The 65,439-nt window shown below is 49.0% G+C and overlaps 4 protein-coding genes across 12 annotated transcripts in view; 2 read left to right on the top strand and 2 right to left on the bottom strand.

The window, feature by feature from the left end:
* The window catches only part of LOC121306673 (syntaxin-binding protein 1), a 17,970-nt gene extending 17,847 nt beyond the window's left edge, over nt 1-123 (top strand). Inside the window, exon 19 of the mRNA XM_041238503.1 lies at nt 119-123. Coding sequence (XP_041094437.1) covers nt 119-123 — 5 coding nt within the window. The remainder of the gene's footprint in view (nt 1-118) is intronic.
* A 6,301-nt stretch (nt 124-6,424) lies between these two features.
* LOC121306713 (whirlin-like) lies at nt 6,425-39,251 on the bottom strand. 6 transcript variants are annotated; one of them, XM_041238592.1, is made up of 12 exons: nt 37,671-39,251; nt 29,037-29,255; nt 27,203-27,328; nt 23,850-24,058; nt 21,147-21,180; nt 14,693-14,905; nt 14,151-14,363; nt 11,142-11,213; nt 9,928-10,513; nt 9,351-9,643; nt 8,757-8,879; nt 6,425-7,304 (listed from the first exon to the last, which is right to left on the bottom strand). In XM_041238592.1, exons 1-12 carry the CDS (start codon nt 38,412-38,414, stop codon nt 7,122-7,124), a joined length of 3,015 nt encoding a protein of 1,004 aa, XP_041094526.1. In that variant the 5' UTR covers nt 38,415-39,251; the 3' UTR covers nt 6,425-7,121. The 6 variants fall into 6 exon arrangements, with proteins under 6 accessions (XP_041094526.1, XP_041094528.1, XP_041094527.1 ...); XM_041238594.1 differs by having other exon boundaries at nt 9,465-9,643; XM_041238593.1 differs by having other exon boundaries at nt 9,351-9,619.
* A 1,920-nt stretch (nt 39,252-41,171) lies between these two features.
* Nucleotides 41,172-48,750, bottom strand: LOC121306692 (neutrophil cytosol factor 2-like). The gene is made up of 16 exons (XM_041238540.1): nt 48,567-48,750; nt 48,179-48,390; nt 47,652-47,734; nt 47,155-47,263; nt 45,758-45,892; nt 45,310-45,417; nt 45,041-45,100; nt 44,441-44,478; nt 44,144-44,279; nt 43,812-43,871; nt 43,545-43,641; nt 43,089-43,201; nt 42,564-42,742; nt 42,183-42,282; nt 41,956-42,079; nt 41,172-41,713 (listed from the first exon to the last, which is right to left on the bottom strand). Exons 2-16 carry the CDS (start codon nt 48,350-48,352, stop codon nt 41,598-41,600), a joined length of 1,632 nt encoding a protein of 543 aa, XP_041094474.1. The 5' UTR covers nt 48,353-48,390; nt 48,567-48,750; the 3' UTR covers nt 41,172-41,597.
* A 239-nt stretch (nt 48,751-48,989) lies between these two features.
* The window catches only part of npdc1a (neural proliferation, differentiation and control, 1a), a 22,632-nt gene continuing 6,182 nt past the window's right edge, over nt 48,990-65,439 (top strand). The window contains exons 1-2 of one of the 4 annotated variants that reach the window (XM_041238536.1): nt 48,990-49,119; nt 61,023-61,169. In XM_041238536.1, the coding sequence (XP_041094470.1) occupies nt 61,055-61,169 (115 nt within the window). In that variant the 5' untranslated portion in view covers nt 48,990-49,119; nt 61,023-61,054. Of the gene's footprint in view, nt 49,120-50,424; nt 50,761-61,022; nt 61,170-64,063; nt 64,308-65,439 lie in introns of those variants that run through there. The other 3 variants (XM_041238539.1, XM_041238535.1, XM_041238538.1) reach the window with 3 other exon arrangements.

Raw genomic sequence — 65,439 nt, 5'->3', positions numbered from 1 at the left:
ATGCAAACGCACAGACTTACTTTCTGACACACACTCACTCACACACACACACTCTCTGACACACACACACTCAATGCCAGGTGCTTTTTCTGATGCAACCCCCTCCCCTCCCCTCCAGCTTAAATCCTGCTTCAGAAACAAATAATGAAGCTCTTACTTCCAAACAGGAACTAAACTAGAACCCACACTATTCAATTCGGTCCCTTCTAACCCGCTAAAAATATATGTTTTGAAATAAATCCCTTTCATTGTTTTGTTTGTGGCAGCTTTCAGCTGTACTGTTGTAGTTTAGCGGTTACAAATCTGTACACGACTTCTGTTCACAGACAGAACCGACTCACAGAGGCTTCTTCTTGTTTTTCAGCTACGATCTCTCCCTCTCTCTCTCTCTCTCTCTCTCTCTCTCTCTCTCCTCCTTCCTGGCCCAAGTCCAAGTAGGATAAGCCTCTCAATGTGAAACAATGTGTGCTGGTCCTGATTGGAGAATTCCAAGTGCAGGGAACTTTCCTCAGAAGACACTTCTTAAGCAGATGCAATGTGGGAGGATACAGTACAATAGCAGAGACAAGCCCTAGAGATTAGCCTGCAGCACACGGCCACTCACACAGCTGCTATCACTCACAGCAAAGAGAAGCAGGTTAGGAGCTTGTCTGTCCCATATCCTAACTGTGTTCTAAACAACTAAAAATTAAGGGCATTGAGTAAAGTGGCGACAGGGCAGGAGCGGCTCCCTGTAACAAGCTGTGTGGAGGGTGCAGTGCAGGGCAGCAGGGTTCCACTATGCATCTCCACACCCCTGAAACAAACTGCATGCAGGGCGCAGTGCATCTCCACACCCCTGAAACAAACTGCATGGAGGGTGCAGTGCATCTCCACACCCCTGAAACAAACTGCATGGAGGGTGCAGTGCAGGGCAGCAGGGTTCCACTGTGCATCTCCACACCCCTGAAACAAACTGCATGGAGGGTGCTGTGCAGGGCAGCAGGGTTCCACTGTGCATCTCCACACCCCTGAAACAAACTGCATGGAGGGTGCAGTGCATCTCCACACCCCTGAAACAAACTGCATGGAGGGTGCAGTGCAGGGCAGCAGGGTTCCACTGTGCATCTCCACACCCCTGAAACAAACTGCATGGAGGGTGCAGTGCATCTCCACACCCCTGAAACAAACTGCATGCAGGGCGCAGTGCATCTCCACACCCCTGAAACAAACTGCATGGAGGGTGCAGTGCATCTCCACACCCCTGAAACAAACTGCATGGAGGGTGCAGTGCATCTCCACACCCCTGAAACAAACTGCATGGAGGGTGCAGTGCAGGGCAGCAGGGTTCCACTGTGCATCTCCACACCCCTGAAACAAACTGCATGGAGGGTGCAGTGCATCTCCACACCCCTGAAACAAACTGCATGGAGGGTGCAGTGCATCTCCACACCCCTGAAACAAACTGCATGGAGGGTGCAGTGCAGGGCAGCAGGGTTCCACTGTGCATCTCCACACCCCTGAAACAAACTGCATGGAGGGTGCAGTGCATCTCCACACCCCTGAAACAAACTGCATGGAGGGTGCAGTGCATCTCCACACCCCTGAAACAAACTGCATGGAGGGTGCAGTGCAGGGCGCAGTGCATCTCCACACCCCTGAAACAAACTGCATGGAGGGTGCAGTGCATCTCCACACCCCTGAAACAAACTGCATGGAGGGTGCAGTGCATCTCCACACCCCTGAAACAAACTGCATGGAGGGTGCAGTGCAGGGCAGCAGGGTTCCACTGTGCATCTCTACACCCCTGAAACAAACTGTGTGGAGGGTGCAGTGCATCTCCACACCCCTGAAACAAACTGAATGCAGGGTGCAGTGCATCTCCACACCCCCGAAACAAACTGCATGGAGGGTGCAGTGCAGGGCAGCAGGGTTCGACTGTGCATCTCCACACCCCTGAAACAAACTGTGTGGAGGGTGCAGTGCAGGGCAGCAGGGTTCGACTGTGCATCTCCACACCCCTGAAACAAACTGCATGCAGGGTGCAGTGCATCTCCACACCCCTGAAACAAACTGCATGGAGGGTGCAGTGCAGGGCAGCAGGGTTCGACTGTGCATCTCCACACCCCTGAAACAAACTGCATGGAGGGTGCAGTGCATCTCCACACCCCTGAAACAAACTGCATGCAGGGTGCAGTGCATCTCCACACCCCTGAAACAAACTGCATGGAGGGTGCAGTGCAGGGCAGCAGGGTTCGACTGTGCATCTCCACACCCCTGAAACAAACTGCATGGAGGGTGCAGTGCATCTCCACACTCCTGAAACAAACTGCAGTCTCGTTACACACAGCTACAGATATCAAAATACCCCAAACGCTTTCCCCTCGTTCTGTAAAGTGAAATTCACACCCAACAGCCTTTAAATGTTAGTTATGCAACTGAGCAAAGCCATTGTTTGTTTATTTTTTCCCACGAAGCATTTTTGCATATATAAATAAATTTTATTTCAGCGTTTGTGACAAACCCTGTGGGGCCGTGGGGAGATAAAAATAAAAAGAGTAAACACAGCGCTGAGCATGTAGCTCGCTGCCACGACCCCCTCCACACTGCAGCTCACAGCTGGACCCATCGAGGGGCTTCTTCATTTAGAAAGGTAGAACTAGGTATTGTGTTAGTACTGTGTACGATTTCAGCACTGGATCACACGCACACTAGCCTGGTCTCTACACAGTGAAACCTGTTCAGCACTGGATCACATGCACACTAGCCTGGTCTCTACACAGTGAAACCCGTTCAGCACTGGATCACACGCACACCAGCTTGGTCTCTACACAGTGAAACCCGTTCAGCACTGGATCACACGCACACCAGCCTGGTCTCTACACAGTGAAACCCGTTCAGCACTGGATCACACGCACACTAGCCTGGCCTCTACACAGTGAAACCCGTTCAGCACTGGATCACACGCACACCAGCCTGGTCTCTACACAGTGAAACCCGTTCAGCACTGGATCACATGCACACTAGCCTGGTCTGTAAACAGTAAACAGTGAAACTAATTAAAAACAATAACCAAAACTGTTTTTCTGTAAGGATTAAAAGCCAGGCTAATCCTCTTTTAAACATCCCAAACAAGATACAGACAGTATCCTATCTATCTCGGGGGAAATCCATTAGCTGCCCAGACAGGAATCTTTTTCAGCCAGCATCACACAGCCCTTGCACACACTGGCAGACCCGGATAGCCAGGCACAGTCCTGAATGCAGCGCCCCTCGCAGGAGCCCTCGAGATAAGCACTGCCTCCACCATAGCACCAGTCCCTTCACCCCTCTGTGTTTGATCCAAACAGAGCTGCTGTAACCAGGGATACTATGGGACTGTGCGAGCACAATGCATGCCTAAATCTTTATACAGAGGACTGGGGCCTCCCTGGAAAACACATCTCAAATCCTGCCTGCTCTTTCATAATAAAACGTGTTGCTCCTTTGTTAACCTCGGAGCCATGGCTGTTTGTTCACACTTGGGTTGCTGAGGGTCCAAGCATGGTCCTGTCCTGAGCTAGAGCTCCAATGTACTTTAATGCAGCTTCATTCTCAGATGAGCAGCTCCACAGTATCTCAGTGCTGTGGAGTGTCACGCTAATAGGACCTGATGTGCTTTCAGCCTTAATATCACTGCTCCTAGCGCTAGCATTGGGATACTGGTGAATGCAATCCAATCCCTTACAACCCAAAAACCCAAACAGCTCTGATTAGAGAAGTTTGAGCCGGCATTCCAGGGTCTGCTGCAGGTGTGGAAGAGCTGCAGCAGACAGACAGACACACAGACAGACAGACAGACAGACACACACACACACAGACTCCCTGTCAATCCCCTGAATATAACCTCTGCAAAGTGAAAGCAAGGAATATTGTTAAAGTGAAAGTGTGCTTTACTCCTTTAATCTACTGCGCTGTACTCTAGTGCATGCACCACAGAACAAATAAAATCCACTTACTATTAATAATAATAATAATAATAATAATAATAATAATACACGTATTTGTTGCTGTCCTCAATAAGTTCTAGCAGTACTGTTTTATCACGCTTTCACCCTTTTAATTATAGCGCAGACCGTTCTGCTATTAATTATTCACCACACCGGGTTTAGCTTACACAGCTCAGAAACACACACACACCCATTCAAACAATACAGAATAATATTTCACACAGCACACTGAGGATGCTACTTTCTGAGAACCGAGTTTAACCCAAATGATATCAAAATAAACAGATAAAACCACACTTTACCTTACCTTCAAAATGCAACTTGCAGTTCAGCAAGCGGGCGAGTTGAAATCTCCGATCGCAGCACAGTTGTACAGTGTATAAGAATAGAGCAGGCTGTGATGCCAGTGTGGAAGAGCGGGTTCTGCACAGGGATCACAGACCGGCCAGTCCCAGCGCTGGTTGCCAAGAGAAACGCATAAACTAAACGCAAGCGGGCGCTAGGCGACACGAAGAGATTCCGCAAACACCTCCATGCAAAACTTACAACAAAATAAAGAAACCAGACCATCCCGGAGTTAAAAACACTCGCTTACTCGCTGGCTAAGAGACCGGCGCGCTAGATAACGCGCTGCAGCATGCACTTGAGCGACAATCTGTGTTTCTTTTTATTGCATTGAAAATGAAACTTTCTTTAATTTCTTTTTGAACGCCGATCTTCTCTTTTTTCATCACGTCCTGTGCAAGTCCCCCGGGTGACGTCTATATTTCATCACGACTGCGCATTATTAAATATTTAACACAGTTTTAAAAACGCTTGCAAGACGCGCCGTGCCGTGCCGTGCCGTGCTGAAGCAGGTACAGTCCGCTGGGCTGCTCCCTTTCTAAATTAAGGCGATTTCCTGGCAGTAGGTTTGAAACAACACTTCCCAAGCTGAAAGCGTGGCGCTGATTCGGGGCGGGGCACCGCTGCTCAAACTGCTGCAGAGAGCCGCCTTTCACGGGCTGTGATTGGTTCCGCGGGGAAGTGGGAGGGGTTACACTCTTTGAATGACTTTCAGAGTTCAGAATTGATAAAGCCGCTAGAGGGCGCTGTTGTTCCACTGGCAAAGTTGCGCTTTAAATCCGTTCCGTTATTGATTAATTGCTTTAAACAAGGATACGAAAACATTATTCCGTATGCCTTTGTAAATAACGATTATTGTATTTTAACCCTAAATAACCCTCAATAACTTAAATAAACAGATGTTTTACATTTTAAAAAGGCATTCCAACTACGTGAGATTTTTTTTTAAAGCCTTGAATTAGAAATGTTTGATCAGCTCCTTCATTCAGCGGCTCTGTTCATTCTGGACACGCATAGAGCTTAACAGGAACAAGAGGAGACCGCGGCTGTACTACCAACACTAGCCACCAGAGGGAAGTATGACACCACTTTGTAAATCAGACGTCACGTCCTAAGCTGTTATACACACAGCCCGGGTCTGGATCCTGTTCCCACTAGGCTCTGATTATTGAATTGAGCTTCGCAGAGCCTTGCTCTGAATTGGGTTTTAACTTTTTTAATGGAACTAAGATATTCAATCAAGTAATGAAGAATCTGGCTGGAATATGATCCTGGTCTGGACTTGAAGAGCATAAAAGTATCTCTGATTACCACGGAATTAAGATACGTGTGTGTGTGTGTGTGTGTGGATCTGGAGCTCCTCCTAGTGGCTGATGAGTTAGTAACACTGACAGCAGTATAAGACCCGTACTTACTAAGCTCCGGGCTACACATCTCTCTCTCTCTGTGGCTGGAAGGTAAGATGTTTGTATTTGAGCAGTGTGGTCCACGTTTCACGCCCAACTCTTGCCTCTCCATTCAGTTCAACAGGCTGTGAGATGCCAATATGTTAGAGTGCCACTGCACAGATTGACATTTAAATACGTGACTGTATATAGTCTGAGAATAAGAGAGCAAGTTCAGTTGAAATGCACGCGTTCCTTTCATGACAGGCTTGCTGTGAGCACTTAGATTATTTTAATTAATGGTTTTCTTGTGGGTTCACACTGAATTTCAAACGCCTGTGATCCTTGTTGCTTTGTACCTTGTGTTTAGTATCCCTGCAGTGAGCTGGCTGCCTTCTCTGAGTTACTGCTACAAATGAGGCTGGTGTTCAAGGTGCCCTGCTTTTTCACGAGAGAACACACAGCCTGGCTGAGCCACAGGCACAGTGTCGCTGTCCGCAGCCCCTCAGCTGGCTTTAATCACGCAGGTTAAGCCCCTGATCTGGAGAAAAAACTGCAGCACAAACTATTAATGTTACAAAACCAGGCGCTGGTCAAAACACAATACCTGCCAAAACACTGTCAATGGGGTGTGCAGCTGTGTGGTTATCAGCAGCCTCCAATCCCTCCTGCCATGCAAACGTGTGTTTATGTGTGAGGCCCAGATTACAACACAACACCGGCATGATCTGTGGTATATTCTCTTTATTGGAAAATTAAACACACTAGTTCTGTATAAATACAATGCCGGACGTTGCAATTCACAAAGCGTCTTATTAAACTGTACATGTGATATAAAGACAAACCGTGACGAGAGAGGCAGGGCAATAACCCAAGGAAACAGAATCCACTAAGAAAATAAGAGACATGGGCAGCTAGGGGCCAGGCACAGTGTAGCATCTACTGAGAGGTGCAGGGGCTGAGCAATGCATTCACAACACAGACAAACAAAGACTTCAAAGAACTGCTCTCGCTTCACTTCCATTTCGTCACCATCCTCTTCAGTAATAAAGCTGACAGCGGTGATGGTAGCAACGCACTGATGATACAATGCAATTCAATGGCAATTCACTTCATATCTATATTTGTTTGTATTTGTTTTTTTTCTGGGTATAGATTATAAAAAACCAATATGGATCTATAACCCTCTTCTAAAACAACTGTCTACTGCCAGACTGTCGCCCCCCGCACACGAGGACCGCGACAGCCTGTCTCTCAGAGAGCAGCATGCTTACTGTATCTATAACAAGTGCATGAGGTTCGATCATGTGTATGAACCCTGAATTCGCTTGCTTTATATAAGCCGCTCCTGTCCACCCTGTACTATAGTCATGCATTCTGGATGAGGATGCGCATGTCATGAGCACGTTAGTTCTTGTTTCACCTAAAGTGCTACGTTGAACTCCGTCACCAGGAAATCGATATAGTCTTTCTCTTTGGTTTTGAACGCTTCGGCGATCATCCGCGCCGCGTCCTTGTGCTCCTTCCCTCGGAGCGTGGCGCCGTTCACCTCCAGGATCACGTGACCCACTTTCAGCTTGCCGCAGTTGTGCGCCGACCCGCCCCTCTGTGAAGAGACAGAAAGGAGAGTCAGAGCCGCCCGTGTGTGATAAGCAGCTATGCTATCCTTCTCCGGTCCTGGCTGTACGAGGCTTGAACGCTCTGCACAGATTCATGTGCCTCTGTGTCAGAGCCCTCCGGGTATTGATCCCGTATTGATTGTACTCAGGCTGCTAACTCGCATCACAATCTGATACGGTCACAGGCTGGCAGTCAAAACGCTTCAAACTTCAGACCAGCAATTACATCCTTCCAATTGCATCAGATTACATTAGAAACAACATCTCTCTAAAATGCATGTCTTGCCTATTACAATCAGTCCTATAGCAGAGTATGTAATAAAGCCTATATCAATTCAGTCCGTCTGCCCCTGATCTACGGCGCTCCTACGATCCCACATTGATGTGCTAATGCCTGCATTGCAGATTACAGAAAGCGACCGGTCTGCCCTGAAGATTCGCAGCGTATCAATGTGGAAGGATTGGAACAGCGTGCTTCCCTGGATCCCCGCCAATGCACCAGGCCTACACAGGGATGCTTCCCGCACTAACAGGGTTTCACAGCCTGTGATTTACGACCATGCTTGATAACAGAATGTTATCTGCGGCACGTTCTAAATGAAGAGGAGCGATCACCTGAACCCCCGATCCACTGCCTAAGGAAAGCCAGCCCTGTTTCAAATCAATCCTATGTAATTCCCAGCAGAGCACAAGCGCTGTCATCGATTGCCAGGCTCTTGGATGCTAATGGCTTGATAGGCAGCCATGTGCTAAAGTGTGCAGCTCTCTTCATTGCAACTGCAGGCCAGTGGTAACCCAGCTCTGTGAGAAAGAGCCCAGGCACTTCAAATGATGGCAAAGGCATTGCATTCTCCACCCCCCCCCCCCCTCCGCCTTTCGTTTAATTAAAACTATTTGCTGTGGACGATGAAGAAAATGTAAAACATCCACGGGCTCTGGCACTCACTCACTCGGCAGCTCGGAGATCGATATGTTGTTCTTTGCTATGATTAAGCACTTGTTATAATGTGCTTATCTGGTGTGATTCCTGCTTCACTGCACAGGGTCGCTGGAATAGCGGCAATTAGACTTGACGTGAAGTCCACTATGCTGGCTCAACAACCCTGACCTCTGCTCAGTACTGACCATGGCTTGTATACAGACTGTCTCGTAGTTTAAACGACCGCTAGCCCTGTGTCTAGTCCAGTGATCCAGGCTCTACAGTAGCTACTGGAGTGTGGTACTGTAATACTACAGCAGAGAAGACCGTCAGAGGACTCGGGAGAATTAGGAAGGCTACACAGGTATCACCAAGATTGCATTTGCATTTACTGAATAAGACTTCATGTAGTTGAGAGCCGCTTCTTTCAGTACTGGAGTATTTCTGAATGGAGCCCTGTTGAGTGTTTAACAGCTACTGAAGATCGAATCTGCACAGAAACATGCCCTCTCCCACCCACCTGTATGGTGACGATGCGGGGCAGGGGCTGGCGTGTGTTCGCCCCTCCCTCGATGGCAATGCCCAGCGTGGTGGCGCTCTTCATCACCCTCACCAGTGAGGAAGTGGGCTCCAGGAGACCGGGCTGAAACACAAAGCATCACGAGAGGAAACTGCAGTAATTCCTGGAGCAGCAGCACACAGTGAGGACTGCAGCTGCTTCCAGAGTCACTGCAGAACATGAAGACCCTCGGCCCCGAGCTGGTTACTGCTTCCTCCCGCTGGGTCGGGAGTGCTGCTTCATTACAAACTCAACGTCTCAGCGTGTGCAGGGCCTGTTTTTAACTGGCTCTCTTATAATAACTACGCATCTGCAGCACGTGGTGAGAGCCCAGGGCAGATTGATTGCACAGCAGCCAGGGGCCAGAGTAAGAGGACCCCAGGAATGACCCCCAGTGACTATGAGGGGAGTGACGATTCCACTGAGGCTAATGAAATACATATCTGGCAGGAGTGCTGTGGCCAGGGGGTCCTGTTGCAATAGCCCCCGTCTCCTATCTAATTACAATCGCCCTATAGATGTGAGGAATTTTTTTTTTTTTTTGCAAAAACAAACCTTTAACTTTGTGCATCCGCTCGAGCTGTTGGGTGGGAACTGAACCCCCAGCAGTGACATGCTCTGGACCTCGCCGCCGCGGTGCTGGACGCCGCGGAGGAGAGCCTCACTCACCGGTTTAGGAGCTGGCTCTGTCTTGCCCTCGCCCCCCCAGCTCTTGGCTGGGAGGGGGCTGCTGTCCTTGCTGTTGGCCCCCATGTCCGCAATGTCCACCCCGCTGTCCTCGCTCAGCGTCTGTCCACTGTCTGAGAGCTGGCAGAGAGTGGAGGCTGGGGGGAGGAGCGAGAGAGCCGCTGGTAATAACACAAACACAACCTTCACTAGGGTTACCGCCTCACACTTTTCACTTCAAATTGCCTTACCAAGGTTTTGCCACGCTTTTCTCTACAGGTTGTTTGAGAGGCATAGCATGTGCGTGTTTAAATGGGACTTTTCTATAGCAATTGTAATTGTTGAAAGGATCTCGGAAGGAAAGTCAAACCTGCATTTTTTGATCCCATCAGTAACACTATATTAATAAATGAATCACAGAACTGCAACAGTGTATTCTGTGCTCCCCATCCTGCGCAGTACGTACCTCTGGCTTGGGGCAGCGGCTTCACTTCATTGACGTCGGGCTCGCTGTTGGGGCGGTGCACCTCCACCATGACGAAGTGCTGATTGGAGGCCGAGGAGGAATCCCTCTGAGGAGGGGATGGGTTGTCCCAACCCCCCGAACAGGCCGGACTGGGCGTGGCTGGGGCAGGGTGAGAAGGGGGAGGAGGGGGGCTGGGAGAGAAGGAGGGCTCAGGGGATTTAACCCGGGTCGGGGACAGGGCTCGGGGGAAGGGGCCGATGGGGTGGTGGTTGACCAGCGAGAGCTGGGCGGTCACCTCTGCTTTGCTGACGGCTGGGGCTGGGGAGGTGGAGAGGGAGGTTTGCTCGCTGGACGTTGCCTCGCTGGACGTTGCCTCGCTGGACGCTGCCTCGCTGGACGTTGCCTCGCTGGACGCTGCGGGAGTGTGGGGAGCGGTGAAGAAGAGGCCGGACTGGGAGGACTCGGACGATGACCGCTTGGGCTGCTCTCTCCGGCTCGGCCGCCGCTGCAGACCCCCTGAACTGACCGCTGGGGGAGGGGGGGGCTTGAAGGGAGGAGGATGGTCTGCCAGAGACTGGACTTCATCCTGAGAAATATACAGAAGATCCCTTAAAGGCGTTTAACTCATGGTTACACTGTGCATTTACATTACTTGCCATGGTCTGTCATGTTTTTTCAACAGGCTTCACCATACCTCTCTGGGCTTCAGCATGCTTTCACTTTGCTCTATTACACTTTGCAAGGCTTTTACTGTGGGAAACTTTAGTAAGGGGTATTGATAAACCCCAGGTACCTGTCCACAGTTATCAGAACTGTTTAGCTGTTGTGCTCGATCTTTATGTCTTTGGATATCTCCTGCAGGGACCTCAAGGCGTTGGCACAGCAAGTGTGTTTTTCATGCAAGTCATTGAACACCAGGCTGCGAGACATGAGCTTCAAATTGCCTGAAATGACGGCTGGTTATTTTTTTGGCCGGACATCCAGCTACCACATTGTCTGAGGTGAAAGCTGAGGGAACAGCTGTGGCTTGGAGACTAGGTTTCAGGCCATTGCTTGAAACACCAGGGGAGACTTGGGGTTTGATACAGCAAAGCTGCCTCAAGCTACCGGTCTCCTGGAACCAGGTTTCAAGCCACTGGTCCTGAAAAAGTGTCGTTGTGCTCCCTGAGCTTGCCTCTCATGTACACACACATTACATATGAAGTGCTGCTCACCAGAGAGATGTCAGGCAGACTGTCAGCACTCTCCTGCAGGCGTTCGCTGGACCCGTCGAGAGTGCGCTCATTCTGGGAAGAGAGGCAGAAACAGGGTCACTGACAATAAGGGCAAAAAACAAGAGTCAACTTTGTAACATTTATAAGCTTAGTTAAGGGTTGGGGTTGGGTTGGGGGTTGGGATTGGGGTTGGTGTTGGGGTTGGGGTTGGGTTTGGGGTTGGGGTTGGGGTTGGGGGTTGGGGTTTGGGTTGGGGTTGGGGTTGGGTTTGGGGTTGGGGTTGGGGTTGGGGTTGGGGTTGGGGTTGGGGTTGGGGTTGGGGGTTGGGGTTGGGGTTGGGGTTGGGTTGGGGTTGGGGTTGGGTTGGGGTTGGGGTTGGGGTTGGGGGTTGGGGTTGGGGTTGGGTTGGGGTGGGGGGTGGGGGTTGGGGTTGGGGTTGGGGTTGGGTTTTGGGTTGGGGTTGGGGTTGGGGTTGGGGTTGGGGTTTGGGTTTGGGGTTGGGGTTGGGTTGGGGTTGGGGTTTGGGGTTGGGGTTGGGGTTTGGGGTTGGGTTGGGGTTGTGGTTGGGGTTGGGGTTAGGGGGGTTGGTTGGGGTGGGTTGGGGTTGGGTTGGGGGGTTGGGGTTTGGGGTGGGTTTGGGGTTTGGGGGTTGAGGTTGTGGGTTGGGATTGGGGTTGTGGGGGGTTGGGGGGTTGGGAACCTTGGTAGGGTGGGGTTGGGGTTGGGTTGGGGGTTGGGGTTGGGGGTTGTGGGGTGGTGGGTTGGGTTGGGGGTTTGGGGTGGTGGTGGGTTGGAGGTGGGGTTGGTTGGGGTTGGGTTGGGGGTTGGGGTTGTGGGTTGGGTTGGGGTTGGGGTTGGGTTGGGGTTGGGGTTGGGGTTGGGGTTGGGGTTGGGGTTGGGGTTGGGTTGGGGTTGGGTTGGTTGGGTTGGGGTTGGGGGTTGGGGTTGGGGTTGGGTTGGGGTTGGGGTTTGGGTTGGGGTTGGGGTTTGGGTTGGGGGGGGGGTGGGGGTTTGGGTTGGGGTTGGGGTTGGGGTTTGGGGTTGGGGTTGGGGTTGGGGTTGGGGTTGGGGTTGGGGTTTGGGGGGTGGGGGGGTTGGGGGTTGGGGTTGGGGGTTGGGGTTTGGTTGGGGGTGGGGGTTGGGGGTTGGGGTTGGGGTTGGGGTTGGGGTTGGGGTTGGGGTTGGGGTTGGTTGGGGTTGGGGTTGGGGTTGGGGTTGGGTTGGGGTTGGGTTGGGGTTGGGGTTGGGGTTTGGGGTTGGGGTTGGGGTTGGGGTTGGGGTTGGGGTTGGGGTTGGGGTTGGGGTTGGAGTTTGGGGTTGGGGTTGGGGTTGGGTTAAGGTTAAATTAAAAAGTAGTTTATAAAAAAATATTTTTTTCCAGATTACATTTCAGACGCTCCTCAGTATTTCTGTATTATGTACAGACAGCCATTTCCTCCTTGCAGTCTTTTCAGAATCCATTAACAGCCTTTGATGGGAAACTTCCCCTCTCAGATTGTGGAGTAGAGTAGCCAGATAGGACTCAAGAGGCATTCATGATTTTCAGTGCATCAATAATAATAATTAAAAAAAAGATGAAAGGCTTTCCCAGGAGAGCTGGCCCTGTGCACCCCCCTCCCTGTAGCGCACGCCTGCCTTTCCCCTGCTGTATCAGGAGCATGTGATGCGAGGGGAGTCCTGGAAAAACACTGCATTCTCAGAATGGGTTTGTTTTGTATGAGGAGGCCTGCATAGGTTATCTAAAAAACTTCACATTGTGTGTTATCACATTTTCTCAGGACGCCCCTCAGGCTGGCTTCACGTCTCCCCAGCGTATTTGAAGCGATGGACTGTACAGCCAAAGGGTTTGCATCACGCCGCTGTCAGCATTATCTCCCCGTCAGTCACTGATAAGAGAGGAACAAAGGAGACCCACAGCGAGCAGACCAGATAAGAGGCTGAGTGAACCGGCAGTCAACGCTACACTGACAAAACTTGAGACACAAGTAGTTGATGTTGGCTGGTCTCCCACAGCGGGTGTACAGCTCTGACACTGGCACTGCTGCAGGGGAGTGGAAGGATAAGGGCTGGTTCACCTCATCACACTCCTGCAGCCTCTGCAGGTCAGGCAGCGCACAGGGGGGGCATTTAGAAGACTTGGCTCTAGGGTCCAGTAGCTTGGTAACATCGTTTGCCTGGGAACGCCCGCTGATCATCAGTCCTAGTGATCGGTAAGTGGAGGGCAGGATTGAGGGGTTCCGAGGGGAAGCTGACACTGTGCTAGACCGTGGATCAGTGGCTCTCCGCTGTGCTTCTTTCAGTCTACCCCAGTCCAGGATCCTGCCACGTCCTTAATTGATGAATTATGACTCCAGAGCCTTGCTCCAACAGGTCTTTCACAGTTTAAACAGAGGCTGGTGTAACTAATGGCATGGTTTGGAACAGACTGAAAGAGTCGCAAGCCAGTACCGCTGTGCTGTAGATGGTGCCATTGATGGGCCTTGAGAACTGAGAACTGGAATAGGAAAGCGTCCAGTTATTTAAATATAGACCGAAACCAGCTGGCTCTGTCCCTGTACAGTGTGATGATTATCAGTATGTATGTACTTGACAGCAGCAGCAGCACACAGTTCACACACAGCACGCAGTTCACACGCAGCACGCTCCACAGGGACAGGAAGGAGACACTTCAATTAGAAAGAAATCCAGACGCTCGGCAAACAGAACCTCACACCGTCGCCATGGAAACACAGCACTGAAACGCACGCACTGCAAATGGGTCCTACCTCCATCAAGTCTATGAGCCACAGCAAGCGTTCCTGTTGTGGTGGAGTTTGGAGAGGGGAGGGAATGAAGGCTGTTTGGTGCAAGTGGAACTTCTTACATAATGCATTACCATAACAACAGTTAAAGAACCAGGAGGCACAGAGGATACGCTGCTCATATGAGCTGACGGGTTATATTAACTGCAGTCAGGGTTAGTGCTACAAATACTCATGGTGTGGAAAACCAGGCAGTGTGTTCTCGTACCCGCGCAGAGCTGAGTGTGCTCGAGGTGAAGTGGCTCTCAGTGGAGGTGAGTGTGTCAGCGAATGACACCGTGGAGAAGGAGTCTGTGCCCGGCACCGTGCCCGAGTTCTGCCGCGCCTTCATGGACTCGATCTCCCTCTTCAGAACCAGGCTGTCAAAGCGCTCCAGATCCTGGGGAGTGACCATCCCCCGCACCTCCGACAGCAGAGAGAACTGGAGCAAACAGAACATCAAGAACAGAACTGCAAGAACAGAACTGGAGCAAACAGAACTGCAAGAACAGAACTGCAAGAACAGAACTGGAGCAAACAGAACTGCAAGAACAGAACTGGAGCAAACAGAACCTCAAGAACACAACTGCAATATATTATGTGATATGGTAACCCTCGCTAAGGGCCCTTTACTAACTTGCTGTTTTCAATATTTCCCATTTTGTTTTATGTTTCATGTGTAGGTAAGCTAGTGAAATAAAGAGGGCTCTCCCTGTACTCTTGCATTGCTCTGCTGCAGGTCCTATAACCCGGGCTGGGTGCTGAGCTCACCTTGGCGTGTGTGTTGAGCAGCTCGAGCAGGGCCATGACGAGGGCCTGGATGCCGATGTGTCCCTCCTTGTACTCGTCCAGGTAGTACACCATGGTCTGTCTCTCCTGCTCGTTCAGCAGGTGCCGCGCCTGCTCCTCCAGCATGGCGCGCGATTGGCTGATCAGACTGGACAGCATCACCTGGGAGCCGGCCACGCCCTTATAGAACACTGGCTGGGGGGAGGAGCCAAGCAGAGAAAAGTGTCACGACATGTAAAGCATAGCCCACAGAGGCATGACAGAGCATACCGCAATCAGGGAGTGCATCAGTGTAACCACGGGAAACACACTGGTGCAAAATCAGCATGCAAATGACGGGACAGATCTTAGATCGGTCCTGCTGCCTGTGACTCCGGCACACGCCTCTACAGATTGCAATCCCTATCATGTTTATAATCTGCCGTTCCTTTCTCCAAGTGCACACAGTGTCTGCCCCGTTACTATTGCCTGGCCCGGCTCATTGGTTTTCTGTTCTCTTCTTCCAGCTAATTAAAGTACAAAACACTGCCTTCTGTTGAGTCTGCTGGCATCCTGCGAGGCTGCTTCCCTCAGCCGGAAAAATGAAATCCCAATAACTTACAGTTAGACACTTTTAATGAGCTTTTTAATCAAAGCCTCTCAGACTGTGCCTCGCTTGATCGCCGAGCTGAACCAGGGATCCCATCTCTCCTTCCTTTCTTTTCTCTTTTTCTATTAATCTTTCCTTTTTGTTTGTTTTTTTAATGTGTTTTAAGTTGCATTTCATTATGTGGTGCAGAATGCGTATTTTTGATCAGTCAGATCCACTTTTTGGAAAGTACTAATTCATCTGACTTGCATTATTTCACACTGTTCTTCACACAGTTCAATGCATTAGGTTGGTTTGTTTTTTAGGGCTGTAGTTTGGCTGCAGTAACACCAAGTGCATCTACAGAGGCGCGGCTGCCAGTATAACTAGCGTGCTCATCATTTATTAGGAACCTTGTGGTTTTATCAGTTCTGAAAGCAAGCCTGGGAAAGGGTGCCCCTGGAAATAACTGCCCTTTATTTAATCAGAATATCCAGGGGACTCATATTGGAAATACAAACTCGCAGTGGACTTAGTCATGTGTTGTGAGCAGGCTGGGAAGAACCGCAACACGGATTCCAGCATTCTTGAAAGGCAGGAGTAGTGGAGAAGGCGAGAGTGCTGTATGTGGCAGAAGATTTACTTGGTCTGAGTTCGTTTTGATGGTAGCATCATCTGACAAGCCTTCTCTCGTCGTAGATTGTTCCTCTGGGTTCTGTAAATCCTGATTTAGTGCTTTTTTAAATTATCCTTGACAGATAGCACTGCATGACAAAGAGTGCTTGGTGGCAGAGCGGCAGGGCACTTGAAATGCAATCTGCAGCGTCTGTGTGAGAATAAACCCTGCCTCCCTGTAGCGGTGACGTGCTGTTCTCAGCACCCTGACTCCAGGACAGGCACTGCGCTGCTTCTGTAAATCACCCCCGTCATCTTCCGGGGAGGAAAAGAGCTTTGCGCAAACAGCCTGGGAGGGATTTACAGTAACGAGCAAGGCGTTTACAACAGATGGGAAAAGCAATACTTCACAGCAGCTCTGAGGTCATGTCCGACCAGTGAAAGTTACATTGAAACAGAGAGTGGCAAACCGACACCTCTGTAAAAATCAATCTGGAATTTTATATTGGAATAAACAAAGCTGCAGCTGAGCTGCCATTGTGCAAAGAGTGTGTTCATTCCAATCCCCTGGCACGTCTGTAATCTGTACGCATGACAATACGAACACCAACTACTCGTTTTACTACAAAATATTGTAACTGTAACCTGTCAGGCTCTGTGCGATTCTTACCCAATTGTGATAAGCCCTGCTTCAGTGTGCCCTGGTCTTTGAGTATATAAACTGCATATTAATCCAGTCAAATGAAGGAGAGTCAAAGTGAGATTACTTTATATACATGCCCTTGCAAAATGCACTTTGCATTAGAGAACGGCAGCCACATTATATCGTCTGATTAAATGGGAAAAGCTGTGGGCTGGATCTAACATTAGTGACAGGATGTTAGCATTCCTCTATGAGAGGCTTCAGTTAAAAGTACCTGGATATTTCAGGTGAATGTTAAGTGAAAGTATGGAAATAAGAAATTCATGAGACCTTTAAAAATATTTTATGGGGGATAGCAAACATACAGCATAGTAATAATATAAGCAGAGAGAGGGAGAGAGAGAAAGAGAGAGTGAGAGAGAGAGGGAGAGAGAGGGAGAGAGAGAGAGCGAGAGAGAAAGAGAGAGAGAGAGAGAGGAGAGAGAGCGAGAGAGAGAGAGAGAGAGAGAGAGAGAGGGAGAGAGAGATAGGAGATGAGGCAGAAGAGAGGAGATACTGATGTCTAGAGAGAGTGCTTCTAAGCAGAGAGAGATGAGAGGGAGAGAGAAGGCGAGAGAGAGGTGGAGAGAGAGATAGGGAGTCGAGGATAGTGAGAGATAGAGAGAGAGATCTTAGCATCTATCGAGTCCAGAGGAATATCAGATGGAGAGTTATAGGATATAGAGGGAGTGGTAGAGAGTGAGAGGAGAGGGAGTAGGGCGGCAGATTCAGAGGAGCTAGCAGTGATTGATACGCTAGCTCTCGAGGATATTGCAGTATTGGGAATCGCTAATTTACGATAGATGGAGGTGTGAGAGAGGAGAAGGGGATATAGGCTACACTCTTGCGGAGAGATCGCGGGAAACTCGTGGGAGAGTAGGCGGATCGTTCAGGTCGAGACAGAGGATCAGGACTAGATCTATATGAGGGCTCGGAAGAGCAACGGACTCATGCAGAAGAGCGGCACTAGTTGGCCGACTGCGAGGTAGAGGAATGCGATCTGCGAGAGGTGGCAGAGAAGGTCAGAGTAAGGGTGAGAGTGCGGAGTAGAAGCAAATGACCGAGTATCTAGGGAGAGGGAGACGGTAAAGAACTCTTCCGGGAGGCAAATGGACTAGTAGAGAGTACTGAGAGATCTAAAGAGAGGAGCAAGTGCTCTGATAGAGCATGTATTAGAGTAGAGGACATCAGTCTAAGAGGTATATCAGAATGGAGGAGATTCATCATAAGAGTCTATCCCGAAGATTGCAGCCTATATATCCTCTAAGATTATGGCAATTTTCTTTTCTCTATCTGTCTGTCTCTGTCTCTCTTTCTTCTATTCTTCTTCTGTTCAATCGATTTTCGAGCATCAGTGCCCAAAATGATCCAACTCTCTTCTAGATTCAGGAGAGGAACCCCTTTAGATCCGTCTCCTTGCAGAATATCTCGGTTTTCCCTCTTATATCTTCTAGAGATAGCTCGCTCGGGCTATGAAGAGCCAATCTCAGTCCTATCTCGCTCTCGTCTCTAGTTCCTAGAGTTCTCTAGCGGACTGGTCATCTCCCGCTACCTTGTATTCTCTCAATTTAAGAGCTAGCCTACCTTTCTCGTCGACCTTCTAAACCTTCCATATCTATGTCTCTTTCGTCCTATATATATATAGAGAGAGGGAGAGAGAGAAGGGGGGGCTCCAATAGTCTCTGAACCATGCAGCTGTTTAACTCATAGAACGGGCATTGTAATTACTACTGAGCTGTAAACCAAATCTTGCCTCAATCGATTTCACAAATAAAAGCAAATAACATCCATCCAACAGTAAAATACATGCACGCTCCCAACCCCTTTACATCCTCTATTGAGAAAGCTGCAATCAGAGAGCCTTGGGGAGTGTCGGTAACTGTGAGGCTGGAGGAGGATGAATGGTTTGTGGGCGTCGCTCGAGCCCCCAGGGGAGTCCCAGTCTTTTGTTTGTCCAGCTACCCGTTATTATTCGTACAGTAAACTCGCAGTTTATTGATTTGTCCCCTTTCATTCCGCTGCTGTGATTTTCCGTTTCGTCGGGCTTGCTGGTGGAGGCTGGGGTTTTATATTTTCAACAAGAGACAGCTTTGGTAATTGCAAGTTGAAGCCCCGTGCTGTTGCATTTAAAGTCAGGAGATGAAAGCTGCACCTCCCAGTTCTGCGATGTGTGAACCCTCCTGCAGGCTTGCCTTCATCCTGTCAGCGTACTGAGGCCTTATCAGCACACCGCTGATCCACCCGGAGCGAAATGCTCCAAAAACCAGGACCCAAATCCTCCCTCAAACCACAGTTCCACCCCGAGCTTTTAACTCAAACCTAAAGTAGGGTGATTTCCAAAGCTCAAACCGGGACAGCACTCTTAAATAATGGATGAGACGAGTTATATCATTTATATCTAGGGTTAATAGTTATTTAAACAGCCATCCTCCTTTTAATAATGGGTTCTTTTAATTGTATTTATTTTTAACAGCTTTCCAACGCCACACAATTTCAGCACACTCCCCAGTACACTTGTGGCTAAGTTTCACTACTGTGTTATATACAGTACACAGTGCTACTGTCTTTACAGCACGGCATGTAGGGTCATTTAATATACACTACATGAAACCGCATGGCAGTAAGCATGTGTGTGTATGCCTGTGTTAATCGCTTTATAGAAATAATGTTCCCCAAGTAGTTATTTTTTTGGTTATTTTGTTTTTAACTTGGCAGTTATGTAAGATGCTGTTCATGTTAACAAAAGCTATTGAGAGTGAGTCGCGCTAAAGGAAGCAGTTAAAAAACCTTTGTGCTGATTCTACACGTCTCTCTAGAATATTCCTTGTCACAGACAATACTCTGAGGAAGTCAATTGGTTTAGAGAGGGTGACTGCATCCTCTCGTTACTCTCACACGGCTTCTTGCTTATCCTCTCTCTCTCTCTCTCTCTCTCTCTCTCTCTCTCTCTCTCTCTCTCTCTCTCTCTCTCTCTCTCTAGTCCAGTTTCCTCGTCTCTTAAACTGTTTTCCAGCTCTGTCAGGCCTCAGTACAATAACTGGGACTTCACTGCTTCTGTGAGGAATTGGATTAATCAGATCGCAGAGTAATAACAGCCCGGAGCCGTCACCGAGTCGCTGTGAAGTGTGCTACAAACTTTCTCAAGGTTACCCTGAGGAGGAGGAGGCTCGGAATTGCTTTTTCCCTCGTCTGCCAGATCCACTTAGAGCCAGGAGAGATGCTAATAGACGGATGCCGCTACAGCCAACTGCAGCTGCAGCGTTCGGTGCTCCTTTCACGGTTAACCCCTTCAGTGCCGCTGCTTGCCGGAGGGGCACGCTGCAGGAAATTCAGAGCGCTGGTTTGCTGGTGGCTGGGGTGGGTTGGGAACTAGAGAAGTCCGGATCACGGATCTTCCACTCCTGATCTTTGTTCCAACCCTGTTCTAAATGGTTTAAATCCAGTCTTTGAAGCCATGTATTATCTCATTGTCCCTGTTAAACCTGGAGTGGAGATTGAACCTTGGATTGGAGACCCCTGATATAGCCATGCTTGCCTGTGCTTTGCCTTGCTCTCACCGCGCTTTTCTGCAGGGACGTGCAGCTGCATCATTTGCATCGAGGTGATCGAGGTTAATGGAATCGCTCTATTTTTCAAAGAATAAAAATATCCTGATTACTCCATTCAGGGACTGCCTTTAACATCTATGGCACGCAAACAGAGGGCTTAAGCTGGCAGGATTGAAATGAACAAAGACCTGTTCATTGTAAAAGACTCATTGAAGGCAGAATTGGTGAAGCAATCAATAGAGGATCAATAAAGAGCTCTTTAAATGGCTGTGGGAAAAGCAGCACCCAGCCTCACCACGCTTCCAGTGTTTCACGCTATTTAAAACAAGCAAAACTACTCCACCGATCTGGCAGTCAGAAAGCCCCCTGCTCTGATGAAAAGCATGCAGCTCTCCCCCTGCTCTGACTCGCAGTCTCAGCGGATGCAGCTCGGATCATCCCTCCTCGTTAGTGCCGCCTGCTGCACCTCCCTGTGCGTTCTCATTCAAAGTGTTCAGACTGATTCCCACCCGCGAGAAGCAGAAATCACCACTCAATTGAAAGTGACGACTGGAGGCAGCGCCCGGAGCCCTTTCCAGAGACACACGCAGCCCCCTCTGCTTGGCCAGTGCGCTTATTGATTCCTCTCTGCTGCAAAGGTGAGCCGGAGCACAGCCCCGGAGGCACAGGCACAGGCAGATCTGTAACAAAGCAATCTCCGCCTGTCATTGCAGCTCTGAACACTGAAACAGGAATGCTTTCTGACTGCTGTGTTGCTGTCAGTCTGCCTCCCTTGCTCTCTCTGTAGCAAGCTCTCCCCTGCGGCAGTGGGCTACAAGTTTCACAGAGCTGCTTTCATGAAGCAGACAGGATGCTGAACTGATGCGCTCCATCGATTAAGTCTTCCTGTGTAAACTCCTCCTTTGATTTTCTTTTTCGTTCCCATGTCCTGAAAGCTGCACCTCGGGACCGACTGTTAAGTACAGAAAGGTATAAATGGAATCAGGAGAACGCTGAGACTCCAGTCTCAATATTCAGACTTACCTTCCCAGCAGCGGGAGCAGCCTGATCAGACAACCTGCAAGAAGAAGCACAAACGGGTCAATACGGAGCACAGGCAGCCCGGCACAGCAGCACTGCCCTCCTCTCAGAGAGTCAGAGCACCTCACTGACTCTCATCAATCACACACATAGAGATTCACATTGCAACACTAACCCTAACACACAGCAGCACTGCCCTCCTCTCAGAGAGTCAGAGCACCTCACTGACTCTCATCAATCACACACAGAGAGATTCACATTGCAACACTAACCCTAACACACAGCAGCACTGCCCTCCTCTCAGAGAGTCAGAGCACCTCACTGACTCTCATCAATCACACACAGAGAGATTCACATTGCAACACTAACCCTAACACACAGCAGCACTGCCCTCCTCTCAGAGAGTCAGAGCACCTCACTGACTCTCATCAATCACACACAGAGAGATTCACATTGCAACACTAACCCTAACACACAGCAGCACTGCCCTCCTCTCAGAGAGTCAGAGCACCTCACTGACTCTCATCAATCACACACAGAGAGATTCACATTGCAACACTAACCCTAACACACAGCAGCACTGCCCTCCTCTCAGAGAGTCAGAGCACCTCACTGACTCTCATCAATCACACACAGAGAGATTCACATTGCAACACTAACCCTAACACACAGCAGCACTGCCCTCCTCTCAGAGAGTCAGAGCACCTCACTGACTCTCATCAATCACACACAGAGAGATTCACATTGCAACACTAACCCTAACACACAGCAGCACTGCCCTCCTCTCAGAGAGTCAGAGCACCTCACTGACTCTCATCAATCACACACAGAGAGATTCACATTGCAACACTAACCCTAACACACAGCAGCACTGCCCTCCTCTCAGAGAGTCAGAGCACCTCACTGACTCTCATCAATCACACACAGAGAGATTCACATTGCAACACTAACCCTAACACACAGCAGCACTGCCCTCCTCTCAGAGAGTCAGAGCACCTCACTGACTCTCATCAATCACACACAGAGAGATTCACATTGCAACACTAACCCTAACACACAGCAGCACTGCCCTCCTCTCAGAGAGTCAGAGCACCTCACTGACTCTCATCAATCACACACAGAGAGATTCACATTGCAACACTAACCCTAACACACAGCAGCACTGCCCTCCTCTCAGAGAGTCAGAGCACCTCACTGACTCTCATCTCACACACAGAGAGATTCACATCAATCACACACTGCCCTCCTCTCAGAGAGTCAGAGCACCTCACTGACTCTCATCAATCACACACAGAGAGATCACATTGCAACACTAACCCTAACACACAGCAGCACTGCCCTCCTCTCAGAGAGTCAGAGCACCTCACTGACTCTCATCAATCACACACAGAGAGATTCACATTGCAACACTAACCCTAACACACAGCAGCACTGCCCTCCTCTCAGAGAGTCAGAGCACCTCACTGACTCTCATCAATCACACACAGAGAGATTCACATTGCAACACTAACCCTAACACACAGCAGCACTGCCCTCCTCTCAGAGAGTCAGAGCACCTCACTGACTCTCATCAATCACACACAGAGAGATTCACATTGCAACACTAACCCTAACACACAGCAGCACTGCCCTCCTCTCAGAGAGTCAGAGCACCTCACTGACTCTCATCAATCACACACAGAGAGATTCACATTGCAACACTAACCCTAACACACAGCAGCACTGCCCTCCTCTCAGAGAGTCAGAGCACCTCACTGACTCTCATCAATCACACACAGAGAGATTCACATTGCAACACTAACCCTAACACACAGCAGCACTGCCCTCCTCTCAGAGAGTCAGAGCACCTCACTGACTCTCATCAATCACACACAGAGAGATTCACATTGCAACACTAACCCTAACACACAGCAGCACTGCCCTCCTCTCAGAGAGTCAGAGCACCTCACTGACTCTCATCAATCACACACAGAGAGATTCACATTGCAACACTAACCCTAACACACAGCAGCACTGCCCTCCTCTCAGAGAGTCAGAGCACCTCACTGACTCTCATCAATCACACACAGAGAGATTCACATTGCAACACTAACCCTAACACACAGCAGCACTGCCCTCCTCTCAGAGAGTCAGAGCACCTCACTGACTCTCATCAATCACACACAGAGAGATTCACATTGCAACACTAACCCTAACACACAGCAGCACTGCCCTCCTCTCAGAGAGTCAGAGCACCTCACTGACTCTCATCAATCACACACAGAGAGATTCACATTGCAACACTAACCCTAACACACAGCAGCACTGCCCTCCTCTCAGAGAGTCAGAGCACCTCACTGACTCTCATCAATCACACACAGAGAGATTCACATTGCAACACTAACCCTAACACACAGCAGCACTGCCCTCCTCTCAGAGAGTCAGAGCACCTCACTGACTCTCATCAATCACACACAGAGAGATTCACATTGCAACACTAACCCTAACACACAGCAGCACTGCCCTCCTCTCAGAGAGTCAGAGCACCTCACTGACTCTCATCAATCACACACAGAGAGATTTACATTGCAACACTAACCCTAACACTCACACACACACACACACTCACACACACACACACACTCACACAGACACACACACAGACACAGACACACACTCGCGCGCACACACACACACACACACACAGAGGTTCCGAGGCTCTCTTACCCAGCAATGCTGCCCGAGGCGGCGCTCTCTGCAATCTGAGAGCTGGCGATCCACTTGGTCTCATCCACCACTGTCCTGGCGTGCGGCAGGCGGCCCACGTCCTTGATGGTCATCATGAGGTGCCGGGAGGACTTGAGGATCCTCACTGCCTCATCATGAGGCACGCTGAGGAAACTGTACCCGTTCACCTCTAGGATCTGATCCCCCACCTGCACACAGACACGCAGGCATCAATATCCTCTCATTCTGAGAGCATTACTGTCCATGCTTACCAACTGAAAAACCCTCAGGGATGATTGCGAGGAGGTGAGATGGGGAAGCACACTGGGGTCGTGCAACCCCTAGGTGAAGCATTGTGCAACACTGAGAGGCTTCCCAGCCTCACTTCCTCTCAATGTGAGAAGTCTTTTCTGGTTTGTTTTGTTACCTGGATAGATCTATTCAGTCAATACATTCCTTTATAACAAAGACTAACCGAGGCCTATTAATCTGCCTCAAAACAAAGTTTTCATTTAGAAAATGACTCTCATTATGACCCCTTTTCAACTGTTCCATGCCTCAGAAATGAAGCCCAAGAAGAGGAGGCAGTGTCTCTCTGCTCTCGGTATCAATCTGTGCAGTTTCTCCCCGTGCTTCTCTGCATGATTGAAGTGCAGGCTCGTCGCTCCGGCCGCTGACGGCTGTCAATCTGTGTGATGAATCCTGGCTACTCAGACTTTGATAAATCAAGCTGAAATACCGGGCTTGCTGAGGAGCTCATTTTCAGGAAGAAGTTTGCATGCTGTTCACAAGTTGACGTTGTTTCTGTTTTTCTGGATTTTAGTGTCTGCGTGGCGTTGCAGTAGAGAAGGGAGCATTGCAGGAAAGTGACAGCGTGACCACAGTGCTTCAGTTAAAGAGCACTGTGGAATACAGCTTCTCAATTCATTCATTCAGGACATGGCTGGAGCAAGGTCCTGGACGGGGGTGGATTGAAACAGCCCCTGGAAAGTACCACGGGTCTATATGATTTCTAAAAGTGTTGGGCATTAGTGCAATGAAACCGAGCTGATGAGCTGACCATCTTAATTCTGGTTTCCACCATCCTCTTAAGACCCACGCCTCAATAACGCTGCAAAGAGCGCTGGCAGGTTGCATATAAAACCGAGCAGAAGAAGAAGACTCTTTAAGTCCACTGCTCAGGCAGTATAAATCATCGGACTCATGAATCAAGGCATTTCGCGTGTCAGCAGGTTTTCTGACATTTCCAAACTGATACGCTGTGTATATCAGATAGAACTCTTTATCCTGTCTCTCGGAGGCTCCTCTGCTCTCTGTGCATTACTGATAAGCAGGGCTGCACAATGAGAACTGTGGAAGACCGCGGTCGGGAGCAGCGGTGTTCCAGAGTTTCATTTAATCAAAGCATGACTGAGGTTGTGTACTCCAGGCAGACTGTGCATGTCTTATTGGGGTTTGACACAGCTGTGAGTGTGTATCAAATGAGGGCTGAAGCAGCGCCGCGTTGCTGAATCATTATAGGCTGGCAGCTGCCTGGAGACTTTCACTGAGCAGCTATCAGAAATCCTAGCTGGGAAGCTTAACGTGGTTCAACTCTGCATGCAGTGACCGAAGGGGATATTAATGCTGACTGCTCTGTGTTGTGGACACGATGTACAAACTTGTCACAGGCTATGGCAGATATCCATGAGAAAAAAGAAAAATGCAGAAATGCAAATGTTTTCTTTTACCTTGAAACAAGGCAGCTCTGCAATGTGGTCACTGATACAGGAAGGAGCTTAAAGGAAGGGGAATGACTGGTTAATGTGGACCACTCAGAGAGTAATTAAGATGAGTAAGAGCCTCCCACGGACAACTGAACACTAGCCAGAGCAGAATCAGTATTCCTCTGCAGTCAGCCAGCAGCCTGCTGCTACTCCCCGGAAACAAATACTGCAAGACAGGATTATTAGCACAACGAGGGCCTGCGCCAGCCAACCCCACGCTTTCTCTACAACAAACACAGATAGATAGATAGATAGATAGATAGATAGATAGATAGATAGATAGATAGATAGATAGATAGATAGAATTGTCCGTTCCTCTTATGCAGCACTTTCACAGGGCGATTGAAGTGAAAGTACATCACATCTTGTATCTATAAATGCACGCAGTCAAGCAGTCCGGGGGCACATCAATGGTCCAATACTACACTCTTCACGAGCTAATGAAAAGTGAAGAGAGCCTCTGGGAGTCTCGCTGCGTCACTAATCCTATTACCGCACCCCCCACCCCCCACCAACAAGGGAAGACGGCCACACAGCACTGGCCCTGAAGCTGCAGAGCAGTCTTGGCAGAGCCCAGCTGGCACCTCTCCAAGCCTTGTCAGGAGGGCAGGGTATCACTGTCCCCCTGCCTGTCAGCCGCTCACTTAACACCCCCTCAAGGGATCAATACAAAGGTGTGTCAGTGACAGAGCACACTGTGTGCAGCTGAATCGAGCTGCTTGTTTGCACAAAGAGCCACACAGGTATCAAAGTGTTTTTCCGAGTCGATACAATCTGCCTGACAGCCAAGACCGGTCTCTGACATCACACAACCCAAAAGCTTTGCTGGAATACGCTTGAACAAGCTCGTCACAAAGGCACAGATTGTTTCATTATACGCATCCTGGGACTTCACGTTTTCAACATCAAAATTGCAAAAAAATAAGTCACACTTATCAAATGATAACAAGCTTAGTGTGCGCAGTGTCTTTTTTTTAAATCTCCGTGGTCATTCCAGATCCCTCTGCAACCATGCACAGGACTCCAGATTGCATCCACTTCCAACTCTCTAGCTGTGGGGTTCACGAGTCAATGCCACTCAGCCCTCGATTCGTTGCCAGCTTTGCCATCGACAGCTTTGAGCCCCTAAGTGAACGACCTTTGCCCTGGCCCTGGAAGATGGAAATCCCATAACGGGACAAGATCAGCCTCCCACCTGTGACTCAAGGATCCCAACCCTGCCTGAAAGGAGGGAGAGGTTTACTCAGAAATGGGCATCAGCAAGCCCAAGCACAGTGATGAAGGACAATGCCGTGGCATTGCACTGGACTCCCATTGAACCCAACTGAGACTGCAGCGTGAAGGTTACACAGGAGAGCCCACGGCTTAGCGCTGGTCCCGTCGACAGATTGAGCTGAGGCACTCTGGCGGTTTCAACGTGGTCCTGCTGGGCCCTAGTGACTCAGACCTGCAACACCTCATAGACCCCAGATCTGCTGCAAAACGTCTTCAAATCTGCAAAGGGGGAAATCTACATTCTGCAAAGGACTTGCACAATTCACTGGTTTGTTTTTTATATAGATATTTACAGCTCAGACCCTGCAGTACCTTGAGCCCCCCGCTCTCGGACGCAGAGCCCCGGTCCACTCCAGTGATGTAGATCCCCAGGGCATACTCGGCCCCGCCCCGAATCATCAACCCCAGCGAGCGGCCATCGTCCAGCACCACGTTCACCTGCAGACACACAGACACACAGGCATTAGCACAGAGATCACGCTGGGCACCCACAGCATGGCATACACTGCAGCATTGTGTTCTTCCAATAACAATCCCAGTGCAAAGAATGGGCAGGGAAACACCTGGATGATCAGGACTAGACTAAAACACAGACATGAGTTTGCAGTGTAGCATGCATATCAAAACCTACCAATAACACCTTGATAACATCACATGAATGGAGAGTCATTCCAACCCTGCTGTAGCATTCTACAAAAACAGCATTCAATCCCATTGCTGGCAGAACCCTGTCGTGATCACAGCTCTGCAATACTGTACCTGCTGCAGTCTATATTCCAGGTTTCTGAACACACAGCATCATTGTGGAAAACACTGCAGGAGCGGCACACGCATGCAGCACTGGGGCTGCGTGCAGGAGAAGGATCTCTGATTGGAAGCACTTCAATTTAATTCACAGGAGAGATAAACAGCGGGGAGCAATGGAGCCCATGTGAATGTCTAACCTGACTCTTCTGGGGTTTCATTACAATAGCTTCGGTTATCAATGTAATTAGTGCTGCTCCTAATCTGTTCTGTTAATTGCATGGACCCATACAATTAAGCATGCACCACCTCTTTGAGTGATGATCATTTTCATTGTTTTAAATGTGCAGCTTGTCTGCAATGCAAATCCTGCTATTAACATCGTTGCCTCTGGGCACTGGCAGCTCCCCAGGATCTTTATCAGACATGTTTTTAAACATTTTACTGAGGTGACTTCGTGGTTAGAGGATAAAACATTTTGTTTTTATGATGCACAATAAATGTGTTGCTCTGAATGCATCGCTAACAACAGCAGGGGGCCATTAGCGAATGCCAACCAGCGCTAATTAATAGAAGCAGACACGTCATAAAAAAGCAACAAGGAGTCACGCACTGGAGGGTTGAGAAGATCTGTGGTGTGAATCACTCCAAAGCAATGAGGGCAGATGACTAACTCAGTTGCTATTTTTAGCCCCGCTAATCTCCTTTGCCAGAGTAAAACACGGTCAGTCCAAAGCAGTCAGCAAGCATGGCTAGGAGACGAGGTTCAGCCAGTCATCAAACCAGTACCGGAGCTCAGGCTCAATGCACTCCGAGATCTATCTCCCTCGTGGACGTGCAATGAAAGGATCAATGAAAAATGAAGGCAGGATGTGTCTTTGCTGAAGCACGGTCAAGTCTCAGGCTACAGTCGTCTTGGCAACGAGACCTGGATTCTCTGATGTTACCGTGTACAGATCAAAGCTGAGGACTGATAGCGTGCCTCAGTGTAGTACTGTATAGTGTACAGTCCCGTGTAAGTGACCAGCATTCACAGCACATTCAATAACACCTTGTGATCAACGTCCATGCAGACCTGAATCAAATCTGTCCCAGACAGAACCTCAAAGAGTCGCGGCAGTGTCCCGCTGCGCAGAGCATAGCAACAGCTGGCGACATTATAGTTGCGCTATTGATAGAGACGGGACTTTGGAACTACGTGATGTTTAGTCGGGAGTTACTTTTTTCAAGGGCGCTGGTGAGAAACGCAGCCCTGCCACCTGCAGTCACCCTGTCAGGGATGATGCATCGCCCAGGCTCAGCCACAACCTTGTAACATTTCTCCAAATGTCAGGGTGACATTGGGGTTAGGAGGTCAGTGTTGGGGTTAGGGTTAGGGTCCCTGGGGGTGTCTCTCAGTTACCTTCTTCTCGTCCCCCTCCTGAAGCAGCTGCAGGTTGCTCCTCCGCTCGCCGTCTTTCCGCCTCAAGGCGGCGCTGCGGTGCTCAGTCAGGTCGGGGGGTGGGGACACGCTGCGGCCCTGGGGGTCCACCCATGTGTACACGTGATTGGTCACGTAGCCGCCAGGGATCCGCCCCACGGAGCTCACTGACAGAGACAGCTTCTTAGAGCCCTTGAGAACCTGTAGGGAAGAATAAGAGGAGAGTCACACACACACACGCACGCATGCACGCACGCACGCACGCACGCACATGCATGGTGCGATAGCAGATTTAATATTCTGTCTTTTGATCCTGGCCGCTCTCACTACAATAGACAGAGAGTCTCTCAGCATGCTGTAGCTCCACCTGTCTGTGAAATAAGAGCGTGTGCGTGTTTGAGGGCAGAGTAAGCAGGGTTCCAGAGGCCAGCGGGGCGTGCTGATCCAATCTGAGCAGCGCTTTCATCTTCCCACACTTCTCCTATTACTTTACCTCTTATCAGGAAGGCCAGCAGAAGCTCAGTGCGTTCGTAATGCCTTTATTATTCCTGATCTCTCCAGCACAGCCCTGCCTGCAGCGAGCCAGTAACAGAAATGACACCTACAGTAACGAGCTCTGTCCTAAATGAAGACCGGCCCGCTGGGCCAGGCCTGCACAGTGTCATTAATCTGCGCAGGCCTGGCTCCTGGAGGCAGTGTGGAAAGTCTTAGACTATATACTGCAGAGTGACAGAGACTGATCGTTCTGGAATGACAGCTCGGTTAAAAACCACTAAAATTGCACATTTTAACCATTGGAAACTTTCAATCATTAAAACAGAACTCTCTCCCTGGCGCTTCTCAAAGGTTTCTGAGCTCAAGTGCACTGCCCTCCCCCAATGGCAATAGAAATCCTGTTTGGAGACCCACACCCCATGAATCCACACTGGGATAATGAATTCTCATGGGATAATGGAATCTCTCTTTTGTTGTAAAACGAAGCATACAGTACACAGGGAATTCAGTTTGTAAATGTGAGACAGAGCTGATTTAAAGCAGCTACATTCGCAATCATGGATCTCCAAGCCTGGGGAGCATTGCTGTGTCAGCTGTCGGGGTTATTCGGGAGAGGAAATGTTTGTATGTGCTGTGGCCCCCTCAAATCATCCCGTGGCTCCAAGGGGTCCCCAGAACCCCGGTTGGGGACCCTGCTCTAGACAACAGTTCCTGTGCATTTAAATTCCAATCAGTAATCTGCTGATTGCTGTAGAGATGCAATGCAGGTTTTCATACAGGCTCCCACACAATGCTGTCACTCTGCTTCTGTGATAATTGCATCAATAAATATATATAATTAGACCATTATCAAGGTGGGGTTCTTTATACATCAAAATGATTATTTCCAAACCATTTAATTACGGTAAAAGGCTTCCAATCCCCATGTGTTTATTTCAATCTGCAGTTCGCCAGTCAAGTGTTTAGACTGGCATTTCCTGGAGGGCTTGGTACTGCTAACTGCTAATCAGGATGAAAGTGGAAATTAAAGAATGTTTTGTTCTCGTTTGATAAGATGCATGCATTTTAATCAGCAGGAAATGGGCCACGGTTTCAGAGCGTTGATGCGGTGTCCCATCCCCCTGAGACAGAGACAGGGAGACACAACCGTTCGCTCTAATCGGTAGAACTGAATATTGTCAAGCCTCTGGTGCTCGCTGTTTTTTTATTTTTGTAATCTGTAGTTAATTAAAATGCGGCATCTCATTCCTAACAGCAGCTTCTAAGGGCAGCTAGCCGCACCCTGTAATGTACAAACACCCGAACAACATCAGCGGGAATCAGCATTGATGAATGTAGCTAACAAGAAATATCTGTGCAGCTTTGGTTCCAGGGAAAATGAGTTTTCTTCACACAATAGCGCACGGTGACGGTCAGCAGTTCTTTCAAATACATCAGTGGAAAGGGAACCCTTGTATCTGCTTGAGAAGCATGAAGAATGTCTATCGCTTACTCAGTGCTTTCTAAAGCAACGGATTCACAGGGCTGAGGCTCCCTTGTTGTTTGATGGACGTGATTGATGCTCCCTGCGCTGACCAGCAGCATCATAACCCTCTTACACGTGAGCTCCCTGTCACACTTCTTGAGGGTTAAGCAGATTCAAATTTCTTTTTCCTTTCTGCTGCCCCCCCTTCCTAATCATTCTATTGCAATTACTCTAAACATTCTGCTCTACTTTTAGTCTGTGTCGAGGTGAATTCCCCAAGTTCCCCAACTATTTGTCTTGAAACGGAGACCATGTTTGCTAGCCAGGAAAGGGAATTGCCAGACTCTGTAAAGCCACAGTGTGTCTGTGGCTGTGCTGCTGTAGAGATGGCAGATGGAGGATTAAGAGATGAAAGGGGATGCAGCTGCACTCAGCTGGCTTGTCTTTGCCCTGCTCTGACAAACGCACACACAGACGTGACGGAGCGTGGAGAAAACAAAATAAGTCTGGGACTGTGGGGATCGTACAGCAAATATTAAACAGCATCAATAAGCACATCAAACCATCCCATTTGTGTTATTTCTGTTATGAGGTGAGGCTCAGTCTCTCTGCTTCATACCTGCCCTGGACTGGAGGAAACATTTCACTCCAATTCATCTGAGCTAAACAGAGATAAAAAAGATTGCTTTACAATCATTAAAACAAATTTCACTGGTGCGTCACCCCTAGTCCTCCCCTGCTGTCCACGTCATACAGAGAAACCCCAGCGGAGAGGCAGTGCGGACCCCCCTGCTATCAGAGCTCCAGAGACTGCTCCCGTCGTTTCCTGGTGAACTATGGTGTAACGAGAGCGCAGTCTCCGTTATTAGCGCCTGTCTGTGCGTGCACAGGGTCCAGGGGAAAGCCTATCGTTGTGATGCTCCTCGTGCACAGAGCTCACTGTGAGGGGCGGCAGCACCGATTCACTCTCGGGTCTACAAATCGCCCGAGACGGGCCGGGGGGCTCGGAGCCTGCCTCGCACCCTAGCTCAGCAGGAAGGCCGGAGCCCACTCGAGGTCCCTTACCATGCAGAAAACAGACCTGCAGTTAGTCAGAGTATGTTCATGTGCTGACTGCAGTTGCTTTGCCACTGCAGGTCAGCTTTCTGACTCACACCCACAACACTGTGAGCTGAAACTGCTGTTACAGCATTCTGCCTCTCAGTGGCGCTGTATGCTATACAAAAATGGAATTAATAAAACATTTTAAAAAGTGAAAATATCACATATAGACAAAAATAAAGATATTTTTATAAGGGACAGTGACCTGGAGAAGGAGCCAGCTGGCAACCCCCTTCACACACCCTAGTAGCATATAAATCACCAAAACTAAGATTGGAAGCAGGAACTAGGCGTAAACATGAAAATCTATATTCTTTCACAGGGTTTTTGCAGCGGATTTTGCAGATGATAGATTCGAGGTTACCTCGAGTATTCCAGCACATCAGGAGGTTAACTGACCTTTAAATCCATCAGCAGGGGAATAACATAAATACACGAGTTTTCAAGACTGCCGGGATGTGATGGACGACCATAAAAATGTAAGCTGTTCTTTCTGCTCCATAAAATACTTTCTAACCTGCTGTATAAATATACAGAGTGTATCACGAGAAGCAGGGAGCTCAAAGGACAGAATTCTAAACGTTTCCATTAGAAGTCCTTCTCAATGAATTCAGTGGCAAACGTTTCCACTAGAAGACAATGAGAAAGGTATAAATTGCAGCACTGTTGAGTGCTTATTGGTCGTGGGTTCTTTATAATAAGAGCAAATTGCAATGGGTTATCTCTCTCTCTCTCTCTCTCTCTCTCCCCCCACCCCCCCCCTCTCTCTCTCTCTCTCTCTCTCTCTCTCTCTCACCTGTGGAGCGGGACGCTCTCTCTCTCCCTGTGGAGCTGAATCTCAAAGAGAAGTATTTTTTTTTTTTCTGCTCCACTCAGCTCAGTTAATCAGGCTGCCAGGTCGAGAGAGCACAGCTTCCAGACTGATTTAGATTTAATGGAAGAGGGAGGGGCTGGCAGCACCAGCTATGTGTTTATTTTGTGGTTCAGCACCAAGCTGTCTGCACTGAGGAGGGCGTGTCTGGAACCCTGCACCAGACTGTCATAGCAGGTGCATAGTGACAGGGCATAGTAGGTGCTGTCACAGCAAGGGTTGCCCACTCTGTGAATTGAGATGAAATGCGCTGATCACTGTGGAGTTCTGTGGATGCGAATGATGACTGATGATATTACTGCTACATTAAACACTCAGATTTTACAACCAGGTTCTCTTTAAAATATACAGACTGTATCCCGCGCGGCAGAGAGCTCAGAGAGCTTCCATCAGAAGGGATCGCTCTTTCTCTTTCTGCCGTCTCCTGTCTCTCTCCCCCCTTCCTCTCCACCTCCACCGCCCTTCTTCACCTCCTCACATTCTTGATATTCCACCCCTTCGATCCTATTTCCCTTGCTTCGCTGCTCTCCCCACCACTGTGTGGCTTTCAGTGACAGAATGGCAGGCGGTTCTCGGTCCCTGCAGAAACAGCCCAGCTCATCTGCTCCCCTCCTTCCTCCCTGTCAGCCAGGACTGACTTTGTCGAATCCATTAATCCGTCAGTGAGGGTGTTAATTCAATCTGCGCTCGCCCGCTCTACTTTATTCATTTAGAATGTCTCTAAACGTTTTTAAAAAGATCATTAAACCCAAGCTTGTCTTTTCACTGCATTCGATTAAACTCAGAATCCATTCCCATGGAAAACGCCAGACTTTGTGCTGTAGACCTCTGGTCTGGGATTAGCAACCAAAGCCCAGCAGGGAAAGACGAATATTCTCACTGCGTTTTAACCAGGCTGGCTCAATCAGCAATCTGTCTACTGTTGTGTAATTTGAAGGGCCTGGAAAGTGGCAGCTTCTTGATATATGTGGAGTTTGCTGTTCGTATCGCTGCCATTACTCATTCCCATCCACACTGCTGCTAGCACACTCCACATCTCTCATTCCTCATTTCCACTCATGAGCATGCCGTCAAACACCTGCAGCAGGGGCCACATCCATACACTTGAGATGCGCAGTGTGAGGCGGAGCCACACAGGAGCGATCAGAGAGACAAATTACCTGGAAAAAGGATCAAATGATGTTGACCAGAAAACTCCAGACGAGTAATAGAGTATGAAGAGAGAGTGGGTGAAAGGAGGAGGGGCTGAGTATGAATCTTGCACTTTTATCATGACTCGCTGAACAAGTTCAGAATCACTCCTAATATTTTTATGCCTATGCAACTTTTTTTTTTGCACAGAACTTCTTTCCGGTAATTAGTTTCCATTTATGATGTTTAATGATCTTGAAATGATTTTTAATAGGCTAGGAAACACGTTTAATAGAACGTGTATGATTTCGGTCACAAATGTGCATTTAAAGCTCCAGCTTCCTGTGCTCATAGCCAGTTGCTCACAGTGGTTTGCGACAGTGCGGTAAGGAGGCTGGAGGAGGTGGTGGAAAGGGCTGCCCATTCTCAACATCTCTTCCAATTCCAGTGTGCTGCCCTTGCTCGTAATGCAGAAACAAAAAGACACAACACTAAGCAGATTTGCCTGCACCGGAAAAGCATCTGTTTAAAAAAATAAACACGCATGCATGTTGTTCTGCTGTGCTTTGAAATGATCGTACTGTACAGTGATCACGGTGGCAAACTGGTTTTCATATGCCCACGACCACCAACAGATGTATTTACTGATGTTGCTGTTGCTGCAGTGGGAATTACATACAGCTTGTAATGGGGCTGCATGCCACAGCAGAACGGAGGTCTGAACTGTCTCGCAGCATGACCAGGTTTAATGGCGCTACGATGCGCACAGAAAGGAATATTCACATGCAATTTCCACCGAGACACAATTCAGGGGCTCACAGGTTTGTCAAACACTTGGAGCGGAGCAGCGAGCTCTCCTGAGCACGGCTGGGAGATTGAGGGGGGCTTCATATGTAAACCGGGGGGACCCTGCTACCGCTGTGCCCGCTTCTGTCAGCTGCTTTGTGAAATATTCGGATTGCCCTGCCTAGAATCCTCAGAGGCGCTGCAGGCTAATCCCTCTCGTTCAGAGCCCTGTGCTGGGGTTATGCTGTGCAATTAAGAAGTGTATTTACATGATTCAAACTACTGTGCTAATTAAAAAAGAACATTCTGTGCAGAAGGGATTGAATGTGTAGTCTGCATATTGAACATGGAATCATTAGCACAACATCTTAACGACCTGGATCCAAACTGCTACTGCCCTCTGGGATCTGGACTTGAAGGTATACAGCGAACAAAGCAAACTGCGTATTCTTCAATTTAATAAAGAAGCCCTTTCTTAGGAGAGCTGGGGATGACTTCCGTGCACAGCCACTGCAAGTTAACTGCCATGGAAATGCACCACAGGCGCTCAAGTGTTTGCAAAGAGAAGTCAATTTGAGAGAAAGTCTGAACAGCGGAAAATCCACGGATGGTTAATTTGCCATGACAACAGCTCTAAAGCCTGCACTGCTGAGGAGAGACAGGGAGGTATTCCAGGACAGGCTTGGTAGAGCTCGGCACGGCTGACTGCACATGTTAACCCAGCATTAGAGCTGGTGTGCCCACAGGGGCAGGCAGACATGCTGCTTTCAAATGGGATTGGAGTTCAAAGCTCATCTGTAGTGCAGCAGATCAGCTTGATAAGAAGCTCGGTGTAACTTCACAGCTCATTTGTCTGCAATTATGAAAGTGTGCCGTTGTAAATTTGCATTCTGAAAACACAGCTTGGTAAAAGGGACAGACACTCACATGTAAAAATAAACATACATGAATGAATTCATTCAGGTTTCATTAAATGTGCACTTATTTATCCCCTCTTGCATTTCAAACATGAACAAACAAGCTTTCTGATGCAGATCTGTGCATGGAATATAAAGAACGCCCTACAATATAATGACATCATTTAGGCTACACAGTGTGAGATCTATCTCTATATCTCTATATCTATCTATAATGATAACAAGCCCCCTGGTTGGGTGTGGAACTCGGAGGAACGTTCTTCAAGTCCCTGTCTACGTGTGCGGTGCGTTTCAAGCCGTGCTGATGATGATGATGGAGGCGCAGAGTGATTTAAAGGTCACGGCACTATAGACTGATGACTGCAGACATCAATTCCAGTTTCTAGAGTAAACTAAACTCCTTCAACGAATGAGTCATTAATAATAATAATAATAATAATAATAATATATTGAGTTACAAAGTGCACTCTTAAATACACGTGCAAAGTACAGTTAATGAATGGAAAGCGTGTGGGTTTTTATACAGTAAGTATGCCAGCGGTGTATATTTCAATACAGTGTATTAATACCAGACACTGTGTTGAAGCTCTTTCTGCTAATGACTGCAGGTACTGTACGTATGTATGAAGAAATTAGCAGCTTCCAAACCCATATTAATGTGTTCAATTTTAAACACAATGGTCCACTGTAGAAAAAGAGTAGCACAGTAATCTGGTGTTGGGTTACACAGCATACAGATTGTTACAATGAGAGGTGAATCCTTTATGTCTGTCTGTCTGTCTATCTGTCTGTCTGTCTGTCTGTCTGTCTGTCTGTCTGTCTGTCTGTCTGTCTGTCTATCTGTCTGTCTGTCTGTCTATCTGTCTATCTATCTATCTGTCTCTCTGTCTATCTATCTATCTATCTGTCTGTCTGTCTATCTATCTGTCTGTCTGTCTGTCTGTCTGTCTATCTGTCTGTCTGTCTGTCTATGTCTGTCTGTCTGTCTGTCTGTCTGTCTGTCTGTCTCTCTGTCTGTCTCTCTGTCTCTCTATTCTGACAGACCAGCTCTCGATTTACAGGACCTCCAGTTTGAGTAGAAGCGACTCAGATGTCTGTCTATCTATCTATCTATCTATCTATCTATCTATCTATCTATCTATCTATCTATCTATCTATCTATCTATCTATCTATCTGTCTGTCTGTCTCTCTATCTGTCTGTCTGTCTGTCTGTCTGTCTGTCTGTCTGTCTGTCTGTCTGTCTGTCTATCTGTCTCTCTATTCTGACAGACCAGCTCTCGATTTACAGGACCTCCAGTTTGAGTAGAAGCGACTCAGATGTCTGTCTATCTATCTATCTATCTCTATCTATCTATCTATCTATCTATCTATCTATCTATCTATCTGTCTGTCTGTCTGTCTCTCTATCTGTCTCTCTGTCTGTCTGTCTGTCTCTATCTATCTATCTATCTATCTATCTGTCTGTCTGTCTCTGTCTGTCTGTCTGTCTGTCTGTCTGTCTGTCTGTCTGTCTGTCTCTCTGTCTCTCTATTCTGACAGACCAGCTCTCGATTTACAGGACCTCCAGTTTGAGTAGAAGCGACTCAGATGTCAAACCGCCATTCCTCCAGTAACGCGTCCCAGTGTCTGATGTTCTACTGTCATGATCGAGTGAATCACTCTGCAGTGGCAGCTGTGCTGCACCCGAGGACCCGAGGACATGTTACATCGCACCGCCCTGGCTTCCTAATACAATGTGTGTCTATTGCTTCCGTGCATGAAAACCTGCGTTTAACACTAACAGTAAACCCGGTAATTAAACAGTTATTATTGAACTGCTTTCCTTCGTATCTGTGTTTGTAAGACTTACCTTCACCGCCTCTGCGTGCGTGACTCGATCAAACACTCTGTCGTTCACTCTCAGGATCTGATCGCCGACCCTGAGACCCTCTTTCTCGGCCAGCGATCCCGGCTCCACCAGAGACACATAAATGCCCACCCCGTGCTCCGAACCGCCGCGGATGCTGAACCCCAGTCCTTCTCTGTTCTTACTTCGTTTGAGGGTCACCTGTCTGACATCGCTGGGAGTCTCTGGAAACACCGCTCGCCCTGGAAAAGGAGTCGGCGGAACTGTCCCCTCGCTGATGGTGCTGAAACTGCCCGAGGATGGACGGTGCTGCAGAGGGGGAGCCTGGAAATGGCCGGGCAGCGCGTTAGCATTGGCGGCCAAAGGGATCGCTTTCCCTGGGCTCTCTGCAGTCACGGGGTTCCCGTTACTTGTTAGCAGATCGGATTTCAGGTAGAGGCCTTCCGAGGTGTACTGATCAAAGAGGAGCTGATCCGACCTGGGGATAACCAGCCGCAGCATGGGAAGCAGCTGCCGCTTGCTCGGCGTGCTGAGTATGACTTTGAGAGTTTGGACCAGGTCGAACACGTTCCTTTTGGAGTGGTACACGTTCAGGCAGTGGATGAACTGCTCCCTCTCCAAGTCGTTCAGTAACAGGTTGAGGGCATTGTGCAGCTTCCTCACGTTGGCTGACAGCGTTCGCCCGCCGGAGCCCACGGAGTCGGCCGAGGACGAATTCAGAGACATGCGTTCCAGATCCGTGCTCATCCTGGAACCGTACCGTGCGCAGATGAACAGAATAACATTTGCTTTGCAAAGTTCCCGTTACTTTCGGACCCGGCGACTGTATCCGGAGTCGTGGTTGGCGCTGACGTTATCCATGTTTGTACACGCACATGAATCCCTAGACCACACCGAACTAATCACACGATGTAGACGCAGAGGCGATCGGGGCCACGCCAGACGCACAGTTCTCGTCTAGGTTCGGCGAATGGAGCCGGCAGTTTGCATATTATACATGCTAGGACGGGAGATCTCCTTCAGTTCCCTTGGAAATATCCACCAGACAGACCCCAGAGAGAAAGTGAATTAACAGTTTTAGCTCCTCGGGCACCCGGTTTTATGACAGCAGAACCCCGACAGGAACGGTTGAGCCACCCTACCTCCTACCTGTGTGCGGTGACTCAGTCCTGCAAGCTGGCAATCCGGCCGTGCCTACAGAGACAATGCATGGGCAGCCGTGCCGCTCTTCATAGCGTTATCACCGCTCGCTTGCTTATTAGTTCACCCTTCCCCAGGAGAGTTCAAATGAAACTTTGTATCTTCTTCTCAGGACCAGGCGGAACAGTAACTGATTACAATGCAGATGCGATGGAACGCAGCGGGTTCTATGGCGCGTCACAGTCACGTTCATCCACCCCTCAAAACAGTGCTGCTGCCTCTCAGATAGTTGCAATGCGAGAGAAGGGACGCCGATATCGCTGCATTGGTCCTCTCGCCATGGCAGAGCGCGTATTTCCAGAGTTTATTAGTGTATCAGCTGTAGATTTCGCTTCGCTATCCCTCTCTCTCTCTCTCTCTCTCTCTCTCTCTCTCTCTCTCTCTCTCTCTCTCTCTCTCTCTCTCTCTCTCTCTCTCTCTCTCTCTCTCTCTCTCTCTCTCTCTCTCTCTCTCTCTCTCTTTCCACTTGGCCTGTTTCAATGCTTCTCTGTCAATTTCGGCTCCTGTCAGCAACTCCACGGGAAATGACGCAGCCGCAGCAGCGTGATCAGGTTGCCATGGGGACAGGGCGATACAGTGAAGTTCTTGAACACGGCAGTGCATTAGTGGATAGTCTGCCGCAGACGCAAACTTTGCGGTTCATTTTTTCAATTGAATTAGAAACTTAACTCGCACAGAGAAATTGCGACCGCAATCGATTACTAGTGTGAATATTGCCAGACTTGGAAAAAGAGAAGGATGACCCGCACGCCTTTCGAATAGAGTCGTGCTAACGCGTGTGTGTTCGGCATGGTGCTCGTTTGGGGTTTCTAAACAGACCCTAACCCTAACCCTAACCCTAACCCTAACCCTAACCCTAACCCTGTACAAAGCAGGAGATCTGGAGCAGGCAGGACCTCGTTCCCCTGTGTCTGCTGAAGCACCCCTGGCACTAACGCGGTGCTGCGCGGCAGGATGAGGTCATATCGCTCTTCACCGCTCTCTTTATACCATTAACCCCCTATGGCGAGTCTATCATAGTTAATCCGCTTTTAAAAGCCTTTTCTAGTTCGCTGTTTTGCTCTAACCCGGTTTTGTTAATCCATGTTGCATCAGTTATGAGAACTAACATTGACACAGTGTGGCATTGATGAAACTGTCCCAGACCCGTCTGCATTCTCTAACAGTTCAGTGGCGTTTCATGAATCTCTCATTCCAATGTATTCATAAAACACATCAAAAAACATTGTCTTAATTCAGCTGCAATAGTGCACCGCTCTCTCCCCCCTCGGAACAGAATACGGGGTGAGAATTCTCCTGTTTGTGGCGAGCCTTGTTCAGACAGAGCACCGCGTTTTCCAATCCAAGCTGCGTGATGTGTTCATTGTGCCTCAGCGCTGGCTCGGAAGCCCAGGCTCATCCCAGTGAAGGGACTCGTGTACTCCTCAGCTCCCTGGCGACTCTCTCTCAAGACAGGCTACATTCTGATTTATTACAAACAGAAATGAGTTTCTCTCTCGTGTGGAACGAGTTTCCATAAACTGCACCCAGCCTCGCCGTGCCAGCGGCAGACACAAGCACATTTAAAACGTCCCATAAATGATTTCTATTATTTACATATTACATGCATCTATTAACTGTATCTATGCATGTGTATACTGCCCGTCTAGATACTGGATCTGTCAAGCATGTAATAATGATGTCATTATTTTTGCTTTAATCTCTAAGCCTTTAGCCTTGAATTAGCGTTGATCTATTTTTAATTATCCCTTCTCCAGAAGGAGGACAAACAGACATCCTATTTATAGAGGAAGGTAAACCAGCACTGGCTGTGTGTGTGTGTGTTTGTACCAGCTCTCTGCGCTGGATTGATTCCCGATCACAGAGCCTGCCACAGCTCTATGCTCTCCTGCATTCCTGATAACAACTTCAAGCTAGAAAGACCATCAACAAAACCCGTCAGTTGTTTAATTCTCAGTAGGTCTTGCTGACCCAGCACACTGCATTAAACACAGTGATAAGCGTAACGCTCTGTCTGTGTGAGCAGGGCTGCGCTGGGCTGATCCGGAGATGTTGCGCAGTTTCATTTCTCTGCTTATTTCCTGCTGGCACTATACTGCGCTGGCTATTCCCAGTGAACCAATTATCTTACTCTTTCAGCATCAGTCAATATAGTGGCGCTGAAACATTCCACCTGTTAATACAAGACACGCGTCCGCGGGGAGTCTGCACACGCTTTAGAGGAGAGGACACGGACCACCGTTTAGAGGAGGGGAGAGAGAGGAAGGCGCTGTTTACAAACCCTAACTGCACTCGACTCTCATGTATGCAGATTTATTTAATCAAAACAGACTTTAAAAAGCAAATTAACAAACCCATTTGTATACAATAACATTATAATCAGGTCATGAAACGAAAAAAAAGCAGCATTTAGTACTGAAGGCTAAAAGTTTAACATCTAGAAAAATCACATAACACTATGAAGACAGTGACGGTTAGTGTATCGTGGCTCTTGATTAACAGTTAATAGATGATGGTCAGAGATATATGACATTTCATTGTTAGTAACAAATGGAAGTTTTAGCTTTGGAGTATATGGGGGAGCGTGGTGTGCACGAACCCGAACTCCCACACGAGCATCACTGGAATCATACCGAATGTACTGGACGAAAGTGAAACTTGCTTTAGCCCCCTGCTTGTTTGTCATTGCCCAGGTTCTGTAATGTAGGGTTTAGCTGGGAGGGTCATCACTCAGGTGGGCATGCTTTTTGGGATGCTGCTGGGCATATCTGTATCCTGGTAGATGAAACATCTGGGAAAGATGCCAATGTTTCCAGCTGTGTGACCTTCGAGCCACTCATTGTTCACTGGGAGAGGAGAGAGGAGAGGAGAGGAGAAGAGGAGAGAAGCAGAGAAGAGAGGAGAGGAGCAGAGCAGAGCAGGGAAGAGAGGACAGGAGCAGAGTGGAGAGGAGCGGAGAGGAGGAGACAGAGAAGGAAAAACATTTGAATACAGGGTTCACTTGTAGCTCTGCATCATCCTATTTGTTATAATTTACTGAGAGTATGTTTGTGATCGGTTCGAATTGCAACACTGCCTGTCTCTTTACCTTCAGACAGGATGTCAATGGTGTCGCCTTTACTGAACTCCAGGTCCTCTGGCCCCTGGGATTCATAGTCATACATCGCCACCACCTGGTACAGAATGGGTCTGCCAGCCAAGGGGTCCTCATACTGAGGGAGAGAGGATTAGAGACAGTGGAAATCACATCGCAGACAGATATGGAAATAGCTTCGAAACATCTATTCAGAAGGCATGTGGGATTGCATTGGTTACCTGGCACCACACGGTGGTCCTGCCCCCCTCTGCCCTCTCCCACAGGGCCCTGAGCCCAGCGTCGCCCGCGATCGGCTTCAGCGCCTGACTGTCCTGGCACCTGCAGAGAGAGAGAGAGAGAGAGAGAGAGAGAGAGAGAGAGAGAGAGAGACAGAGGAATATAGCGCCTTTCACCCGCACAGCACCTCACTGAAGACACATCATCATTTAAGATGCTTACATGCACAACTGGAACGATACGTTTGCAATCTATTCTCTTGGATCTGAAAACGCAGGAACCGTTGTGCATCTCAGTCCCATTAAAAACAGCCAAACTGTTTTGCATGCAGTAGCCTGGCACAGGGCTGGTGCCCAGGTGGGAGGAGCCTCCCTGCTCCGTACCTGAGCTGCAGGTGTCCGGTGGTCTGCTGCTGCAGCTTCTCTCCGATCCCAGCCTGCAGCTGGCAGTAGGAGATCTCCGGGCTGACTCTCATAACCACGGTGTAGGTGTAATGGACCTTCACGATCACAGAGTCCTGGGCACTGTCCTCGGCAGCGCTGCCCCCTGCTGGGAGCTCACTCTAATGACAGGTAGCAAGTGTTGGATTGAAATTGCATCTTGTAATTTGACTGCAGTTTAAAAGGAGTGAGAAGAACTGTTTTAAAGTCCATTGTACTTCTGGTTTAGTAACATTAGAAACATGATGTATTTTAGCTCTCTGCATGCTTAATTCAGGGTGTTTTTATACTGAGCAGTTTCAGGAACCGCTACACTTCCTGTGCTTTTAGTTCAGTTTCAGTCTAAAGGTCCAGCTGCTTGTTGTAAATTGCATTGTCTATTTCGCTCCAGGCCTTGCACAGCATTGCAATCTCTTGATAACGATACACTGGTCCCCCCTGCTGGCCAATAAGAACATTGCTCCTTACCTTGAAGGGGCTCACTGGTTGGGACAGGTCAGGGGTGCCGGGCAGTGAGGGTCTGTGCTCACTGGAGAGGGGGGTCTGAACACTGCAGTCTGAAAGTGAGGATCTGCGGCTCCCTGTCACACAAGAGAGACAGACAGGCAGAGAGACAGACAGGGTTCAGCTCAAAGCAGCACTAATACAGACACATGCAAACTGTGCCACCTGGTGTTCAAACTGCACAACTGCAGCATTCTAGTTTTTCTTTCCCTTGCTGATGTAGGGTAGAAAAAGAAGTGCAAAAAAACCATCAATTGAACCGCTTGATCCCTATGAATATTTACCATCGTTTACCTTGGTGTGCCGTGCTCTGTAGCGTGCTTTCTCTGGGCTTTATAATGCTTGCAAGTGCTTGTCCATGCTTTCACTGTGCTTTGTTACGATGCTATTTTTTTAACAAGGTGGTCCCTGGACTCTTACCCAGTTTGGGCAGCTCCAGGTTGAATCGGGTCTGTGGGCGTGTCGGGGGCTTGAGGTCCGGGGGCAGAGGGATCCCGTTTGGGAAGGGACTTGCCTTCTGGAAGACAGCAGCAGAAAAACAGAAATCAGACACTGCAATCAGAGACACACTGCAATCAAAGACACGCTGCAGAGTTATTTGGTTATGCACAATGATAAGGTGTTTGAATATGGCTGACTGGTTCACTGACAATGAATGAATGACGGAAGGAAGGAATGAATTAATACCTCTTTCTTGGTCTTCGTGACGTCCACAGGCTCCAGTCTGGAGGTGGGAAACAGACCTTTCTGCAAACACAGAGAGAGAGAGAGAGAGAGGAAACTCTTATAAGGGAAATGCATGAAATACTGCAGTGCAAACCATGGAACACAGATTTGAGTACTGCGCTGTAGGAAGGAGAAGTTATTCTGCCTGGGAGAGAGATACAGTGTGTGTATGCATGTATGTATATATATATATATATATATATATATATATATATATATATATATATATATATATATATATATGAGAGAGCGAGAAAGAGAGAGAGCAAGAGGCTCTCTCTGTTGCCCCCTACCTTCCCGTCATGGATGACCACTGCCCAGCCATCCTTCCCACTGTCCAGCACGAAGACCACCTCCCCCTCCTGCACCTCCAGCTCGCCGGGACCCCGGGGAGAGAGACTGGAGCAGACCCGACAGTACCGAGAGGCCCTGAGAGAGAGAGAGAGAGAGAGAGAGAGAGAGAGAGAGAGAGAGAGATACTGCACCACATGTACCACAGCAGAAACTGCATACCCAGCAATGACAGAGAGGGGGAGGGGGCTGATACTGCTAGCATGCAGGGCTCACTCCTGCAACAATGCTCTACTTACTCAACTCTGTCGCCCTTGGGTTCGTAAAATCCTGGTCTCTGTAACAGACAAGGAGAGGCACAGCTCAGAGGATATCCTCCCTGATTCACACCCGCATGTGTCCATGGGAACTCTCCTCAGAGTGTCGACAGACGGGACATTACTGATTGATCAGCTTCACTCTGCACTGTCACAGCATGCTTTGATTGATCAGCTTCACTCTGCACTGTCACAGCATGCTTTGATTGATCAGCTTCACTCTTTGATTGATCAGCTTCACTCTGCACTGTCACAGCATGCTTTGATTGATCAGCTTCACTCTTTGATTGATCAGCTTCACTCTGCACTGTCACAGCATGCTTTGATTGATCAGCTTCACTCTTTGATTGATCAGCTTCACTCTGCACTGTCACAGCATGCTTTGATTGATCAGCTTCACTCTTTGATTGATCAGCTTCACTCTGCACTGTCACAGCATGCTTTGATTGATCAGCTTCACTCTTTGATTGATCAGCTTCACTCTGCACTGTCACAGCATGCTTTCTGGGGTCCTGATGCAAGGATGTCATGATTATGGAAGATTCTTTCAGAACAAATCAGGCAAGAAAACAAGGAACGCACCTGCGGTCTGAGAGGCTCAAACCCAGCAAAGTCATCATGTGGGATTATCGAGGAAATCACCTGGAAAACGAGGGACTGAGGTTAATGGAGGAGCATACATACACACTGGCACGCACACAATGACACACACGCACACACACGTTTACACTATAGCACTGACATGCAATCCTATTAAAAAAAAAAAAACTGAACTGCAATTACAACATCCTGACAGCAGGTGGCACTGCACACTGTGTTAGAAATCAATGGAATGAAATAAAACCCTCTACCTTGGGTTTCCCCAGGAAGTCCCTCTGGATGAGCTGCTCCACGTCCTGTTTGCGGGGACGAAAGACCTCCCCCTTCGGAACCATCAGAGGCTCCAGCAACATGCGACACTGGGGGGTGCAGGGGGGTGATTAAAAGTTTATAAAACACACCTGCAAACACTAAACCCTTTTAAACACACCTGCAGCTTCACAAGCTGTTGTGCAAGCTGTTTCTAGCTACCCAATTCACTTCCTCCATCCAGACACTGCTACAGGAAGTGTTAACATTATAAAGAGAATGACTTTGAGTAATTCTAGGATTCCATTTACAAAAGTTGTATTTTAAGAAACACTGAATACATTTCAAATGGACGCCTGTTCAGGTATATTTTTCAATCTGTGTCTCTTTCAGTGCACAGCTGACCCCAATCCGAATCCAGCCCTCACACCTCTCTCCAACCCCTCTCACCTTGACCTGGACCACAGCCTGCTCCACCCCGATGCCCCGGCTCTCTCCAGTCAGCCCTGCCGCCTTCTCCAGAGAGTCCAGGGCCTTGTCCCATTGGCCGAGACGCGTGTGCACCGCCGCCACGTTATACAGCACCTGGACACAAGGGGGGGCAGGAGAGCAGAGACACAACAGAGACAATGATTAGATACCCAGACAGAATCTCAGTGATAATCTTACTGCTGAAACCCTTATGCACCAGGCTGTGCCCCAGCGCTGCACCAGAGCTCAGAGCCTGCTTCACACACGGACCAGGCTGTGCCCCAGCGCTGCACCAGAGCTCAGAGCCTGCTTCACACACGGACCAGGCTGTGCACCAGCGCTGCACCAGAGCTCAGAGCCTGCTTCACACACGGACCAGGCTGTGCCCCAGCGCTGCACCAGAGCTCAGAGCCTGCTTCACACACGGACCAGGCTGTGCACCAGCGCTGCACCAGAGCTCAGAGCCTGCTTCACACACGGACCAGGCTGTGCACCAGCGCTGCACCAGAACTCAGAGCCTGCTTCACACACGGACCAGGCTGTGCACCAGCGCTGCACCAGAGCTCAGAGCCTGCTTCACACACGGACCAGGCTGTGCCCCAGCGCTGCACCAGAGCTCAGAGCCTGCTTCACACACGGACCAGGCTGTGCCCCAGCGCTGCACCAGAACTCAGAGCCTGCTTCACACACGGACCAGGCTGTGCCCCAGCGCTGCACCAGAGCTCAGAGCCTGCTTCACACACGGACCAGGCTGTGCCCCAGCGCTGCACCAGAGCTCAGAGCCTGCTTCACACACGGACCAGGCTGTGCCCCAGCGCTGCACCAGAGCTCAGAGCCTGCTTCACACACGGACCAGGCTGTGCACCAGCGCTGCACCAGAGCTCAGAGCCTGCTTCACACACGGACCAGCCCGTATCACAAAATCCCATCTTCCAGCAATCCCTCTCATTGTGAGCCGGGGCTCTGTGAAAGCCTTCCTGCTCCAGCTGCCTGCTGTTTGCTCACACTGCCCACATACGCTTCAGCAGCCCAACCGGTTCAGGCGCCTTTGAGAGGAGCTTTACTGAAGCTATTTAAATATGTCTGCAAATGAACCTCATTCAACCGAGCCCTTTTGCGGTGGTGCATTTCCACTGGTTGACACTCGTTTCCCATGATTATTCTGCTGACTTTATCACACTTCTCTGTGGGTTTCTGTGCTTGCCTATGCTTACCCTGCTTTCACCGTGCTTGCCTACCATACTTCTACCGTGAGATACCACAGGCAGCTTTCACAAAGGGTGCCCCTTCGTACAGAACCGTGCCAAGACCACTGTAGAGCCCCTGCTGGCCGCTGCACTGCTAGCCCAGTGCGTTGGGAGTGTGTTGAGGGTTACCTGCCAGTTGTGCAGTTTGTAGCGCAGTCCCAGCTGCCTGTAGTCGATCACAGAGTTCCCTCGGAGGTGCTTCAGAGCCAGGAAGCAGTCAGAGAGAGCCTCCTCCAACCTGAATGAAGAGCAGAGAGCAGAGGCACTGCTGAGCTGAGCCTCCTGTCCTGATAACCTGCACAGGTAATCCCAACACTGCGTCTACACTGCTGTGCGCCATCTGCTGCCCACACCTACACCATCCATCTCCTGGGCAGAGCGAACCCAGGGCTGTGAAGGGCAAGCCCTTGGAAAGGGGAGACCGTTTAAGGTGTTGGACAGGCTAGATGGTCCATCACTAAATGACTATTTGATGTTATCATGCAGCATGCAAGTAGCCCATCAGGACCTTCGCATGTATCGTGATGCATTTCGCATCGCAGCCTCCATATCGTGAGATTAGTGCATCGTCACACCCCTATCGCTCATCATGCCGATTCCTGATAGAAAACCCTCCTCCTCCTCACCATCCCGCCAGCATGTGGACCGCACCCCTCTGGAAGAAGCCCACAGCCAGGCGCTCGTCCTTCGTGATCGTCCTGTCCAGCGCCTGAGCCAAACACAAGAGGATCCAGTTAGAAACAAGCCTGCCAACACACTGCTGTATAGGGAGCAGTGTAATCATGCTATGGATTACCTCTGCTGTAAGATTAAACTGGAACAAACGAAGAACGAAGGGTGAGATTCTCAACAGCTTTTTTTTCAAAATCATCTTTCGTGCATTTTTTTTTTTAAGACTAAAGAAATCAAAAAATAAAATTAAAAGATACGTATATACATTTCGTTTATAAGTGAAGTTGTTTCTCATTCTGGATTTGGAAACAGCTTTGAGAATCTTGTAGCAATAGTTTCATCTCTCCCCTCAGTCAGCTTATCGGCTCTGATCCCTGCTGAGTGTTTAAAGTAGGCGACTCTCGCACTGCACAGTTTCCGCAGGGATCACGACCTGCACCACACACAATCGTGTTACCGAAGCGCCCTGCCGAGCCTCTACCTTGATGGCTGGCTCCAGCTGCCCCAGGACGAGGTGCACTGAGGCGGCAGTGAAGAAGATTTTGGAGGTGGGCTCCGAGATGTTCTCCAGGAGACTCAGCGCTGAGACCCAGTCCTTCTCATCCACCGCCTGCACGGCTGCGTGCCAGTCTCGAATCAGGTCAGTGTACGGCATCGCTCCAGCCGTGATTATCCAAGGAGGAGTCACCCAGGCTGGAAACAACAAGCACTCCGAGTGACACAGCACTGAGCACACTGATTACAGCAAGCACACTGCCTCTGCAGTGAAAGAACAGCAGAGTGTAATAAAGCACAGTGAAAGCATGGTGAAGCATAGGTAAGCCTTTTAAAGGCCAGCAAACACACAGCAGTAAACTTAATTCACTTACTTCAAATGTGAGCAGAAAGTCCTCAGGAAAAATCCAGAAGTATGAAACCTAGCAGAGCCCTGTGAATGTGACGATACAGAGGCTGAAGGAAGCAGGTTTCTCAGACAGTCTGGCTGCACCTCTTTATAGACTAATGCAGGTTACACCTCCTCATACAAGGAAGTGTCTCTCCCAGACACACACACACCCCCACGCACGCATGCATGCATGCACACACACACACACACACACACACACACACACCCCCACGCACATACACACACAGGGGAGAGGGGGTGACAGGGAAGCAGAGACAAAGCGAGAGAGAGAAAACAAAATAACAATCCACTTCACAAAGTGAGCTCTCTCTAAAACACAGACCCCTTATTGTTTCAGGAGCAGGAGCTAGGGAGAGATGGAGGCTTTGAGGAAAGACTGTTTAAATATCTGGGCAGGCGAGCAATGCTTGGAATGAAACTCTGGCTTGTTTGTAAGAAGAGCAGTTGAAATTCCTCAGAGGCAGGGAGAGTTCCACCTGAGTGATTCACAAGCGCCAATCCGAAGGAGGCAACAGGTATGTAAATACAGCAGGAGAAAGAAACTGTGCCAGAGTCCACAAACAGTACATTACAGAGCAAGAATAAGACAGGGCTGGGGTTTTCAAGTCGTTATAAATAATACAAAATACATAATACATAATACAAAAATAATACAAAATAGCCTGCACAGTATCAAAAACACTTTTCTTATTATGAAAGCCAGCATAGAATGATCCAAAGGGACTCTGTATAACTTTCAGTCGCTTTGCACTTTCTGACTCCTGTTTTCCTTCGTTTTTCTTTTGCAAGTCAGAAATGTATCAAACACCGAACACATATTCAACCAGCCGCTTATTGCTGTTAATAACATGCAGGCGCTGTAAGAAACAAAAACCGACAAAGTAAGAGGGCGCATTTATACTTCTAAAAAACACCGTGCTTCACTGACACGACAAGATTAAAACAGCATGTATTACCAGCAACGCAGACACCTCCAGGCTCAACCGCCAGACGCCTTGTTCACCTCTGTATCAGGCTGCGAATCCACGCAATGGAAATCGCGCATGCCTACAGGTGGAGCATGTGGAGCGCCAGATTCTGTACTGTTTTTTTTCCATTAGCGGTTCACTTTGAGCTGATTGCACAAGCCTTCGCTGTTTTAGAGAATATGTAACACCGTTAAAAAAGTAATTGTTTCGCTTTCATTTTATTTATGCATTTCCGAATCGTCCTGCGCACCCCCTTATGACCCTCAGAAGTACCCCCGGTTGAAAACCGCTGGGTTTGGGTAAATCTAGCCCCGTCCAGTAGAGAGCGCTAAATATATAATCCGGGCACATTTTACTTGTGCTTCCACACACACACACACACTGCAGAGCACAGCTCCGTGTAGTCAAGGCAACAGCACGGCATTTAAACACAGAGACTGTGACCCGGCTGGGGGTGACACAGAGCTAGCTAATCACAGATAATAAAGAATGAGCACCAAGCGCGTTATTATGGGAAACACGTCACCTGCCCCTAGTTGTTCTGAAAGCTTAGAAAATGAGTAAATAAAGTGAATTCCTTATATTCAATATATATAGATAGATATCTAGCCCATGCGTTTACCATAGTGTGTGTCTGTGTGTGTGCTGTATATAAGCTTTAGTGCAGTACATGAATAGTTAAACCTATATTCCAAGCCTTGCTTTTTGAAATTAGGGGAATAATAAAGAGGGTGCATGAGTCTCTCCCGCGTTGCCCCAGCTGTTCAGGTAAACACGCACCTGCCGCGTTCTGTTACCCAAACCGGTTCAACAGACGTCATGACGACACCTCTTGGCGTGCGGCCCCACCCACCCCGCAAAGCCGGCGTGACGGATCGCTCTCTGCTTTCCATCTGCTGAGCTCCAAGCACAGCTCTCACACGGCGCGCCAGACGCAAACCTGCGCAGCTTGCATGGGCCAAAAATAGACGATCTTCTTGCTCCTCTGTTTGTCGGGCGAGTGTTTCAATTCTGTGTCTGTGGGGCGATGACAAGCCCCTATTCCCCAAGCCCCCTTGTCCAGTGGTAAGGACCCCGTTCCGAGGATGATAGCCCAGAGGAGAGGTGTGTTGTGCCGGCTGAGCGCCGCGGTGTTGCCCGGAGCCGTGCTGTGCGCTTTGCTGATGACAGTCCGCGGCAGTTCAGCTGGTAAGTGCAATTGTGACACCCCGGGTTCTGCAAACGGGTAATACTGCATCTGTACTGCGCTGCTCCGGAGAGAACGAGAATATTATTACATTACTGATTTAAAATACTGCATCTGTACTGCGCTGCTCCGGAGAGAACGAGAATATTATTGCATTACTGATTTAAAATACTGCATCTGTACTGCGCTGCTCCGGAGAGAACGAGAATATTATTGCATTACTGATTTAAAATACTGCATCTGTACTGCGCTGCTCCGGAGAGAACGAGAATATTATTGCATTACTGATTTAAAATACTGCATCTGTACTGCGCTGCTCCGGAGAGAACGAGAATATTATTGCATTACTGATTTAAAATACTGCATCTGTACTGCGCTGCTCCGGAGAGAACGAGAATATTATTGCATTACTGATTTAAAATACTGCATCTGTACTGCGCTGCTCCGGAGAGAACGAGAATATTATTGCATTACTGATTTAAAATACTGCATCTGTACTGCGCTGCTCCGGAGAGAACGAGAATATTATTGCATTACTGATTTAAAATACTGCATCTGTACTGCGCTGCTCCGGAGAGAACGAGAATATTATTGCATTACTGATTTAAATAGGTGCAGTAGGATAGATCTTTGTTTACAGCAGCGCGCTTAAAAAATGACATTATTATATTATTATTATTATTATAAGTTATTATTGTATATGCTTCTTTATTTTTAAACCAGTGAAGTAAAATATATTGTATTATACAGAATAGATTGTTGTTGTTATTATTATATATTATTATTATAGTTAATATAGATATATTCAGTTCAGTGCGTTTAAGCAAACATATGTTATGAGAAATAAAAATTTGGTCACTTCATTTTATATAACATAAAGCTATGTCTTGATCTAAATTTATCGACAACAAGTGACCGGACGCATAACCTACGTATATTATATATAGATATATATATTATATTATATTAGTGAATTATATTATGTATATTGGAGTGCTTATAATCTAATCACATAACTAAACACATACATCTAACCTCCATATATTTTTTATTTGTCTTATGTTATTTATTAAGCACGAACACTATCGTACGATATGATTATATATATTATATATATATAGATATATATATATATATATATATATATATATATATTTATTTACAGTGTGCAGACTGTACTGCAGAAGCACAGGGAAGGCCTGGTCTTGTATCCGTGTTCTGTTACGATAACAATCTTCTGATCCGGGAAAGTTTAATTACAGGAAAGAAAGCAAGCAACGCGAGCGGAGTCAGGGGGAAGGCACGTTGTATATCTTCATCCATCGTGACAGATAAGACTAGCGCTTGTCTGGGGGTTTATTCACACGATTACACCGAGGCAGAGCAAATAACCGCGGGCTTGAAACGCGTTTAGTAAACAGCGCCTGGGTAATTACTGGATCCGCATGTTTGCTTTATGCTGTGCCGATAGTGCCTGCACAGCATGGGGGGACACAATGATAATACACTGATCCACTGTCTTCGGTTTTGCTAGTGCTGATGTGTTACAGTGCTAGTAGTTCACGGTTGAAAGTGGGATGCCACAGTAACACAAAACTGCAATGAAACGGTGCATCTTGTGCCCCATGCAGCTCCCCACCTAATCACATGACAGCACTGAGACGCACACTCTTCTGTGCAGCACAATTGTCATTTGGTTTGACAATTGACAATATATTTGAAGCAGTGTTTGTTCAGATATGAGGATGCCCTGAAGATCACACCAGCAGTGTATCTATGTCAAGGTCTGTCTATTGTGTGCAGTTTTAATGAGAGAGAGAGCGAGAGAGCGTGGAGGTGAGTGCACAGGGATGGGATCTGGGTCCTGACCGCTCAGGGAGTAGAGAGGGTCAGTCTGTGCTCAGGGTGATAGGGAAGATATTCATTCAACAGTACAAATATATAATTGACTCTAAAAGGATGTTGACTCAGTCGGAGACCTTGCTACACGTTTCCCTCCAGGACAGCCGGGAACGTTTTGAATTGGATGCGCACAGAAATAATAAATACACATGCAAATGAGAAAAAAACAAGGGGTATAAAATGAAAGCAAGCAGTATAGAGCTGGGGTGCGTTAAGAAAACAAGAATCGTGACGTGTTTGCTGTTCATCCCCGCCCCCATTTATCATTCCCGTTTGAAAAGTGCAAAGGGTATTTGTAACAGGTTTGTAATCTATGCTAATTCGGTTTAGCTGTAGACTGGAAAGGCCAGTGATGCTGGCAGTGGACTGGAAACCCATTGCAAGTGGTTTGCTTTGATCTCTGGTGCTCAGGTTAATGATGGACGTGGCTTTGGTTATCAATGCAAACCGCTTGACTGCAGGTGAAATCCAATCAGACTGTTATGTTTACTGCTGTCGCTGTTTTTCAAGTGATGTATGTAAATACTGTGGCTAGTTGAAAACACACAGAGTCACCAACCTTGTACATATTAGAGACACAGTTCAAAATGATGCATGGGTAAAACAGTCAGATGCTTGCGCAAAATTCAAGTTTACCTTTTAGTTTATGAAATACACACACTCTGTAAAACCAGGCATGGATCAAACTGCTATGCAATGGGAGTCTGGGAGACGTGACCAGGGGGGTTTCCTCGCTGTGAGGGAGATGTGACCAGGGGGTTTCCTCGCTGTGAGGGAGACGTGACCAGGGGGTTTCCTCGCTGTGAGGGAGACGTGACCAGGGGGGTTTCCTCGCTGTGAGGGAGACGTGACCAGGGTTTTTTTCTCTCTGTGAGGGAGACGTGACCAGGGGGTTTCCTCTCTGTGAGGGAGACGTGACCAGGGGGTTTCCTCTCTGTGAGGGAGACGTGACCAGGGGGGTTTCCTCGCTGTGAGAGAGACGTGACCAGGGGGTTTCCTCGCTGTGAGGGAGACGTGACCAGGGGGTTTCCTCGCTGTGAGGGAGACCTGACCAGGGGGTTTCCTCGCTGTGAGGGAGACGTGACCAGGGGGGTTTCCTCTCTGTGAGGGAGACGTGACCAGGGGGGTTTCCTCGCTGTGAGGGAGACGTGACCAGGGGGTTTCCTCGCTGTGAGGGAGACGTGACCAGGGGGGTTTCCTCGCTGTGAGGGAGACCTGACCAGGGGGTTTCCTCGCTGTGAGGGAGACGTGACCAGGGGGTTTCCTCGCTGTGAGGGAGACGTGACCAGGGGGGTTTTCTTGCTGTGAGGGAGACGTGACCAGGGTTTTTTTCTCTCTGTGAGGGAGACGTGACCAGGGGGTTTCCTCTCTGTGAGGGAGACGTGACCAGGGGGTTTCCTCTCTGTGAGGGAGACGTGACCAGGGGGGTTTCCTCGCTGTGAGGGAGACGTGACCAGGGGGGTTTCCTCGCTGTGAGGGAGACGTGACCAGGGGGGTTTCCTCGCTGTGAGGGAGACGTGACCAGGGGGGTTTCCTCGCTGTGAGGGAGACCTGACCAGGGGGTTTCCTCGCTGTGAGGGAGACCTGACCAGGGGGTTTCCTCGCTGTGAGGGAGACGTGACCAGGGGGTTTCCTCGCTGTGAGGGAGATGTGACCAGGGGGGGTTTCCTCGCTGTGAGGGAGATGTGACCAGGGGGGGTTTCCTCGCTGTGAGGGAGGTGACCAGGGGGGTTTCCTCGCTGTAAGGGAGGTGACCAGGGGGGTTTCCTCGCTGTGAGGGAGACGTGACCAGGGGGTTTCCTCGCTGTGAGGGAGACGTGACCAGGGGGGTTTCCTCGCTGTGAGGGAGACGTGACCAGGGGGTTTCCTCGCTGTGAGGGAGACGTGACCAGGGGGGTTTCCTCGCTGTGAGGGAGACGTGACCAGGGGGTTTCCTCGCTGTGAGGGAGACGTGATCAGGGGGTTTCCTCGCTGTGAGGGAGACGTGACCAGGGGGTTTCCTCGCTGTGAGGGAGACGTGACCAGGGGATTTCCTTGCTGTGAGGGAGACGTGACCAGGGGGTTTCATCGCTGTGAGGGAGAGATGGGACCAGGGGGTTTTCAGAAGGTGCTGCCTGTTGTGATTGTGAATAAGCCTCGGGAATGGAGCCGAGATGATAACTTTCCACTCAACACACCTGGTGGAACACCACAGGCGATTACGTGAAGGTCATCAGCAGGTAATCTTGTTTATGGAAAGTCAGTGCTGGTGAGCGGCAGGCACAAAGTAAACCAGGTGTGAGAAGCCAGCGAGTCACGTCAGAATGCCAGCCCATCTTATCCTGGGCGCTGATGTCAGGAACGTGCAGCGCAATTCTAAAGCTACAATGAAACCTGTCAGCCTTCAGCAGTAAGATTTCAGAGCCGCTGGTGCTGTATTGTATCTTGTGCCCCATGCAGCTCCCCACCAAATCACATGACAGCATTGAGACACACACTCTTCTGTACAGCCAAGAGAGTTCATAGGTGCTGTATTTTCTTGGTGCACTGTCTTGTCTTGCTTCAGTAAAACTGATGGCTGCAATTTCATGTGCATTTCAGTAAGAGTTTCTCAGCACTGCGTTGCAGTAATGCCGGAATAAGGAAACGTTTAGTTGTTTTGTACGGGTTTTTCTCAAGACCTGAATGGTCATCATTTACAATGGCTCTGTCTGTATTATTCAGTCAACAGTGATTGAGAATATCGCAGACCTTACTGTGAAATGGTTCAGGAAATGCATTTTAAAGCAGCGCGATGGGGTTGAAACCGGATTCAGAGGTGTTCCTGTGCTGGTTTGACAGCCCTGCCTGCATTGCTCAGGTGAATCAGCTAGAGGGCAGCGGACTGGCTGAGTTTGGGTTACTGTAGGGTGGGTGTGTGTGTTAGGTGGGGGGGGGGGTAACCTGAAACAAACCTTCAACAAAACAGCATTCCGAGACGCATGGCAGCCGGTGTCATCCAAAACCAAGCAAGGTCAGAGCAGAGCACCTTGAATCCAGTCAGGTGCAAAGATCCAGGGTCTCTCTTTCTCTCTCCCTCGCTTTCTCTCCCTCCTTTTTCTCTTCTCTGTCTTCCTGTCCCTTGACGTGCATGCCGTTCTCTCAAGCTCATACCTTTCAGAAACCTGTAAAAGAAAGAAAGCTCTATTGCCGTGACTACTAATGGTTCCAAAGCAGCAGCAGTGGAGCTGTGAGCTCTTTCTGTGTGCTACTCTCTGCCCCCCGTCTCTCCGCTGAGGAGAGTTCACTGTGATGCAACAGGTGACGCATCCTGTCTTTTTCTCACAAAAACAAATCTAATTTTAGTGCATTGGCCAAGAATGCCTTCGTTTCTCTGTTTATCCAATTACTGTGGAAACACGAGGCTGCACTGAAACACGGCATTGTATCTCTCCCTCCCTCCCAACAGGTAGCACTGCCACGTCTCACAGCCTCTCCGCTGCCAAGCTGCAGTCACATGGGGTTGAAGAGTAAGCAGCAGCTAAAGGAAGCCAGCTTTCACTTATGTCTGGATTCTCTGTCCATTTCCAATGACAACACTGAAATGCAAATGAACTTGCTGCCAGTTTCTCAACAAGATGAATCCCTTCCTCTCGCCCAATATAACAGAACCCCCCCCCCCCGACACCACCAGCACTGCCATACAAACTAACTTCATGCCTCTTTGTGTTTGGTTTTGTTCAAGCTGTTGAGGAGAGCAGGAGAGGAATGTTAAGGTAGTGCTTTAGATTACACTAACACTGCCGGGACAGCCATTTCCAAAACAACCCATGGAAACCAAGCAGTCCAGGTGATGGCGTGGTCTTCTAGTGTCCTGGGTCTCATCAGGATTGAGTCCTCGTGGAGACACACCCATGCCCTAAAGAACACCAGCAGCAGCACCTTTTGAAGAGATGGCTTTCCTCCAGCTCCGAGCTCAGCGCTCCTTCACTCATTGCCTGAGAAGCCGTGACGCAGCAGACTGCAGCGTTGTCATGGCTTCGGGAGAGTTTTATCAAGAACACTGCTGAGTAAATAGAGTTGCAGGGAAGGGACTGCTCAAATATTTGAGAGTTAAGCGAGATAACCAGAGGGAATGGAAACTCCCAATGGTTCTGTTAATAAGAATGTGTTCTTTTTCCTGAATCACTAACAGAGCAAGGACCTGCAGTATTACCGCTGTGAAAAAGCACTGTGCAGCTTTCCCTGTGGGTTCATCACAGTTATTACACTGTGTTCTTGTGTTAATACAAGGCAATGATTTTTTTCCCTCTGCAGACTTTTATGTTTATAGCTGCTGCATTAAGCTCATGTGTGACTATTTAAGTTCACATTTCAATTAGCTGGCTCTAGGATAACCAGTACAGAACTAAGTTCTCTATACTAGACTGTATTGAATTAGCTGGCTCTCAGATCCACAGCACTCGGCTCTCTATACTAGACTGTATTGAATTAGCTGGCTCTCAGATCCCCAGGACAGCAGTTACAGTTCTCTATACTAGACTGTAACTGTTAATGTGATCTATTATTAACAAGTCATTTTTTTATTATTTGAAAGGTGAATAGTATACAACTGAAATACAATTTAAAACCCAGTACAGTTCCTATTGCGAGCTCCAGCCCTATACCCTGTGCCAGTGAGACATCGTAAAGCTGGCAGCAGGGGGTGCTCTTCAGAGAGCTGTGAGCCCAGAATGCGCGTGATGCATGAAATATGTATGGGTGTTATGAGCGAGGCGCTCTGTAATAGTTGGTGTTTGTGGCTGCAGTAGCGAAGCACCATGCTGATTTATCACGCTGCCCGCGTTGTTATAAATCAGGGCAGAGACTGCTGTGCTGTGGAGAGGGATTGGATTGATGGCTCTTCCACTTCTCTACTCACCCCCCTAGTGTGAGCACCTCCTCCTCTCTCCATCTCTCTCTGTCACTCTCTGTCTCCATCAATCTGTTTAATGCATCACTCCCTCCTCTCTCTCCCCCCTCTGTTTAATGCATCTCTCTCCATTTCTTTGTTTAATGCATCTCTCTCTCTCTCTCTCTCTCTCTCTCTCTCTCTCTCTCTCTCTCTCTCTATCTCTCTGTTTGATGCATCGCTCCGTCCTTGCCCCCCCCCAGTCAATGGGCAGAGTTACATGTCCACACTGAATTATTGATGCCGATTCCCTGGTCTTTCACTTTCCCGGCTCTCTTTGTGTTTGTGAAGCCTGCCCCTCTCCCCTTTGATCCTGCACTGAGGTGTGGTGCGCGGAGCCACACTGGCAGAGATTGAAGTCACTGTGTGGGCTGAGAGCAGGAGCACCTGCTGCCCTTTCCATGCAGGGGCAAAGCAAACAGTGAGTGCCCACCCAGAGCTGTGAACTAGAGGGCTGCCCAGTGAAGAGCTCTCGCATCGCTGGTTTGCGTGTGGCGATGTGCTTTGATTTGTGCGACTCTGTCTCGTGTCTGTTTCAGATTCACAAAGGAACGAGAGTCCATCTCCCTCCATTGAAGGGAAGCTGCTCAGTGTTTAAGGACCTGTAGCATGTAGATACAGATGTGGCTGTTTATGTGCTTCCCTGCCAGCAGGCCCAGTTTGCTTTGTTGTGATCTCCCCCTGTTTCATATTTCAATCCCATTGTCTCGCTTTCCTGTCTGTACCCAAACAGGAAGTGCACAAATCAGCACCGTCGCTAGGCACTGCTTGGTTACCGTTTCCATGGGAACTGACAGGACTTGTTTCTGCCATTGACTGCCGGTTTTGAGACTTAATTGAGACTCTATCGCTGTGTGTACAGGATGTTCAACAGAAACTGACCCTCGCTTGGGGAGTCCATTGTAAAACAGCACAGGGGGAGGGGGGGGGGGGTCTTTACTCTTATGAAGTTATATGTTGAGTTAACAAAAGCCGAAACCAGAGAGGCACTACACGATTAATCAGTGTCTTTCACATTTCTATGAGAAGACTTGTGGGTCACGCCTCGCCTGTCTTAGTGCGCTTCAGTGAACTGACCCACAGTCTGGCCGGGCTCAGGGTTTGCTTAGCAAAGTTACAGCAGCTGACAGGCCAGGGAGTCACAGCATAGAGAGATGTGCAAAGAAACCTTCATTACGCACGCACGCACGCACGCACGCACGCACAGTGCTCCGTGGTGACACTACCCCTGCAATCCCCTGAAGGAACATTCACATACTTCCAGCATCTACTCCTTGTTTAACAGGGAACACCCAGCATGCCTCTTGGGTTTATTAACCGCGTTGACAAAGTGGTTTTTGTGGCTTCCAGTTACACAAGGAGGTACTGCTGGTCTCTGTTGAGTAAAGGCGCTGAGTAAACGACTGTGGAAACACCCATTGTAATCCATTATTCATTTCCTTTCAGAAGGAGGGGTACTCATTGTGTATGGAGCAGGTCTGACTGCACCTCCAGAGCTGAGCAGGGCCCAGGAATGCTGCTCTTGTTTCGTTTGTGTTTAATGGAGTGCATTGTTCTCTGAGAAACGGGAGCGTACCCACCCTGAGCAGGGAGCTGCGCTTCACAAAGGAAACGCTTTCTTTTTTTTTTTAAATCTTGGCTATAAAGCAATGAAGAACTAATTGGGAGAGGCTGAAGGAATAAGCAAAATCAGATGCAAAATCCTCCCATTTGAATGTGCGTTTGAAATGCGATTGTTTGCAATCTATGTAAATAAGATGAGATGGGCCATTACTTACCTAAGGCATGAAAACACCATACAAGACCCTGTGCCAGTAACTGTACAAATAAACAGCTCATTGACACGCAGTGCATCGACAGGCTTTGAACTCTGATTACAATTGACAGTATTGTATCCTCGCTTTTCCAGACCGCCTAGTCTTGGTGATAGTCCAGCTGCATTGATTGCTCCGTGCACAGGGTGCAGGCTATTAAAACACAAGCCTGTGCTGTGTTTTAATAGGCTGTACTGTGTTTTCAAGCTCAACCACCCCTTGTTTAAGAGCATGATGCAAATCCGATGACTCAGGCTCTCGCAGTCGCTATGGCAATATCTTATCTTGCTGGTGCAGACAGGCAGTGCTGAGCTGGGTGGCTGCGAGGTGGAAGTTGCAGAGCCTCCCGTGGCACTGATTATTTTAATCCAGTGAAGATAATCACGCACACGGGAGCAGGGTGCCCTTCCAGTACCCTTCCTACTCTGTGAAGGGAGCCTCACCTGCTTTCAAATCCTGCTCTGTCCTGGTTCGTATTGCTTCTCGTGCTTTCATGTCAGTAACCCTGTTTGCCAGCTGGGTTTAGTGAGCTTGTTCACCTCCGTGGCTCTGTGTTACACTCGCTCTGGCCCATGAAAATGGATCTGCTAGGCAGCGACCGGTCCCTGCTTTCCAATGACTCTTCAGTGTCTCTGCATGCCTTTTTAACTGTTCTGGAAAGAGTGCTGGGTAAATAGAATAAAAAAATACCATTAAAAAGAAGTGAAATGCACCTTTATTGAGCTTGTCTTTTCAAATGACAGGTGACATGCAGTGGAATGATGTGACCTCAGTGTTCTTTATACCTGTCACCCCCAGTCCCAGTCACCCAGCATTACACTGAAGCAACTTGACAGAGCCATTGAGCTCCTCACTCACTCAGAGAGCCCTCGACAGCACCCCCCCCTCGGATTAACGCAGTGTTTTACAAGCACAGCCCTCAGTGTGGCGTCTTTAACCCGGGACCAAATTCTCCTTTAACAGCAGTGCCATGGCTGAGTGATCCCCTATCATCTCTCTCTCTCTCTCTCTCCAGCTCTCTGCCCCATCCTTTCACTGCTTTGTTGTTTGAATTTCAGGTGTAATTAACTCTAACAATAAGAACACAGATGTGCGCTCTGCTGGCTGTAGCTGTGACTGTGAGTTGCTTTGAGAGCTCTGGTGCAGCGCTAGCACAGCTCTGTGATGACTGTGCTCCACCCAGAGAGTGATGATCCACTGTCTGCTCTGTCCATCCTTTTGATGCTGATTCAACTCGGGGCAACGTTTTGATCATTTTTATGTTTGGATCTTTAAACAATTCCTTGATTATAGCGCCGGTAAGGGAGGTGCTTCAGGCGTTTTCTGATTGGCTTCAGAGAACGATGTCACATTTCTGATTGTATTTCTGATTGGCTTCAGAGAACAATGTCGCATTTCTGATTTCTGATTTTTCTGATTAGCTTCAGAGAACGATGTCGCATTTCTGATTGTATTTCTGATTGGCTTCAGAGAACGATGTCGCATTTCTGATTTCTGATTTTTCTGATTGGTCTGTCATCATGTGAAATACAAAGAAAGTGTCATCAGCAGAAATGTTCAGTTTTCATCCTCGTGATGCTGGACTCGATTGCTGCTGTGCTGCAAGGGGTTCATGTGCTGTGTCTCTCTTGTCTTCCAGTGGACAGCTGTCCCCGCAGTCTGGACTGCACCATGCAGCGCCGGCAGTTCTGCCAGCCCGGCTCGAGGGAGTGTGGCCCCTGCATCGCCCCGCTGGTCGAGGACGAACACAAGAACTGCGTGGTGATGAAGCACAGCCTGCATGCCGGTGAGTGCGGGTGTATTATTAATGCGCGCCTGCATGTTATGTCTGGAGTTTCCAATGTGGATTATGACCCCCTCCATGATTTCAGTAAAGCAGTAAATCTTTGGGGGAGTTGACCAGTTCCTTCACCGGTAACATGGTTTTAATGCTGCTGATTGCATAAGCATTTGGAGACTCGGTCCTTCACTTGATCGCCAGCTTGACTCAACCTGAACCTCCACGGCCACAGTCAGGATCTCCCTTCACACTCCGTGAGGTTTCTAGAGCTGCGTGACCCTTCATTAACCCCTGCCTGACCTCCAGTCTGTTCAGCTCCGCACTGACGCCACTCACACAGCCCGACGCCTAATTAACGAGCGGGACTCCTAACGACCCTGGCAGGGAGTGGGGATAGCGACAGGGCTGCAGACTGGGAGATTAGTGCAGTGTACAGACTCGGAGACACGGCTGTCTGGGGGTGTCTGTGTGTGTGGAGTCTGTTTGTGTGTACGTGGTGAGTGTGTGTGTGTATGTGGCGATTCTGTGTGTGTGTGTGTGTGTCTGTACGTGGCGATTCTGTGTGTGTGTGTGTGTGTGTGTGTGTGTGTGTGTGTGTGTGTGTGTCTGTACGTGGCGATTCTGTGTGTGTGTGTGTGGCGGGGATGGGAATAAGCAGCCGTTCCTGCAGGCTGACCTGTAATCAGTACCCTTTCAGAGCTCTTCAGAATGTCAGGCTCATTACCAACAAATCCCACCGGCCCTGCAGAAGCAAACATGACTGGGCTGCTATAGATCTTTGTGACTCACCGGGAGCTCGGGGCTCGTAAATCAGTTTAAAAACAAAGGAAAAACTAATCAGACTCTGTATACAGATGCACCTCGGAGGAGCGGGTCCTGTAGACTCTGTGTGCAGATGCACCTCGGAGGAGCGGGTCCTGTAGACTCTGTGTGCAGATGCACCTCGGAGGAGCGGGTCCAGCATGCACCTCGGAGGAGCGGGTCCTGTAGACTCTGTGTGCAGATGCACCTCGGAGGAGCGGGTCCTGTAGACTCTGTGTGCAGATGCACCTCGGAGGAGCGGGTCCTGTAGACTCTGTGTGCAGATGCACCTCGGAGGAGCGGGTCCTGTAGACTCTGTGTGCAGATGCACCTCGGAGGAGCGGGTCCTGTAGACTCTGTGTGCAGATGCACCTCGGAGGAGCGGGTCCTGTAGACTCTGTGTGCAGATGCACCTCGGAGGAGCGGGTCCTGTAGACTCTGTGTGCAGATGCACCTCGGAGGAGCGGGTCCTGTAGACTCTGTGTGCAGATGCACCTCGGAGGAGCGGGTCCTGTAGACTCTGTGTGCAGATGCACCTCGGAGGAGCGGGTCCTGCCCTCGGAGGAGCGGGTCCTGTAGACTCTGTGTGCAGATGCACCTCGGAGGAGCGGGTCCTGTAGACTCTGTGTGCAGATGCACCTCGGAGGAGCGGGTCCTGTAGACTCTGTGTGCAGATGCACCTCGGAGGAGCGGGTCCTGTAGACTCTGTGTGCAGATGCACCTCGGAGGAGCGGGTCCTGTAGACTCTGTGTGCAGATGCACCTCGGAGGAGCGGGTCCTGTAGACTCTGTGTGCAGATGCACCTCGGAGGAGCGGGTCCTGTTATCTCCTGTATTAATAGCAAGTGATCACCCGGTACGGCATGCACACCCACCTGCTGGCTGTCGAAACATTCATCATCGCATTAGCTGTGCTAGACAAACACCCTTCTGCTTTATTCATATTAATGAATGCAGTGAGATGTTGACAGAGGAACGGATCTGCCGTCCACCATCTGGCTTCCCCGTGCCGAGCTCCAGGGTCTGCAAGTTCCGTCACCTCATTTACTAGACTGTGTGAGCAGGGAGTCTGAGTGACGAGGGTTACAGCTTTAAATGAGCACTGCTGAGAAGGGCAGGGTCGCAGAAAGCACCAAAAACAACAACTTCTTACTCAGAGGGGTACTGATTAGATTTGATGTATTTGATTTTGATGTATTTTGATTTGATTTTGATGTATTTTGATTTGATTCTGATGTATTTTGATTAGATTTCGATGTATTTCCAATCCCAGTTTTGCATATTTTTGTCAGGGTTAGTGATTTTGAATTCTGTGTAAAACTGTCCACTTTCTATGTGAAAAGCTCAGCAAATCATTTTGCAAGAGATAATGAGACAGACTGAGGGGGTTCGGACTCACTCGAGAGCCTCTTTGATTTCCATCCCCTGTGTTCTCACAGTCTCATACTCAGAAGAGCCTTGAAGGTCTGCGCTGGGTTTTAATCACTCATGGGGGCGGCTGTTTTAATGAGAACAGCAATGCTTTAGAAGATTGCCCGTCACGCTTAAATACCTGGCTGGTCATCTTCCCCCATCGACCCAGGAGATGCTTGAGTGGTTCAGAGAAGCAGCTCCCAGCCCAGCACCTGAGCTTCACTAGATTCTGCCTGCTGCACAGGGGACTTCAAAGGGAGGTCTGGCATCATCTCATGCCCACTGCAGCAGATCAGAGCACCCCTGATCCATTACACACACCAGCTTTTCAGACTGACATTACTGTGCCTTTAGCTCCTAATGGAAATCGATCGATGCAGCTAAAATCCGGAACCCCCTGTTAGCCCCTGATGCACCCACGCTCTCTGCTTTGCACCAGCGATTCCCACCGCGAGCAGTTCCCTGATTCTTGTGATGTGTCGTCCCCCCCCCCCCCGCTGGCCTGTGATTGGCTGGCTCTGTCTCAGTCTGTGCTTGTGCGTGGGTGTAAGATGCTGGTGTTCCCTCAGTCGTATACAATAGACTGACAGAGAGACAGAGAGGTGAGACTGGCTGTCGCCCCTCATCCCTGTGTCTTCTAGGGAAACAGTTTGAATCGACAGAGTGTTTTAGTGGCTCGTTGTTTTATACATAAAGAAATCCAGCTTTTACACTGCGAAGAATAATACAAAAAAAAAAAAAGAAGAATCTATTCTTTCTGAAGCCTTTTCGATTCTTCTTCAAACTACACGCTGGTCTGCTGCTGTTTTATTTTTTGCGCACAACATGAAGTTGTGGCGGGTTCTGTTTCTGGAGTGCCTGTGTGCCCTGGTGGCGGTGTGTGCCAGCTCGCCGGGGCATTACCGCGAGCGCCTCTTCCGGTACCGGACAGGTAAGAGCGGGCGTGACGATGGGAGGGCAGTGCTGGAGCTGGCGGGCTTGCCCGTGTTCATACCCGTTCCACGCGTCGCTTGAGCTGCGAGCGCTGGCGAGTGTGTTTCGAACGGGCTTGGTGGGCTCGTGCTGTTCGGTGATGCAGTTTGATTGCAGTGACCAGGGGCTGCATATACTCCAGTAGCGCCTGCTTACGTTGATAGCGTTCCCTGGGTCGCTGCTTGTATAAACTGTTACTCTAACGGCGTTCTTAGAATGTTGTGCCATTACCAGAAATCCATTGTTCTGCATCTTTTCTCAATGGATTCATTCATTCAGTAATATATTGGTTTGCTTCATGTTAGTGTCGTATTGGTACAATAGGACGATGCTGCCTTCCAGCTGATTCCGTGGCATAAAGGGGAGCCTTCTAAAGGGGTAGCGCTGAACCCGCTGATCGCAGGCTGATCGAAAGGACGGGCGCTCCTTTCCGTCTCACGGAGGAGCCTGCCCTGCTTAGCTGATGTTTCCTAAAGCCCCTCGTCCGGTTTGAACCGTTCCGCTGATGAAGGCACGCGCTGCGGTGTTTCTCTGCTTCCCCTTGCCCCGAGGTTCTGATATGTTTTACATTGTGTAAGATGAGAATCCCACATCAGGGCAGGAAACTCAAAAGCAGCTTTCCCTTTTGAGTGGAAGCATTTGTTGCTGATTTTACTGTACAGCAGGGCAGTGGAATATCTGCAGGCACCAGGGGGCGCCAAAGGATGCAGGTCTGACCTGCTGCCAAGTGGTTGCTACCTGTTTCCTGGCAAACTGTGCTGCTGGTGATTGGGTATCACTGTAGGGGAGGACAGGCAAGCATGGACTGGGGAGTTGGTCTGATTTTTAATTCTAGAGGACATGTTATCCTCTCTTTTATTATGTTCAGCCCAATAATGCTTTTCTGTGCTGAGTGCTCTGGCGTGTGTGTGCTCATTGTACTCACGTCATGTGGCTGCGTTTGTTTTTCTGGCACGGTGTGGTTTGGTTCTTTGTTCATCTTCAGGGCAGGGCCGAGGTTTTCATTCATGCCTTTGTTTTGCCGACCGAGTGACTGAATATTTTAATAGCAGATGCTATCACCTAAAGATCTAAGAGCTGTTCTCCACAAA

This window comes from Polyodon spathula, chromosome 49 (genome assembly GCF_017654505.1).
Source record: "Polyodon spathula isolate WHYD16114869_AA chromosome 49, ASM1765450v1, whole genome shotgun sequence".
Taxonomy (NCBI): domain Eukaryota; kingdom Metazoa; phylum Chordata; class Actinopteri; order Acipenseriformes; family Polyodontidae; genus Polyodon; species Polyodon spathula.
The sequence above is the reverse complement of the archived record's forward strand: the minus strand, read 5'-3'. Positions and strand labels throughout refer to the sequence as shown.

Bases quoted from the DNA above. Each gene is read 5' to 3' on its own strand.
- LOC121306713 (XM_041238592.1), bottom strand. From the start codon at position 38,414: ATGAGCACGGATCTGGAACGCATGTCTCTGAATTCGTCCTCGGCCGAC. The intron at 21,181-23,849 runs GTAAGAGAGCCT...TTCTTCTTGCAG, and splicing joins GCCTCGGGCAGCATTGCTGG to GTTGTCTGATCAGGCTGCTC. The intron at 8,880-9,350 runs GTTTGTTTTTGC...TTTGTGTTTCAG, and splicing joins GCGGATGCACAAAGTTAAAG to CCCGGTCTCCTGGAGCCCAC.
- LOC121306692 (XM_041238540.1), bottom strand. From the start codon at position 48,352: ATGCCGTACACTGACCTGATTCGAGACTGGCACGCAGCCGTGCAGGCG. The intron at 44,280-44,440 runs GTAAGTAGAGCA...TCTCTCTCTCAG, and splicing joins CCCAAGGGCGACAGAGTTGA to GGCCTCTCGGTACTGTCGGG. The intron at 43,202-43,544 runs GTAAGAGTCCAG...CTTGTGTGACAG, and splicing joins CCTGGAGCTGCCCAAACTGG to GGAGCCGCAGATCCTCACTT.